Here is a 72,089-nt window from a genome sequence, read left to right as displayed (position 1 = left end):
CCAAGGGAATGAGCAAAATAAGTGGAGACTGAGTCATAGAAACACAGGAAATATGTGCAGGAGTAGGCCATTTGGCCCTCCAAGCCTGCACCATCATTCAATAGGATCATTCAATCTCAATATCTCATTCCTGCTTTCTCAATACCCCTTGATCTCTTTAGCCACAAGGGCCAGCTCCCTGTTGAATGTATCTAACAAACTGGCCCCAACAACACTCTGTGGTTGAGAATTCCACAGGTTCACAACTCTCTGAGTGAAGAAATTCTTCTTCATGTCAATCCAGAATGGATTACCCCTTATTCTTAGACTGTGACCCCTAGTTCTGGACTTCCCCAGCATTGGGAACATTCTACCCACATTTAGTCTTTCCAGTCCCATCTGAATTTTTTTTTATGAGCGCCTCTCTCATTCTTCTAAATTCCACTGAGTACAAGCCCAGTCAATCAAACCTTTCCTCTTATGCCTGTCCTGCTATCCTGGGAATCAGTTTGGTAGTCCACAGTCTGGAGAGAAATGAAAGGGAAGCAGATAAATGGATGTTGATAGTATGTCAGGGAAGAAGAGAAGTTAGATGGATGATAAGTTGACTATGCTGAAAGCAATCTTTTCCTGACAAGAGCTGGGGTTATAGGAGTAGCTAATTGTTACAAAGAGGAGTTTGCCCAGCCCCCGAGAACTAAAACTGAAATACCCAAAGAGGAGCACCTCACCCCATAATCTGTAAAAGGAATGTGAAAAGTGATGTAACCTGCTTTTCAGCAACTTATGGTGGTTAAATAATATAAGTCCCTCACACTCATTTTAAAATCAACAAGCAATTATTTATTTATCCAGCTCTAACAATTAAAACTTAACTAAACCAATAACAAACTGAAAAATCCCTTTCAATGTCTAACTATTCCCGAGTAAAGCAAGAGTTTAAAGTTATGCTGTTCCAATAAATAGAAGTCCCACTTATATAATTTTTGGCCTGCTGTGTTCGTCCAGCTTCACACTTTGTTATCTTGCTCAGTTTTTGAGCTGGCCTAAAACTTCCCCACACAAGCACAGATATGTTGCATGACTTAGTGGGCATGGATTAATGCCCTATGAATAGCACAGCATGTTACAGCTCCAATACGCTACACTTTCTTAATGCTGTAGACTGGAAAGATGTCTTGCCGAGATCCTCCATCTGTTGTTTTTTTGAAAAACTTTAATAAGAGCTGTGCATTTATTTGACATCAAAGCCGCAGCTATGTGTATCATCTTGTTAGTCTGTTAAGCCTTCATCGTGAGCAAATGATATTCAGGATACTATAAATATTAAATATTAGCTGTTGCTTCTTCACATTGTTCCTTGGGGAAGTAATCAAAATCTGTACAAGCTTTAAAAATGTTTCATTGTTACATATTCTAGACTTCTTGTTGAGGCGAAGCTGGAGAGCCAATTATGGAATCTCTCCAGTGTAGAAGCAGGCCATTTGGTCTATCGAGTCTATACAATCCTCTGAAGACCATCACACCCAGATCCACCCACATCCATCCCAGTATTTCCCATGGCTAATCCACCTAGCCTGCACATCCCTAAATACTATGGGTAATTTAGCATGACCAATCCACCTAAGCTGCACATCTTTGGTCTGTGAAAGAAAATCCACACAGACGCAGCGTGAATGTGCAAACTTCACACGGACAATCACCAAAGGCTAGAATTGAACATGGGTACCCATGCTGTGAGGCAGCAGTGCTAGCTACAATCAAGATCTGTTAATATTGGCGATGATCATATTTCAGCGAGGAACCTTTAAAGACATTGTTTTAAATTTTGTGATGAAAGATAATCTTCAAAATGCAAGTTTGCAAATGCAAATCTCAAGTCAGATTCTTACGATGTTGTAGTATGCCAGATCCCATTTGAATTGGTGACAATAAAATATTCATAGCTATAAAAAGGATAGAGAACGAGAGAGGAAAACTTGGACTGTAAAGTTTTAAATTAGAATTTGTAAGAGACTGAACTGTTATTTAAATTACTGAAGAGTATTTGCTAGATTTATTACATACTGAAGTACGTTGACTTTGAAAAAATATGACTATGTTGTGCTGGAAGCAGAAAGCAGAGAAAGATAAAATTACCACAGGAGAGCAACAGAATTCATATCATTTCTGATGTATGAAAACCTTAAAGGCACAGATTACAAGCCAATACAAAGAGTATTCAGGGAGCAGGTATGAACAGTTAGTGTTAGCGCTGTGAAACAAGGAAGCACCACCAGCACAGCAGTTCCTAGTTACTAAAACAAAAACCCCGATTTGTATAAAACTGAATGTCAGCGTACAAGATGAGTAGAAGTAGGGCACAGTTTTAGAACAGCAGAAAGTCAACCCACACAAAGATGTTGTTGCAAGGGAGCTGCTGGCATTAGAAAAGATACCCAATGTATTCCTTTTGGAAATTGGAGAAACAACCATTTCAAGTTTGAAAGAGACAACACTGCATGGAGCACAGCAGGTCAGGCAGCATCAGAGAAGCAGGAAAGTTGACATTTCGGGTTGCGACCCTTCTCCAAAAATGGGGAGGGGAAAGTGAGCTGGGAAATCAATGGAGAGAGGAAGGGTGAGGGTGGGGAAGGACAGTAGGATGGTGAAAGGTGAAAAGTGCAGTTAGGGAGTGGTGGAGGTTGGTCAGTGGGATGGGTGGGGCGGATAAGTTGGAGAGAAGATGCACAGGTTGTGTCAGGTCAAGGAGGTGGGAATGAGAGGTAAGGTTGGACATTGTGACGCTGGAGGAGGATCAGAATGGACATGTCACCCAGGGAGTGGGAGGGGGAGTTAAAATGGTTGGCGACTGGAAGATCTCCTCCAGTGTCACAAGAAACAACACCTCATATTCCGCCTTGGGAGCGTACAGCTCGATGACCTAAACATGGAATTCACTAGTTTTAAAATACCCTCACCACTCCACAGCCCTGGTCTCATCCCATGTCCAACCCTCCCTCTCTTCCTCACCTCCTTGACCTGATACAACCTGTCCATCTTCTCTCCCACCTATCTGCCCCACCCATCTCACTGATCAATCCCCACCACTCCCTAACTGAACTCACCTATCACCATCCCATCTGATGCTGTCTGGCCTGCTGCGTCATCTCTGACTCCTGCATCTGCAGTTCTTGCTATCTCAAGTTTGAAAGAATCTGTTTAAGTCAATGGACATTTCATAAATGTGAAGTTTGATAAAGGATGAATGTCACTGTTCTACCTAATTATTTAAATGGGTGAAGAGACAGAAGTTGCAGCCGATAGACATTAAATTAAATCATCCAGGTGGAAAAATTGTCAAGATTAAAAGCACCATACGAGTAATACTGCAACTCAAACAGTGTAAAATAGTGGAGAATGTATATATAATTCAGAATCAAAAAACAGCACTCTTGAGTGAGTATACATGCTTTGCCTTCAACCTCGTTCAAATGATCAAAGATCACAAGAATAAAAGTTGATCTGAGAATGGATCTCCTATATTTTTCACAGAATGAGGGCACTCAGTGCTGAACATAGCATTTTGTTAAATTTGCATGTTAAACCGTTATCGCTCTAGCGAGTTTTGAGAAGATTTGTAGCTCAGGTTGAGGTTCTGGATGTAAGTTTGCTCGCAGAGCTGGAAGGTTCGTTTTCAGACGTTTCGTCACCAATCTAGGTAACATCATCAGTGAGCCTCCGACGAAGCACTGGTGTTATGTCCCGCTTTCTATTTATCTGGTTAGGTTTCCTTGGGTTGGTGATGTCATTTCCTGCATTGGTGATGTCATTTCCAGTTCTTTTTCTCAGGGGATGGTAGATTGGCTCCAAATCAATGTGTTTGTTGATGGAGTTCCAGTTGGAATGCCATGCTTCTAGGAATTCTCGTGCGTGTCTCTGTTTGGCTTGTCCTAGGATGGATGTGTTGTCCCAATCAAAGTGGTGTCCTTCCTCATCTGTATGTAAGGATACTAGTGATAGTGGGTCATGTCGTTTTGTGGCTAGTTGATGTTCATGTATCCTGGTGGCTAGCTTTCTGCCAGTTTGTCCAATGTAGTGTTTGTCACAGTTCTTGCAAGGTATTTTGTAGATGACGTTTGTTTTATTTGTTGTCTGTATAGAGTCTTTTAAGTTCATTAGCTGCTGTTATCTCTCTACATATCTAGGAAGACTCTGCACTCTTGCATCAGTTCCATAGAGACAATACATCGGAATAGTGGTCAGATGTAGTTACTGTACACAAACCCAATAAATCCACCAGAGTATGAGCTGATTAACAAAGTAGTGGGGAGAGAAATCTACCTTTCTGCAGTCGACAAGAAATTGTCCAATTGTCTAAAAGCACAGGTTTTGCTAAACTGCGGGCTCTAGCAGGTGCTATTAGATAAGTAATTAAGACTGTTTACTTTGATTATAACTCCACTTGGGAGATTTTCTTCAGCAGAGTGTCATCTGGATTGCCTCGGCCCCAGAGATCTTTTAACAGACTGTGTTCAGTATTTTGTAGTGCTAAAATGGTTGGAGAGGCAATAGCCTAGTGGCATTATCACAAGAATGTTAATGCAGAGACATTCGTAATGTGCTGGTGACCTGGGTTTGAGTCACAGTATAGCAGATGACTTTAAATTCAATTAACCAAAAAAAAAACATCTGTGATTAAAAGTCTAATGAGAGCCATGAAGTCATTGTCAGGAAAAAGCCATCTGGTTCACTGATGTCTTTTAGGGAAGGAAACCGCTGTCCTTACCCGATCTGACCCACGTGTGACTCCAGACCCACAATGTTGTTGACTTTTAACTACTCCCTGGGAAATTAGAGATGGCAAATAAATGCTGATCTATCCAGCTATGCTCTCACCCCACAAATAAATGAGAAAAGGTAACATATGGCACATGTATAATATATTGATATTTGGGAGCGATGGTTGAGGAACAGGACCGGAAGGCACAAAGGAGTTTCAAAAATGCTTACAAGCTGAAATATTAAAAGTAAAGAACATATCTGGATTTTTCAAGGAAACTATTTGCTTCATGGGACAACATGGTGGGAAATAATGCCCAACCCACAGATAACCAACAAGCACAAAGAATGCTTGAGAAACACAGTCAGCTTGGCAACATCTGTGGAGAGAGAAACAGAGTTAACATTTTGAGTCTGGTGCGACTGTTCTTTAGATGTGCTGACAGTTCTGGATGCCCCATCTGAAACTGAATGCCAGCATGTTCTCCTGTGAATTTGACACCTTTAAAGTAAACTTTAACAAAAATCATGTTTTTTTCATGAATCCCTATCTGGATTGTTTTGATGGAAAGTGGTGGAAGTACCCTGAAACGGAATGCTTAGGAAATTATGAAAGAACAGCATTCTGAATTTCCGTGTTTATTGTTCCACATGCTTTACAGCTGTGTAGCAGATGCCATCATCACAAAATCATCCTACATTGTCTAAGATCAACTGAATTAGTCAGAAAAAATACCTCAACGTGTTGTCAATTTGGGCAAACCCTTCCTCAAGGGAGGGTATTATCTTCTCAAAGACAGACAACAAGAAAGAAAATCATTCTTCCGACTGCTTCTGCAGCATTTGGGAAATTGCTCCACTATTTCCAGAAGTTAGAACTTTCAATCGCATTCATCATCCTTATCATTCCTATTTCTTAACACCTTCATCTTAATAGCCTCCTAACTCATGTTACGGGATGGAATTGCTTCAGGTAATCCATTAATCCTTTGCCCCTGAGTTAGCTTTCTACCTTTCTGTGCTGATACCATCATCTTATCACCTCAATGCTTTTAAATACATCCGTATATGATGGATACTGTCTTTAATTGTTCGACATCTGGTAACAAACTTAAGTTTATCCCAAAGGACAAGATCACAGTGATTTGAGTTTCAGTGCTAATTTTGCAGCATCAGTGCTTGGATTCTGAAGTGACAATATTAGACGTAGATGTTGAATACATTAAAATGCAGACATAAAGGTAGTATTTTAGGCAGGAGGCTCATTCATGGTGAAAGCAGATTCAAATTTGGCCAAGAGTTGCAAGATGATGTTGTTTGGTCCGTTGTACCTGTGTCAGCTGTCAGATATCAACTAGTTCTGCACCCTTACCCTTTCCTCATAGCTGTATAATTTTTCCCCCTATTTAAACATTGGTCTGTTTCCCCTTTGAAAGTATTGAATCTAACAGCAATGTGGGAACATTTGGAAAACATAGGCTGTAGTGACACAAACAGCAGGGCATCCCCAAGAAGCAATTAGGGATCAGCAGTAAACTGTTAATTTAAAGGACATGCCTTCCGATGAGGAATCTGCATCAAATTTTTCGTGTCGATGTACTTATAGAGCTTTGCAATCCTAACTTAGAACAGCGAAAGGGGAAAGAAGGCAAGGTATTGTGGTCAATATTCACAGCTGTCCCGTTTTAGTCAGTATTGACTTGCTGAAGATCGATGCTAGGTGCACTTTTGTTTGTCATTTATATAAATGATTCAGATGAGAATATAGCAGGCAGGGTAGCAAGTTTGCAGATGACGTCGAAATTGGTGGTATAGTGGACGATGAAGGTCATCTAAGGATGCAAAAATATCTTGATCAATTGGGTCAATAGGGTGGAGATTGGCAGGTAGAGTTTAATTTAGAAGAATGTAAGATGTGGCATTTTGGTAAAACAAACAAGTGCAGGACTTATATGATTAAAAGTAAGGCCTTGGGAAATGTCACAGAACAAAAAGATGTAGGGGTTTGGGTACATAATTCTCTGAAGTTTGTGCCACATATAGATTGTGTGTTTAAGAAGACATTTAGCATGCTTGCCTTCTTTGCTCAGAGTTTTGAGTACTGGAGTTCGAATATTATGTTAAGGGTGTACAAGATGTTGCTGAGACCTTTTCTGGAGTACAGTGTCCAGTTCTGATTGCCCTGTTAAAGGAAGGATGTTACTAAGCTGGAGAGGGTTCAGAAAATATTTACCAGGATGTTGCCAGGAATGGAGGATTTGAGTTATGAAGAGAGGCTGGATAGGCTGGAACTTCTATGAGTGGAGTGTAGGAAGTTGAGGGTGACCTTAAAGAATTTTATAAAATCATGAGGGGTACAGATAAGGTAAATGACAGGTGTTGTTTCCATAGGTTGGGGAGTTCCAAGACTTAGGAACATATTTTTGAGGTGAGATGAAAAGGATTTTATAAAGACAAAAGGGGAAGTTTGTTTACACAGAGACGGTTCATTTGTGGAATGAACTTCCAGAGAACGTGGTGGATGCAGGTATAGTTACAACATTTAGAAGGCATTTACATAAGTACATGAATAACAAATTTTGCAGTGACATGGACCAAGCACAGGCAGTTGGGACTACTTTAGTTTGGGATGATGGACTGGTTGGAATGGGTGGTCTGTTTCCGTACTATATGACTGTGTCTCTATGAATAGTGCTCAGAGAACAGAGGCATTTGGCCTCAGATCTATGCAGTGAGCGCAAATTAGTCAACATGAAGGTGAAGTGAATAATGCTCATTTTGTCAAAGAAAGCAGTTCTAAGGCAATAATAGAAGATAGATTGACGACTGTCATGTTTGTAACGTTAGTGTCAGCTTTCACTGTCATTTGGACGTGATCTGTCAATATGCCGCACATCTCTGAATCACAGTAGACCAACCCCTTCTGTACTGAGAATGAATGATTTTCCCCTGGGAAATGATTATACCGCTGTCTTTACTGATAAACCGCCCTCCTGGCAATTTGACTTTTTAAAGTCCTCTTTGGAGAATGACTGTAAGTTAATTGTTGCATTTAGTGATCCACAACATCTGATCTTTGAAGCCAATATTAAGCGTTTGTATTTAAAACTAAAGCTCTTCTTGAAGGCCAAACAGATTGTTCTGATGTTATTGATTCATTTCTATGTACAGTTTGATGTAGAGGTGCTGGTGTTGGACCGGGGTGGATGAGATCTGAAACTACACAGCACCAGGTTATAGTCCAACAGGCTTATTTGAAAACACAAGCTTTCTGAGCCTCAGCCCTTCGTCAGGTGTTACTGAGAGAGCTAGTATCAGACACAGAATTTATAAGTAAAAGATCAAAGGATCACACCATTGATAAGGATATACTATACAAACCAGGTAATGGTCCTGTGAGAACAAAAGGTTGTATCAGCGTAAAGAAGAGGTGACATTTTGGGTCAGACAATGCATGTTAGGTGTGAGATCTTGTTTGGAATCTGTTTGTGTCTTAGTCAGACTGGTTTTATTTCTAAAGTAGGAATTTAGAAAATGCCACATTGACTGACTATTTATAAACTGTGTGCTTTTGGAACAAAATAAAATGTATCTGCAAATACGTTTTCACCACATAGATTCATGTGTGTGTGTGTGTGTGTGTGTGTGTGTGTGTGTGTGTGTGTGTGTGTGTGTGTGTGTGTAGTGCGGTGGGGGGTCACCTGTAGTATGACATGAACCCAAGATCCTGGTTGAGGCTATCCTCATGGGTACGGAACTTGGTTAATAGCCTCTGCTCGGCAACTCTGCGTTGTTGTGTATCCCAAAGTCCGCACTGGAGGATGTTGACCCAAAGATCTGAGGCCAAATGTCCTTGACCGTTGAAGTATTCCCCCACTGAGAGGAAACATCCCTGTCTGGCGATTGTTGTGCGGTGTCCCCAGTGGGGGAACACTTCAGCAGTCAAGGATATTTGGCCTCAGATCTTTGGGTCAACATCCTCCAAGGTGGACTTTGGGATACACAACAATGCAGAATTGCTGAGCAAAAACTGTGACCCAAATTCGGTACCCATGAGGACAGCCTCAACCGGGATCTTGGGTCAATGTCGTATTACAGGTGACCCCCACTGCACGCGCGTGCGCGCGCACAAACACACACACACACACACTCTCCCCCCTCTGTCTCTCTCTCACATACACACCACACACACATGCACCCACACACACTCTATCTCCCCCATCCCCACACACACACACTTTTACCCCCCACACACACACACTGTCTCTCCCCACCTCACACACACTTTCTCCCCCTCGCTGTCTCTCTCTCTCTCCACACACACACACACACACATACTCCGCACACTTAAACATGTATTGTCTGACCTAAAATGTCACCTCTTCTTTACACTGATAAAAGCCTTTAGTTCTTTCAGGATGGAGACATGAAAAGGAATTTGGGGATTTAAATGTACATATTAATCAATTAAAACCTTCTAATTGATTAAGATTTTACAGCATCTTAGGTTTGTTTAGTGCATCCTCATTAGTTGTGTGATCCTCTAATCTTTTACTTATAAATTCTGTGTCTGATACTACCTCTCTCACTCACACCTGAAGAAGGAGTGAGGCTTCGAAAGCTTGTGTTTTTAAAGAAGCCTGTTGGGCTGTCACCTGGTGCGGTGTGGATTCAGGCCATGGTACAGTTTGTATGTCAGCCAGCAGAGGGAGTCGGGAGCCTGCATGTGAAAATGTAGAGCACTGACATGGCAAAATATTTTGGTGCAGAACTAGAGTTTTCAGTTAGTTCCCTCCCCTGTCCTTCAACTATCCTCCTGCAAATGGTTCCTTTTTAAATTTTTATGCAATTTTGTTTTGAGATTCTTTTTATTTCAGAAATATACTTTATTCATAAAAAAAGTCTTTATGTGCATACATAATTACTAAAGCCGTTCGGTTCTATATAGTCTTTGCCTAAAGAGAACAAACAAACATTGAAATTTGACTTTCCCACCAGTTACAACAAACAAACCGAAGCATTTCTTACTCATGCAAGATACTATTTACATATATTTGAGACACCAGGAAGGTCCGATAAATGAAATGGAGCCCCATTGTATTTTGGCAGAAAGAGCTTGTGGTGTTTCCTCACTGCGTCTTCGCAGCAGCTGCCCCAAGCTTCACTATGCCCCTCAGCCTGTAATCCTGGACCTTGGAATCTGCCGGTATGCAACACTCAATCCCTTGCTCTGGAAAACCAACAGACTTCGGGCAGCGCAAAGAGTGTCTTTCAGGAGCAATTGATGTCCTTTCACCACCGTTTCAGTTTATTCCAGGTTATAACAATTCCATGTGCAGACATAAAGCTCTTTTCCTTTTACTTCAGTTTACTGTGTCTTTTAAATAAGCTTTTCCTTATTTACTCTATCCATACCTTCATTGCCTAATCTGATTTCAAATTTATTATTTTATAAATACCATTAAATAAGCAGAGTTAGCATTGCGGAGTCGGTGGCACGGTGGCTCAGTGGTTAGCGCTGCTGCCTCTTGGCACCAGGGTCCCAGGTTCAATTCCACCCTCAGGCAACTGTCTGTCTGGAGTTTGCACATTCTCCCTGTGTCTGCATGGGTTTCCTCCAGGTGCTCCGGTTTCCTCCCACAGTCCAAAGATGTGTAGGCTGAGCGGATTGGCCATGCTAAATTGCCTGTTGTGTTCAGGAATGTGTGGGTTACAAGGGGGATAGGTTTTGGGGGGGTGACGCTGTGATGGTTGGTGTGGACTTGTTGGGCCAAAGGGCCTGTTTCCACACAGTAAGGATTCTATGAGTCTTAACAGCCAGTTGCCATACCTGCTGAGCTTCACCAGCAATTTCAGTTTTTGTTTCAGATCTCCAGCATCTGCAGTTTTATTATCATAGCCTTACTTATTTTTATTTTCAAATGGATAAATTTGAAAATCAGATTAGACTGAATCTAAATAGCTCAACAGAAAACCATTTCCGCAGGAGTGCTGACAGATGTCGCAGCATTGTTAATGTTGGAATGTAATCCGTCAACAGTCCATGGACAGTGCTCCTGTGGAATTGGTATTATTTGGTTCTGTCGACAACTAGCAGCCCTGTGAGAATAACACATTGGATTATAAATGTGTTTTATTGACATTCCCACTTTAGGGAATGCTTCAAAGTAAATGAAAATATGGATAGAGTAAATGAGGAGAGGTTGCAAAAGAAAGGTAAACAAAAGTGAAGAGAAGGGAGCTTTATGTTAGCATGTGGAATTGTTGTGATCTGGAATTAGCCAAAATGGTGACGGATGCATTGTAAACAAAAATTCTCAAAATAAAATCACATAAAAACAAAAGAAGGAACAATTTTTTAGAAGGACAGTAGTAGGACAGGTGTTGAGGACTAACTGATTTTGAATAACTAACTCCAATTCTGTGCCATCATATTTTGTGATGGTTTTGCCCCGTTTTCACTTTCAGGCTCCTGGCTCCCTCTGGTGACTAACTTAAAAACAGGACTGTAGAAATGAGTTCTGGAATAAATATAGAGGAGACGGGTGGGGCTGGGGAAGGTGATAGGTGAGTGCAGTGAGGCAGTGGTGAGGATTGGTCGGTGAGGTGGGAGGAGCAGACAGGTGGGAGAGAAGATGGAGCCCCACCCCTCCTCTCTACTTATCTCAGAGCTCCTCTCCCTCCTCCCCTATTTCTGAAGAAGGGCCCTGACCTGGAATATCAACTTTCCTGCTCTGCCGATGCTGCTTGGCCTTCTGTGTTCCTACAGCTTCACACTGTATTATCGCTGACTCCAGCATTAGCAGTTCTTGCTATCTCTGCAGAAATGAGTTACTGGACTCAAAAATTAATTTTGGCTTCTCACCACAGATGCTGCCAGGCCTGCTGAGTAAATAAAGCTATGGCCTTGTTCAAACAATTTGGGCAATTAACATGTAATCACAGTAGCTCTAAGTGTCTTTAGATTTATTTTATTGTCTTTATCCACTGCTGCTTGGAAGCAAAATCTGACTTAAAAATCCTGCAAACTCTGGTGTTGGCAATAATTGACTTCTGATTGGGGCCTATCAAGGAAAACCTGAAATTCCTGATCCGAAAGGCTCAGTAGCCTTCAATATTCTGCCTGCAGTCATTGTTAATTAGTTGACCATCTATATTCTAGACAATGCTATTACTGCTGCTGCATATGGAGATCGGTTAGCTCAGTTGGCTGGGTGGCTGGTTTGTGATGCAGAATGACACCAACAACTTAGCTTTGATTCTTGTGTCACAATAACAATACTTCTGCCCAAGGGCTCTGGTGGTGTAGTAGCAGTGTTCCTCTTGGTGGACTAGGAGCCTGAGGTTCAAGTCCTACCTGTTCCAGTGGTACGCAACATCTCTGAACAAGTTTATTTAAAAAATACCAATATTGCTGGCCATGTTTGAGAGTAATAAATTAAAACTGTAACAATGACTGCAGGCAGAATATTGAAGACTAAAACTTGACATTCTACTCCAGGCCACTAATTCAAGGATAAAGAAATTCAGGCAACATTTTTAACAAATTTGAAAAAAAAGACAGAAGTTGTATGGAAGACTCAGCAGATGTGACAGCACTTTAACCATTTCTGACCAATGACAAATGTGATGAAAGGTCAAATTGCAATTGTCAGTCTTTTAGTCTCTCCACATTTACTGCCCTATCTGCTGAATGCTTTGAGCATTTTTGATTTTATTCCAGATTCCAGTATTTTATTGCAGCATAGATCACAGACTAAAAAGCAGGGCACCAAAAAGATAGTTAGATGGCATTACAACATGTAACATGGCAGTATAAACGTACCTTATTCACCTTCAGTAGTGATAAAGTTAAGTCACCATAATCCTCATCTCATCAGAGAGAGACAAGAAGCAATGGCTTACCGGGAGGTTCCCATAAAGGCCCTAAGTTCTCTACCTCATCTCAGGCATTGACACAAGAATCAAACTTAAGTTGTTGGCATCATTCTGCATCACAAACCAGCCACCCAGCCAACTGAGCTAACTGATCTCCATATGCAGCAGCAGTAATAGCATTGTCCTGAATCTAGATGGTCAACTGATTGCTGTGGCCGTTTTAAGTCATTCTTTTCCTTTTTAAAGTTCATTTTACTTCATGGAAGTCCTAGGCGTAAAATCATGGAATTGGTAAATTGGCTGTCACAATATTGATAAAATTTGAACTGTGTGCTATTGGACCTTGCACTTCCAGATTGGGTGACTCCAAGTAAAATAAAGACTGTACTTCATTATGCCTGATTTATTGGTGATATAGTATACTCAAGTTCTCAACAGTCTGATCTTGGTCAAGTTGATAATTCTTTATACTTTGATTTGCTCAAGTTTCCATAATCCTGTAAACTATTTGAGATTTGATTCAAATAGTCCATTGTTTGGTAAATTACAGATCTGAAATTAAACTTGCAACAATTTCATCTTGACATCGTCGACTACGTTAGCCAAATTTACCACTTGTTGTTCAAACTTTTAGCCTCGCATTCATGTTATCAATTAGGGTTTCAAATCTATTCCTTTTTCCATCTTATGGACCTCAGGTGAGCATTACCCTTCCAGTTTCTACTGCAATGTCCTTGTAAGCATCTATACTGGAATTTGTAGAGTCAAGCCCTCTGTAAGGCAATCCTTGTTTAAATGTTGTGGATCATTTTGAACTGAGCTCACTGTTCCAGATGGAAGAGAGCTTTTACCTCTCATGGTTAACACTTAACAATCAAGTCAAGTAGGCAAGGTTTTCTCAAAACTTTCTCATAACTTTTTCATAACGTCAAAAGCACTGAAAGATAATTTTGCAACATGTCCATTATGGGCACTTTTGTGATATTTGGGCTTGTGCTGGCCTGGAATTGTAAAATGTTTCCGAGTAAGTTCAGTCTACCTACCAGAAGTATGTTTACGTTTCTTGCTTTGTTGCCGTCAGGAGACTGAGGTTAACTTTGTCCCTGCTTAGGTCACCACTTTCGACTCCATGTGCACATGCAGCATCTTTACCTTGGTGTGAAAGCAATCAACAACGGCACTCTAATTTCATAAATCGGTGGCTCAGTGGTTAGCACTGCAGCCTCACAGCACCCGGGACCTGGGTTCAATTCCAGCCTCGGGCGACTGTCTGTGTGGAGTTTGCACATTCTCCCTGTGTCTGCGTGGGTTTCCTCCAGGTGCTCCGGTTTCCTCCCACAGTCCAAAGATGTGCAGGCTGGGTGGATTGGCCCTGCTAAATTGCCCGTAGTGTTCAGGGGTGTGTGGGTTATAGGGGTAGGGTCTGGGTGGGTGCTTCAAGGGGCGGTGTGGACTTGTTGGGCCGAAGGGCCTGTTTCCACACGGTAGGGAATCTAATCTAACCTTAAGTTCACAGCTAAGTAGGATTGTGCTATATGGCACTTAAAGGGATTCAATTTGTATTATGAAGCGATGCTGTTACAAAACAGAAGCCATTTGTCTCTGTGTGAATGAATTGATGCAAAATGTCCTTGAAACACATTCCAGCCTTGTATGCCTGCAAATTATATGCTGCAGAGACTCAGTGGTGCCAGTTTTGTTCTGTTTTCAGCAGGCTTTTCCTTAGCTGGCAATGGAGCTGGCAGGGAATGATGAATGGCACACCAGGGCAATCGTGTCATGTGACTTGAACTGAAATAGTATTGTGTCACACAGTTTGAACTGCGATAATCACTAACCTTAGTTCACTGCTTATTACAGAGGAATACTATGAGCTGTGGGCATTATTATGGGTAAGAAGATGAACTGCACCATTTATATTCATGGAATTACAAAGTATTGCATTCAGCTAATCAAATGATCATAATCAATGGAAGAAACACAGGTTGGATTATTGCCAAGTCCCTCTCAAAGAAATTGGATCAAAACAGTTGCAGCTGTGGTTAACAGACCTGAATAGGATATTGAGGAACAATTAAGACCAAAATAGACTGGTATACCTCTGTTGTTATTGCTAACGGATAAACTAATAACCCAAATGTGAGTTCTGGCTTTTCTTTAGAATCTTTGATTCTTTTAAATTCATACTTAATTGCTTCTGTTTCATCATGAATTTATAATATTTATATAAGTTACTCATGGTTTTTTTTAATTTGCTGTCCCTGCCTCAAAACATTCATTTTTCACTCTGGAACTTGAATTAATATAAATGCCAGGAGGAGAGACAGGGCATGGGGAGGAAGACGGGAAAAGGAAGAAAGCTATTTCATAAGGGAGGTTGATAAAATCTGTCACTTGGTGAAAGTCAATTCTGTCGAGGAAATCTTAATGGATGGAATTACCTTTTCCTTCAGTATGGGAAAACCCCCTATGCAAGATTAAACGTAGGAATGGGAAACTAAAATCATTTGGAACCTAATTAGTTAACTCAAACGGAATAAGGATGGTATAGCAGGTGATGTGGAGCTTGTGGATACCATTGTGACCCATAGCAACAGCTGCAGTTACAGGAAAAATGACTCAAGGCCATGAGTTAGGGGATAAGTGTAGTGCAATGTAATGCATCAGGGTGCAGGGCAATTTACCTTAATACTTGTTCCAAGAAGCTTAGGCTAGACTAGATTTGTTCTGTGGTCAGAGACCTGTAGGCCTGATTGTACGTGAGGCAGGCTTGGAGATTGAGAAGGTAGAAATGAGGGAACACTTGTACTTGCCCAACAGGCTTAAGGTTTTTGCAGTTATTGTGATTTGAGAGCTGAAGCTGCAGGATGAATAAACTAAATGGCCATGATATCAGTGCAGGAAGCCATTTGTTTGAAGGGAGCAGAAAGGGATGTCATTGTCATCAGCCTTGTATTTGTATCTCTGACAATCGTAACAGCAACATTCTTATGTTAGCAGCAGTTTGGCCATGTCATTGACTCAGTGAGGGATTGCATCATCTACTTTGTGAAAGAGGCTGGTGATCATCTGGTCAACTGTTTCCATCAGCTTGGTTGTAAAATGGCACCAATAGATGAAGGCCTACTGCAAGAAAGACAATGTCAACACACTCAAAGACTTGGGTAAGAGACACCTACTCAGTCAGTGGCTCAGGAATGACTTGGTGATGAGAAACAGAATATCCAGAAAATTTGGTTTGCCCTTAAAAACCATCAAAATCAGCAGCTGCAAGGAGATTTTTGGGTTTCTCTACCAGGAAATGTCAAAAGAATGATCCAGGAGCTATTACATTGCATTTCGGAACTGGTAACATTACCAATACTTAAATGTGATTGAAAGTACAAGTTGTTGGTGGAAAGAATACAGGAAATATAATAACTTGCTGATAGCCATAATGTGTGTTGGTTCTTCAACTCAAACAAGACCTTCCATGGTCCAAGCACACAAGGAACATACCCTGTTGAGAGCTGAGAATAAGGTGGGACTGAGAGGTCATTGAAAGGGTGCATATGGGCTTCTAAAGATGCCAGGGTGCAAAAGATCCTGTGAATTCCAGGATATTGCTGAGTAGGGAGTTTTTATATGAATGGTACATAGTAATTTATGGCCAGAATCAGATGTATAGTATGTTGAAGGTATGGATAGAAAACAGAATAGAACAGAATATTCTTTACTGTCATGTGTACTCCAGTATAGTAATACAGGAGTACAGTGAAGTTTTTACAATGGCTGCCTTCTAATGCCATCACCTGGATACAAGTACCTAGGTAGAAATTTTGGATAAAAAAGGAATGACAGGAAAAGTAATGGTATTTTCTCATAGAATCCCTACTGTGTGGAAACAGGCCCAACAAATCCACACTGACCCTCAGAGCATCCCACCTAGACCCACCCCACTATAACCCACCTCAGCTACACATCCCTGAACACCATGGGTAATTTAGCATGGGCAATCCACCTAGCATACACACCTTTGGACAGTGGGAGGAAACTGGAGCACCTGGAGGAAGCCCATGAAGGCACTGGGAAAACATGCAAACTCCATACAGACAGTTGCCTGAGGGTGGAATCGAGCCCAGGTCCCTGGTGCTATGAGGCAGCAGTGCTAACAACTGAGCCATCATACTTGGCACCTTTTTTAAAAAAGTTAGCAATAAGATAGCTATAACATAGTTAAAGGATTGATGTTGCAGTCTGGTAAAGAATTTCAAATAGCAGCAGCTCAGCATGTGGTCTGACTGGTCACACTGGGACTCAGTCCAACAACTGTCCTGCTCTGCTCCAAGCCTCCAATCTGCTCTACACTGGCCTTTGGCTGCACCAAGGTAAGTTGCACTGCGTCAGAACTCCCAAACAGAGATGGGTACAAAAAGAAAAAGAAAAAGAATAGGTGGAGCAGAGGAGCTCCGAGTGGAGTGTCCTACTCTACCACCATCTCACAGGACATTTTGTGGTGAGTTTGATAAGGTACAGTGAGAGAATTCGCGAGACCTTGTGGTTGGTATCCCTTCAAAACTAAAAGTCAACAGAGTTCTGTCTTGGCCAAAGTAACAGAAGATTCAGCCCTTTATAACTGAATGCAAGTGGGTTCTATAACAAAATGGAATTCACAGCACCCACACACATGGGTATGATAGCCGTTACAGAGGCAAGATTGCATGGTGACCAAGGCTGGGACATGAATATTCAAGGACATTTGTCAGTTTAAATATGCGTCATCTCATTTACGGTGGAAATGTGGAGGATTTGTTTCTCTGTGAGTCATCAGTCTGTGGAATTCTTATCATTAGGAGCACTGAAAATAGGTGTTTGAATGCATTCAGATCTGAGCTGCAGATTGACAAGGGAGTCAAAGACTATGGGGCAGGGGCAAAAGGATGGCAGTCAGTAAAGGGAAGTTACGACCATAATGAGATCATCTGTGATCTTATTGAACGGAAGAGTAGCTGTGAGAGGGGAAGGTCTTCTCCTACTGCTCGTTTCCTATGACCTTATGCTTTTGATCTTCACCACACTGACATATGGTTAAATAATTCAAAGCACACAATAAATGGAGGTACAATAGAAGATCATTGCATTCCTTCTTTGAATTGTAAATTTTCTTTTAATGGATTTATTAAAATCCAGATATGGTTTTATAATTTAATCTTGAAAACAGAATGAGGCCATTCAGCCTGTATAACTATACTGACACTTTTGAAAGATTATCTAATCTAATTCTACATCCCATTATTTTACTTCATTTATTCTATCGTGGGATGAGTTTTTCTGGCTACTGCATCATTTACACCCCAATAAAATGCTTGTAGGGTTGGAGTGATGTCGTGGGGCAGTCATGATTGGCTTTCTGCTCTGTATACACCTGCTTACATCTTCTGATGCATGTGGTTATATAAAGTGTGGAGTTGGATGAACACAGCAGGCCAAGCAGCATCTTAGGAGCACAAAAGCTGAGGTTTCAGGCCTAGACCCAGCTCCACACTTTGTTATCTCAGATTCTCCAGCATCTGCAGTTCCCATTATCTCTGATCACTATGTTTGATACTTTCAGCAGTTTTGCCTGTTCTCATTTCTGAGAAGAGCAGGTTTCCTATCCTTCCTTCCTCGCAGCTTGGGGATAACTGCTAACTGTGGAATCAGCATCTTGAAATTGGCACACTGCTCGATGCCGGTATTTTCCAAGCTCCTGCTGTAATGATATCTGGTTAGAAATATTGAGAAACAAGTGTAGCTAGTTGGATGCCTACAAATGTTAGAAACACTTTTTAGATATATGGATTCATGTGGTACAGTAGTTAACCATTAAAGAACCTCTCGCAGTTGGCACAGACAACCAAAGAAGTTCACTTTGGAGTTAGATTATATCTGGGAGATGAAATAGAGATGGTATACACATAGAATTCATTAAGCTAAGATTTGAACTCAACACAGAAAAAATAAATATGATATCAACAATTTTTTTATACAAAAGAAGGTCTGAAAAGAGACATACAGGGCCACAACTCAGTGTCAAAATTAGATACTAACTACAGGAGAAAACCAGAACCAAAGACAGTTAGGCATCCAACAGATAAGGGTTGATGATAAAGATCCTTATTATACAAGTACCATTAGACACTGTGATCAAACCACACTCGTGTCTAAAACAGTTTGAATTGTGAGCTCAACTAAACTTAAAAATAGAGAAATGAGACATCCTTTCATCAATAAACCTTTAATAACGGATATTTTAAGAGTGAGAAGTGTAAGGGAGAGGTGAAAAAAGTCTTCACAGAACAGTTATAAAGCATTGTAAACATATTAACTAGATAAAAGTTTGTGCTTTTATGGAGGATTTTTCACTAAATAGTTAAAGAATATTGATAAATGATACAGCATGACTTGGAAGTCAGAAGATTTAGAGTGTTAACACTCACATCTGCCAAGTTGGGGGATGACAACGACAATAATAGCCCTTCATCATAGATTTGAGACATATCAGAAACCCTCAGATAACATTCTCAGAATATTTTTTTGCCCACTGGGAGCAGGTATCTTACTTGCTACAGCCTTTAACTAAAGCATTACTTTAAATATTGGTGAATGTATTATTACCATATTCCCAGGCACCCTTGAATCATTATAAATATCATCAAACTAGATTACATTAGATTAGGAATTACATCATTCCACAGGTTTACCACAGCACAAAGTATATTGCTTGTTAAAATAGTAAATTGTCTCATTTTCTGCTACTGCCAAAATGAATGTTACTCTGATGAATTTCTTAATGGGTGAAGCATATTTTCTAAAGAGTGAGGTGCCAGACCCTTAAAATGTCTTGGATGTTTATTGCATAGCTAAGGCTTATTAGAAATAGCAGGCTGTTTGGAGGAATGTAACATTCTCAGGTTGTTTTTATTTCGCTGTGCGGTGGTTATGTTGATTCTGCTGACCCAAAACTAAGTATGTTTGCAAGTTGTTGCCTTGAATTCAGAATTTATCAGGAAAATACGCCTGGTGGATTTATAGTAGTGATCTATCTAAAGCAAATCTTACCCCTGCCATATATGGGCAGAGGTAGCAGATGGCACGGCAAGCAAGTAGTGACATTCAGGATCATAATACGTTCAAAGTATCTTTTCTATTTAATTTTATACTGCTCAATATTTCCAGTCCTGACTCCTTTATTGCAATATTAACTTTGTCCTTTACTTCTGCAAGGATGTCAGTATCCTTCCATCTATGAAAGATTATTTACACATTACAAACCAAATCCATGTTATAGCTTCATTTGGTGTTTTTACTGAAGGCTGAAGAGCCCAAATGCGAGAAGAAGGATCTGCCACACATGTTGCATTTGAAGTGATTATTCGGCAGGTATCATTATAGGTTATTGATTTTGGTGACTGTTGGCAAACCACTCAAGCTGCTGAAATGAAGGTATTCATTCAATATTTTAGTCAAGCACTTCACACCCATTGAAAAATTTGTTCTTTTGTTCCTTATCAGCTTTACCAATTTGATAACAATCAACTTACTTGATATAAGATAATAAAATGTGAGGCTGGATGAACACAGCAGGCCCAGCAGCATCTCAGGAGCACAAAAGCTGACGTTTCGGGCCTAGACCCTTCATCCCTCTGATGAAGGGTCTAGGCCGGAAACATCAGCTTTTGTGCTCCTGAGATGCTGCTGGGCCTGCTGTGTTCATCCAGCCTCACATTTTGTTATCTTGGATTCTCCAGCATCTGCAGTTCCCATTATCACAACTTACTTGATATATGTGTGTGAGAAGAGGTTTTGAGCTTTCTGAGTTTGGATCATTCTGACTTAACTAGTTACTTATCAGAAAATGTATGGGAGACAAATCCTAGTCTAACACTTGGATAAATAGATGATTGATTCCCTGTTAATGACTCAGACCCCAAATCCACACACAAATTCCCCCATTGAGCCCTTCCTGATCCCTCCTGATTCCAACAATCATTTCTCAAACTCTCTTCTTGCCTTTCTGTTACCCAGTTTCAATTTCCAACTGCACTGTCTGAATTTTGCCTGGTTTCCCCACTCTATTCTGAGTCTGATATTGTCATAAACCTTCTTTTTATGTTTTATTTAATCTTTCTCTTCTATTTCAAGTGCTCTATTTGTGGTTATCCTTTCATTCGTCTTTATGGAAATGTGCTTAGTTTGTGCGATTTCAGTCCTGCAGAACTATCATTATTCATTTGTTCAACTATTGCTTACCAGAATCCAGTAACCAGACTTGCTTTTAAAAAAGGGTGCATGTCTTCTATACAAATTCTTACATTGACATCACTGATACGTCTAATCTCAGGCCTAACAAAGACAGAGGTTGCAGTGAAGCTTGGGATGAGGGGTACTGATGGGGTTCAGTGTCCAGATTTGAAGGAGCATCAGGAACAAGGTGGGGGGATGAGGAAGAATTTTCATTTTGGGACTGGGAAATATGTGTTGCTGCTGTTTCCAACTTGGCCGACATAAATCTGATGCATTCTGCTATGTTTGCCATTTTTGGAAATTTTAGGGACACAGGCATGCAAGGATTAGGCCTGCCATCTCCTTAGGCAGGTTAAAGGCAGCGTTAGTGAACATCAGTAAAGAGGCAGTCTGTTTTAGAAAGCTGCCCTCTGTTATCTCAACCATTGCCCTACCTTTCCACATCATTCCTATGTTCTCACCTTCACCGTCTCCATTCACTTCTCATGCCCAGTCACATCCGTCATGGTCCTCCATTCTCTCACATCTACTTATGCCACCTCCATGGTCCCCATGTAACCTCCAAAAATAATTCCTCAAGGATCCCCAATGGACTGACCTCACAGACCATGTAATGGCAATGGGAAGTCTCTGAAATTAACTTAGAAAATTAAATCTCTAAAATGTAAAAAAAAAGTCAAAAGCACAGCCATTCCTCCTGTAAAAATAAAGGAATATGTAATCTTGTTGAAAAAGTGTTACACATTGGTGAAGTAAGAATTACTTTGTTAAAGGTTCTTCCTTTGAGTTTTGCAAGAAATCCCAAAACTAAGGGAAAAAAAATCATTTTTACTGTATGACTGGTGAATACTGATTTGTTGACAAATTGATAATGAGTAGTAAAGGCATTGCCATGGACAGTGTAATATGGTAAACAAATATTGCTCTAGTTCTTCTGAACAACTGTACAAGAAATGCTCAGATGCGTGAATCGCTTCATAGCTTTTGAAACTTGGCCAAGCATTCATAATGGGCTTAACTGTCAAAACAAATCCATAAAGCCATGGACAAATCAGCTTTTGAAACTGATGGACCATTTATTTTCACACCTCAAAGAAGATAATCTGTTAATGAAAAGAGTCAAACAGGTTTCATTTTTTCAGTCAGTTAATGCAAAGCTGAATATCTTTTCTGCTTTTAGCATTCTGGTGATGTATATCGATGTCAGCTCATGACGATTTTCCAGACACTGTTTACTTCAGAATTTCATGCATAAAACATCTGTCTCCAATGAGAAAGATACTCTAATTATCATCATTAAGACAATGTTTGTCATGTGCAGTCACTATCTCTTTGTAGGACAGAACCCCAAATTCAATCTCTCCAGTAAAAACACACAAGACTACAATAATCATTGTTCATTTATCTATCAGGACATTTGTGATTGTTAAGCAGGCTCCTCTCAACATTCCTAAAATCTTCTACCAAAGCCTTCAAACCTACCCAATGAAACAGATGAAGTCTGAAGTACTAATTTCACTCCATGTTGACCAATGATGATCCTAATATCACAGACCTTGGATGTGGGTTTCAATGCAACTCTAACTGAAATCTCTACATCCGAATGGAAGATTTGTGTTAGTCTCTATTTAAAGGTAAAATTATATTTCTGATGCTACATCCTGGATGCTTCCTATTCCAGCAGTAATCCCTGACTTTCACTCATAAAAATTCAAGCTTGGAACTTTTTTACAGGACTTGTGGAGATTAACAGTGAGATCAGCTTTATCATTTTCCCACAAGGTCTTTATGCCTAACAGTCAATTGGTTTGACAAGCCAGTTATTGGTCAGGTTGGAAAGCCTATGGGTGCAGGTATTGTGCAGTTATTATATAGGTCCAACATCAGAGATTGTAGGGAGACAAGTCGTTATTGTGCAGAGTCAGACATTGTAAGCGATAAAATCAGCATTGTGAGGTGTGGTGAGGGAGTTCATCTGTTGCCGTTGGGAAAGATACGCATGCTAAACAGACATCATTGGTAGGGTGCTGAATGGAGCATCAGGTGATGGAGATTGATGGGTAAGATCTAGATGCAGTACCTGCTTCACTTACCTGCAAACAATTCTCTAAAATTGCCTACATTGTGTATTCCCTTCATTGCTTTTTCCTGAACTGTAGCTGGGCAGGCTACCTTCATTAAAAGAATCATTCAAGACAACATTTGAACACCTCACTTCATCTGGGTGTCTGGTGTTCAAATTACCTCCAAGTTATATTTATTCAGCTTTGTTCAATTCCAAAATGCTAGCTGAATTATGAAGTCAATATAATCATGTATGTTTCATCAGTTTTTTGTAAGTGCCACTGCCAATAATTTACATAAATGAAATAAAGATTCTCAATTTTGAACATGTATGACATGGAAAGAGAGAGAGAAATTTTAATAAAATTCCACTCATAGTAATCTATCTTGCATTCAGCCTGTAAATGTCATTATAATCAAGTGCTAATTAATGAAAAGTAACAATTGGACTTATGCTCCATCTTCCTGCTTGGAAATCCCTCAAAACATGTCACACAATCAAATGCTTTGTGAAGTGGAGAATCTACTGGCATCCAGGTAAAAATGGCAGCCATTCTGTCGCTGACAAACTGATGAAAGACCAGCTAATCTGTTTCTTCCTTAATTCCTCATGCGTTGATTTAAAAATTGGGGCTCTGTAACAAAATTTAAAATTAAAGGACAAAGAAGATTGAAGTAATTATAACCAATCATAAACATGAAACAAACGACACAGGCTAGAATAAATATACAAGGCGCAGGTACAAAGTAAATACGTGGTACAATTGAAAGATTGTTTTGGTAAGTATCATATTGTCATGGTGACCACAGGATGGCAATGTTTTACTCTTTAGCAGTTTCAGTGAACAGTTTGCGCATGCTGTCTGTATAACGAGAACTTGAATAATACAAGTGCAAAAGCACCACATATCAGCTTTATTTTCAACTGTGGAAACTCAAATAAGTATGCTGTAATACACTGCTCCAAACAACATGCACTAACCTACTCCCGCTTGAGTCAATGCTGCTTTAATTTAATGTCATGTGTTGTTCCTCAGTAACAGCCAACGCACAGTATGCTTCTGCAGCCTTCTCCCATCTGTTCAAGGACCCTCTCAAAATTAATAATGTTTGTATGAAGAAGAGTTCAAAAAGTGATAAAAAAACTTACTGATTAAAGCAAGCATCATGCAAATCACAGCTCACCTGATTCTAATGCATGCAAAAACACAGTCTTGAAATATTTGACTACATTTTATGTCTTGAGGACTTTTCAAAGCAAAAACAAAAATTAAATTTTGAACTCAGTTGAATTCTATTGAGAAAGATATGTGAAAAAAAAAACTGGATGGGAAGACAATCAAATTGATAATCATGTGAAATGATAGAATTTTGTTTATACTCCGAAGTCATTTTCAACAACAGAGCTGAATTCGAAGCAATATTTCTATAATTTCATATGAGCCCAAAAATTGTGTTAACATTCTTTTAAAAATGTAACCAGTGTTATTTAGTGTAACATATAATGTACTTACACAATAAAAGTTTGCCTCACAGTTTTGATTTTCAGTCGTGTTGTATTCTTAATCTGTTTGATGAAATTGAGGTGACAGGTTGCTTTTCCGAGGTTTATTCAGGGATGAGACCCACAGCATGATGCACAGGAGACTGGTCGAGTTGCTTCCTACAGGTTAAAAGGAAAGCATCTGGTCCATTTTGAAGTTACGGCTAAATATAATTGTTACCAAATTCACTTCCATTGAAATATTGCTAACACAGCTTCTGTAGAGTTCTGGATCATGTAAGTGTCAGAGAAAGTGCTGTGGCAATAAAATTCCCATAATGGAGCTCAGGGGAGCCTGTAAACTGTTTTAAGTTGGAAGAACAATTGTACTTTTGAATTGTAATTTCACCTATTGTATAAATTTACATATATAGAAATAATGTACTTTCCCTTAGAATATTTGGCATGTGTTGGGAGAATACTAATTCCGAAATTCAAACCAGTATTTGTATTGCACATTCAGTATATTTACGAGCATGTGAGAGTAGGAGGTAGTAGACATACATGTTTCTGTTAGAATAAGCAAAGAGAATTCCTATGATTTCCTCTCCTTGGTTATCCTGCTACCCAGTCACAAGTTGTTGTGATCCTAAAGAATGTCCTGTTTTATCCATTTATATTTTGAGAGGATTAAGTAATTGTGATTTTGGGCTCCATAAATGCCATAGTTACTGACAGTATTAAAATCCTGAATGTGTAAATTGCTTCAGGCCATGCTGCTGGTGACTTCTGATCATTCTTGCACAGAACCCATGCTGAGTGGATGTACTATACGGCACCATTAACGAGAGGAGAAATATATAGAACATAGAACATAGAAAAGTACAGCACAGTACAGGCCCTTCGGCCCACGATGTTGAGCCATGGATTAATCCTAATCCAAAAATAAAATAACCTAACCTATATTCCCCTCAATTCACTGCTGTCCATGTGAATGTCCAGCAGTCGCTTAAATGTCACTAATGACTCCACTTCCACGAGTACCACTGGCAAAAGATTTCCATGCGCTCACAACTTTCTGGGTGAAGAACCTCCCTCTGATGTCTCCTCTATACCTTCTTCCTAACACCTTAAAACTATGACCCCTCATGGCAGTCAATCCTGCCCTGGGGAAAAGTATCTGGCTATCGGCTCTATCTATGCCTCTCATTACCTTGTACACCTCGATCAGGTCACCTCTCTTCCTCCTTCTCTCCAGAGAGAAAAGTCCGAGCTCAGTCAACCTCTCATCATAAGACAAGCCCTCCAGTCCAGGCAGCATCCTGGTAAACCTCCTTTGCACTCTCTCCAAAGCCTCCACATCTTTCCTATAATAGGGCGACCAGAACTGGACACAATATTCCAAGTGTGGTCTCACCAGGGTTTTGTAGAGCTGCAGCATAACCTCGCGGCTCTTAAACTCGATCCCCCTGTTAATGAAAACCAAAACACCATATGCTTTCTTAACAGCCTTATCCACCTGGGTGGCAACTTTGAGGGAGAAATACATTTTATATATGTTTTACCATCTTGGGCCATGCAGATCTCACTGAATGTGAAAGTCAACAGAACATAAGCACGAGGGACCTTGACTAATGCTATTTAATGGGCTTGAAATGTCAATTGCAGGCGAAGGACTTTAAACTTAGTTCTGCTTCAACAACATTAGTGGAGGTGCTGTGGGTTGTATTTGGAAGCTTTGCGGTGAACGGGCATATATATTCAGCTAGGCAACAGGATTCGGTGACCCAACCCTGCGGAAGACATGAAGACGATGGTTGCATTTATTCTATATTTGCAACATGACCATGATACACTCCAAAAGCTGCAGAGTGACGAGGTTCTACAAAGAGAGAAGGAGGGGAAAGATTCTCTGTGGAAAGTGCTACCCCTCACGTGTCAATGAGGAGAAGGAGAATTTCTACAAAGGCTAACACTCAATACTTTTGCAGTTGAGATCACACATTACACATCCACATAACACAATCAGGGAAGATGCACCCAGGAATTCCTTCACTCCAGTTATACATTGGCATACTCAAGATGGTGCAAACACAAGGTGGCTTTTTATGAGCTCTCTACAGCAGATCTTATTCTCGCATTTCTTACAAGCATTCTGCATTTTTAAGTCTCAAATCATGTTGATAAATGCCTGCCATGAAGAAAATTCCATCATTCTAGGACAGTCTGTCGTTACTCCCATTTTTGTACATCCATAAATAATAGGACGGTGGCTACTTAAGGATATATAGTTCATACTTTCCATCCAGATCGCCAGAACGACATGCCATGGAGCGATAGGAGCAATGTGGTTTAGGCTGTCAGTGTGGCGAAACACTGCTCAGGAGGTGTCCTATAGTACCTGTTTAACTGTGTCACCAAGTTTATAATGGTCTCTTCTACCCTCAATAACCATCATGAGGACGGCCTGTCTTTGCCCCAAGGAATCTGGGAAGGTACACCATGGAGTCCTTCAGTGCAGTTTGTACATCGAAAACAATATCACCTTGTGTTTGCGTAATGCTTTTTATAGTGGCAGAACATCCCAAGGCACTTCAGAGAAATACTAAGAAATTATAAGAAGAAGAATACAATATTTGATGCTGTACAATGTATGGAATTATACAAACTTCTGAATTAGGAGCAGCAATAGGAAACTTTGCCCCTAGAACTGCTCCACCAATTAATAAAATTGCAACAGGTCTGATTGTAACCTCAAGTCCATCTAATTACCCGTTCCTGAAAACTTTTCATCCACTTGCTTAAAAAGAATCCATTCATTTAAATGGTCATTGGATAAACATATGGATGATAATGGAATAGTGTAGGTTAGATGAGCTTCGGATTGGTTTCACAGGTCGGCGCAACATCAAGGGCCGAAGGGCCTGTACTGCGCTGTAATGTTCTATGTTCTATGTTCTGTCTTAAAAATGCTCCAAGTCTCTGATTCCATTGGCTTATGAGTTCCAAAGACTGACGATTCCTTGTGGGAAAATAAAATAAAATAGCCTCAGCTCTGTCTAAAGTGGATGGCAACCAATTTTTGAACAGTCATCCCTAATTCTGGAGAACTATTTCAAGGCATCACCAAAAGCTTGATGAAATAAGTAGATTTTAAGGAGGGTTCTTCAGTGGCTTTGATTCATTGAGCAGCCAGTTTGCTGATGCAGCAGAAGTGAAACAAAGCTGCCACTTTTATGGGATAACAAGGTGTAGAGCTGGATGAAGACAGTAGGCCAAGCAGCATCAGAGGAGCAGGAAGGCAGGCCTGAAACGATAGCCTTCCTGCTCCTCTGATGCTGCTTGGCCTGCTGTGTTCATCCAGTCTACACCGTGTCATTTCAGATTCTCCAGCATCTGCGGTTCCTGCTATCTCTGCCACTTTTATGAGTTGCTCTAGGGTTAATGAAAGGAGTGTGGAGTTGAAGGCCCGGCAGTACTGAGGAAGGCGAGCCTCTTTGGGTTGGCCTGCAGCCGAGTCCTGTACACCAGTTTGTCAGGAGGACCTTAAAGCCACTATCCCTGCCTTGCTGTGTTGTTTGGAGACTGCATCCGGGCAGCTGAAATTAATCCCTGAGGCATCGTGGAACTCAGAGGCCAACAAGAAAATTCCAGTCAGCCTTGGGCAATAGCAGTGCCAGCATCGGAGATAGCAACAACTACAGATGTTGGAATCAGAGCGGATACAGTGTGGAGCCGGAAAACACAGCCGGCCAGGCAGCATTAGGAGAGATGGCATTTAGGGCCTGAACCCTTCATCAGGACTGAGTGGTCCCCCAGCTCCACGGGGTATTGACGTGGTCCTATGACGTATCACCTGCAGGAAAATGTCCAAGGGGCACAATGGTATCCAGCAAATAGCCAGTGTCAGTGCATTGAATTTGTGACTCACCTGCCTCCATGCCTATCCTAAACACCTATGGTTGAAACACGTGGTTTCAAATCTCAACATGTTAGAAGATTTTAATCTAACAATCTAAATTAGTCTGAAATTTTAAAAAAAAGTCTTAATAATGTCAGTCCTGTAACTATTAAATTATTGTGAAATTCATTCAATTCACCAATGACTTTTAGGCCACAAAATTTGCTCTTCTTATCCTGTCTGGCCCCACAGCCAGGACAATATGGTTGATTCTTAATTACACGCTGTAATGACTGAATAGATCGTTTAGCTTTCAAGAAGGTAGCTCAGCATTACCTTCTCAGGACAACTGTGAATAGATCATAAAGGGTGCTCATGCTGCTGACGTCCATATTGCATAAATTGAAAAATAAAGGCCAAATTGATCAATCCATGGAAATGCATTATCGCATTGTTAGTGCAAAGCTTTTGGAGGCAATTTTCTAGGTAGATGAGGCCTAGCTTAATAAAGGCAACAGTCTGGACAACGATGGCCAGACTGCTCACCTTTGAATCAGGTCTGACCCATTTCTTCCTCCTCCGGTAAACTCAGGAAAGAAGGAAAGAAACAATTAGGCTCTTGTAGTGCAATGGAAGTGTCCCTACCTCCTGGTCCAGAAGGCCAAAATTAAAGTCCCACCTGCCCCACATGTGTGTCACAACACAAGTGAACAGGTCAATTAAAAAGCAGGAAGAAATAATTGCTGGAATTGTCCTCTATACTCTCTAGATTACTAATGATAAATCCTGCTGGAAATCTTTTTTGTAAAGTTGACACATTAAACTGCACAAACTCAAATTTCAAGCCCATTTTGAATAATGGATAAGTAAAGTGTTGGCCCTTTAAATATCAACCTCCTCACTTGTATTGGCAGATACCCAATGAGTTCAATCTCTTTGTAATGTCCTGCACCACTATCACCCTCGCTGTGCCACATAGGGTGCCTGCCATCTGCCACATGGCTTTTATGTAAGTTCTCTGGCAATCTTTCATTGCAACAGACTCTAATGTAACACAGATTGTTTATGGTTGCTCCATCATGGTTATTCATTTCCACATAGACACAGACAAAATACCACTTCAAATTGTTTTTTTACTGAGTGCTGTAGGCATTTCTGATGCTTTTGTTATCTTTAAGACTGGATGCAAGATGGATTCTTCCAATTACTTCTGGGCTGAGATGTATTACCACAAATCCTTAAGTTGTGCACACTTCTACTTGAAACGTATCATGGTATGTGTTTTACATTCCGTTTTATGTGTCTGTGCAACTAATCTAAAGTGTCAGATCATTCAACCAATGATAATACATGTAAATGAAGGACGCAGTGCTATAAATGAGTCATTTTGCTTCTGCGACATGTCACAAGCACAGAACATCATAGGAAGGAAGGTTTAATGTCTGTGAATTGAAATAATGATAGTAAAAGCACTAAAGCATAAAGTGCAACTGTTTGCCTTCTTCAAATGACAATCACATCATTCTTTATTTTTTATTATCAACAGTTCTCCACAGCATCTTAGAATCTTACAGCAAGGAAGGAGCGATTCAACACATCTTGGCTGAGATACTGTTTCTAAATGAAAAGATTGTAAGTCTTCCATTACATCGATAAGACGAACAGATTCTCCATTCAATTCCTTGTCTGTAGCAGATTCCCTTAATCTTAGTTGTTGTGTTCTAATTAGACCCATTGACGGAACAGGGAAAGTCTTGCTTCTCCTTGCTCGAATGTGTCAATGTCAATCAACAGATGATTGAGTTCAGCTTTAGCCTATCAACAACTGAGATTAATGCTCCCAAACAAAGAATGCTTGTTGGAGAAGCATAGTGACAAAATAGGAGTCAGCACTCATACAGTAAGAACATATAAACAAGGAACAAGCGTAGGCTTCTCAGTCTGTCTAATATGCTCCACCATTCTATAACATCATGAGTGATCTGATCTTAACCTCAAGTCTATAATCCTGCATGTTCCTGATAATCTTTCATCCCCTTGGTAATCAAGAATGCATCTACTTCTGCCTTAAGAATATTTAAAATCTCTGCATCCACTGCCTTTTCAGGAAGTGAATTCCAAAGACTCCCAAAAACATTTGATTTCCCTCATCTCTGTCTTAAATGAGTGACCCCTATTATCCCTAGTTCTAGATTCTTCCACAATGGGAAACATCTTTTTCACATCTACTTAGTTAATGCCCTTAGGATCTCATATGTTTCAATTAAGCCACCTCTACATCATCTCAGGTCCAAAGGACACAGGGAAGTTCTAAGGAAGGGTCACTGGACCCAAAACGTTAACTCTGTTTTCTCCTCCACAGATGCTACCAGACCTGCTGAGCTTTTCCAGCAACTGTGTTTTTGTTCCTGATTTACAGTATCTGCAGTTCTTTTGGTTTTCACTTATTTCAGATATTGATCTAATAAATCTGCTCTGAACTTTTTCTAACGCGTTAACATTCTTCCAGAAGCAAAGAAACCAGTGTTGCACACATTACTTCAGACATAGCCACAGCAATGTCCTCTATAACTGAAACATAACCTCCTTACAGTTGCATTGCCCTCATAAGGTGAAAAAAGGCATGCCATTGGCTTTCAGGATTAATTGAAGTACCTGCACAGTAACCTCCTGTGATTCATATAGAAAGAAATTACAGCAGGTGCTGGAATCTCTACTGAAAACAACAAATGATGGAGATCACAGTGGGCCAGCCAACATCCTGAGAGAGCAAGCTAATGCTTCAAGTCTCGATAACTTTTCTTTCGAGCTGAAGTGAAGTGTGGAGGGGGCAGCATTTATGCTATAGCACAGTGTGGAGCTGGAGGAACGGAGCTGGAGGAACGCAGCAGGCCAGGCAGCATCAGAGGAGCAGGAAAGTTGACATTTTGGGTCAGGACCCTTCTTCAGAAAACACTTCTTCAGAAGCCCCATTTCTGAGGAAGGGTCCTGACCCTAAACGCCAGCTTCTCTGATGCTGCTTGGCCTGCTGTGTTCATCCAGTCTACACCTTGTTACCTCAGACTCCAGCATCAGCAGTTCTTACTATCTCTGAGCATTTATGCTGTAGTTTGGGGAATGGGGTGTGGAGTGCTGGGGGACAAAAGATGTTGATAGTTCAGATTAAGTGATTGGAATGAGAGAATGGCAGAACAGCAGTGTGTCTTACTGCCAAACTGGAAAGAACAGACAGTCCGCTGGGGCGGGGGAGAGAAAGAGGACACAGTGACAGAGAATGTGACAAGTAAAGCTAAAAAAAAAGAAAGCTTTACTTGTTACAAAAACAAAAACAGAAGTTGCTCAAAATGCTAAGTGGGCCTGGCAGCATCTGTGAAAAGAAATCAGAGTTAATGTTTTGGATCTGGTGACCTTTCCTCAGAATCCTTGACTTGTTACGTTCTCTGTCACTATGTCTTCTCTCTCCTCCCACCACGCCAGTAGGCCTGTCTGTTCTTTCAAGTTTGGCAGTTTGACACAACGTTGTTCTGCCATTCTCACATTCTGATCACTTAATGCGATCTATCAACATCTTTCCTCCCCCAGCACTCGACATCCCACCTCTCCCAACTACAGCATAAATGCTGCCCCCTCCACACTTCACTTCAGCTCTGATGAATAGTCATCTAGACTCGAAACATTAGCTTGCTCTCTCTCACTCTCCGTGGATGCTGCCTGATCTGCTGTGATCTCCAGCATTTGTTGTTTTCTATAATTTATGCACTAAGGTATCCTGACCTGCTATGTATTTTTACATACAATATGTCTTTTCTTTGAATTTGATACTATATTTGACTTTTTTGGTTAATCACAAATGGTTGGTTTATCTCTGAGATTTTTTCTTATTTGCTGGAATTTATCTCTTCTGTGCTTTGTGGAATATCCCCTAAAATGTTTGCAGCTACATCTCTGTTGAGCCATCCCTTAACCAAAGTTGCCAGCTCACTTTCACTAGCTCTGCTTTTATACCCTCATAATGCCCTGGTTTTAATTCAACATAATAACTTTGGACCCAAAATGCTCCCTCTTAAAGCCTACAAAATTTAATATTATGATCACTGCTACCCAGTGGCACTTTCACATGAGATTGATAATTAATCCTATCTCATTTATCAAAACCAGCTCAAGTACAGCCAGGTCTCTGGTTTGTGCCATGATATGCTGATCTAAGACATTATCTCAAAAAGACTCAATGATCACACTTAAACACATTTTCCTATTGATTTTTCGAGTCTACATGTCTGTTAAAATCCCTCATGATAATTGCTGTACACCTTTTGACAGGCTCCATTTACTTTTTGCCTTGAAACCATGACTTACCATGTGGTTACCACTGCACAATTCACACAAATGATCTCTTGCCTTTATCATTTCTCATCTCTACTCAGATTGTCTCCATCTCCTGGTTTCCTACATTTTGCTCATTCCAGTCTGTTATGATAATATCATTCTTAATTAACAGAGCCACCCTCGTTTCCCATCCTTCCTAAATGACACATACCCTTCAATATGCAGGTCCTAATTTAAGTTATCCTGCAGCCATGTCTCAGTAATAGCCATTAGGTTGCACTAATTTAGAAAGTTTATTTAGGTACAACAGCAGGATTAACTGGATTCAGGACAAAGTGAGAGGGAGAGCTGAGGCAGATTAGTCAATAAATTATTTAATTTAATAACAATAGATTAAAAGTTGTTGTCATGAACTCTCAGAAGGATGCCCTTCAGGCCATTGTGTCCATACTAACTTCTTAAATATACAATGCACTTAGAGGTATTCTCCCTTTCAGATACCAGCCTAATGCCCTTTGAATTGGCTGGCCAACAGAAGACAGCGAGTGGTAGTAGAAGGAAAATATTCTGCCTGGAAGTCAGTGGTGAGTGGAGTTCCACAGGGCTCTGTCCTTGGGCCTCTACTGTTTGTAATTTTTATTAATGACTTGGACGAGGGAATTGAAGGATGGGTCAGCAAGTTTGCAGACGACACAAAGGTCGGAGGTGTCGTTGACAGTGTAGAGGGCTGTTGTAGGCTGCAGCGGGACATTGACAGGATGCAGAGATGGGCTGAGAGGTGGCAGATGGAGTTCAACCTGGATAAATGCGAGGTGATGCATTTTGGAAGGTCGAATTTGAAAGCTGAGTACAGGATTAAGGATAGGATTCTTGGCAGCGTGGAGGAACAGAGGGATCTTGGTGTGCAGATACATAGATCCCTTAAAATGGCCACCCAAGTGGACAGGGTTGTTAAGAAAGCATATGGTGTTTTGGCTTTCATTAACAGGGGGATTGAGTTTAAGAGTCATGAGATCTTGTTGCAGCTCTATAAAACTTTGATTAGACCGCACTTGGAATACTGCGTCCAGTTCTGGGCGCCCTATTATAGGAAAGATGTGGATGATTTGGAGAGGGTTCAGAGGAGGTTTACCAGGATGCTGCCTGGACTGGAGGGCTTATCTTATGAAGAGAGGTTGACTGAGCTCGGTCTCTTTTCATTGGAGAAAAGGAGGAGGAGAGGGGACCTAATTGAGGTATACAAGATAATGAGAGACATAGATAGAGTTGACAGCCAGAGACTATTTCCCAGGGCAGAAATGGCTAGCACGAGGGGTCATAGTTTTAAGCTGGTTGGTGGAAAGTATAGAGGGGATGTCAGAGGCAGGTTCTTTACGCAGAGAGTTGTGAGAGCATGGAATGCGTTGCCAGCAGCAGTTGTGGAAGCAAGGTCATTGGGGTCATTTAAGAGACTGCTGGACATGTATATGGTCACAGAAATTTGAGGGTGCATGCATGAGGATCAATGGTCGGCACAACATTGTGGGCTGAAGGGCCTGTTCTGTGCTGTACTGTTCTATGTTCTATGTTCTATGTTCTATGTAATGCCTTGATGGAGTTTGCCTCCACTGCAGCCTCAAATGGTGTAATCTAGCTCTTAACTGCTCACTGTATGAAAGCAAAGTTTTCTTCATGTGGCTTCTTTTGTTGTAGAAAGCAGATGATCTGTTGTTTGCCTGATTGTTACATAACATTTCATTGGAACTTCATGATCCGCTCCACCATTTAACATGATTTTATGCTGGCCTCAACTCCACTTTCCTACTGGGTCCCCAGAGCCCTTTACCCCATTTTTCATCAGAAGAATATCTCTTTCTTTCTTGAATCTGTTGATTGATTCTGCCTCCAATGGACTGAGAGATGATGAGTTCCACAGATTCACAACCTTCTGATGGAAGTAGATTTTCCTCATCTCAGTTTTGAATGTACCTCATCTCACTTGATACAGAACAAACAAAGAACAAAGAAAATTACAGTACAGGAACAGGCCCTTCTGTCCTTCAAACCTGCACCGACATGCTGCCCTTCACAACTAAAATCCCTACCCTTCCTGGGACCGTATCCCTCTGTCCCCATCCTATTCGTGACTTTGTCAAGACTCCCCTTAAAAGTTACAACAGTATCTGCTTCAACTATCTCCCCCCAGCAGTGAGTTCCAGGCACCAACCACCCTCTCTATAAAAAACATGCCTTGTACATCACCGTTAAAACTTGCCCCTTGCACCTTAAACCTACAGCCCCTGGTAACTGACTCCTCCACCCTGGGAAAAGCTTCTGACTGTCCACTCTGTCCATGCCCATCATAATCTTGTAGACCTCGATCAGGTCGCCCCTTCAACCTCTGTCGTTCAGTGAGAACAACCCAAGTTTCTCCAACCTCTCCTCATAGCTAATGCCCTCCAAACCAGGCATCATCCTAGTAAATCTTTTCTGTACTCACTCCAGAGCCACCAAGTCCTTCTGGTAATGTGATGACCAGAATTGAACACACTATTACAACGCAGCCTAACTAAGGTTCTATAAAGCTGCATTGTTACCTGCCAATTTTCAAACTCAGTGCCCCAGCCAACGAAGGCAAGCATGCCATATGCCTAGTTGACTATGTTTTCCAACTGTGTTGCCACTTTCAGTGACCTGTACACACAGATCTCTCTGCCAGTCAATACTGTTAAGGGCCCTGCCATTTACTGTATATTTTCCATCTGGATTAGACCTTCCAAAATGCATTATCTCCCATTTTTCTGGATTAAACTCCACCTGCCATCCCTCTGCCCAAGTTACCAACCGATCCATATCCAGCTGTACCCTTCGATGGTTTTCATTGCTATCTGCAATCCTCCAACCTTTGTGTCATTGGCAAACTTACTAATCAGACCATTTACGTTCTCCTCCAAATTGTTTATAAATAGTACAAACAGCAAATGTCCCTGAGGAACACCACAAGTCACAGCCCTCCATTGAGAAACACACCCTTCCACTGCTACCCTTTGACTTATATGACCAAAACAGGCTTTTTCTCATCTTGCAAGCTCACCTCTGACCCCGTGCAACTTTACCTTCTGTATCAGCCTGCCATGAGCGACCTTGTCAAAGGCCTTACTGAAGTCCATGTTATCAAAATCCACTGCCCTAGTCTCATTGATCATTTTTATCGCTTTCTTAAAAAACTCAACAAGGTTAGTGAGATATGACCTCCCCTTCAGAAAACCATGCTGCGTCTCACTAGTAGGCTCACTGATTTCCAGGTGGGAGTAAATCCTGTCTCAAAGAATCCACTCCAATAATTTCCCTACCACTGACATAAGGCTCACCGGTCTGTAATTAGTTGGATTATCCTTACCACCCTTCTTAAACAAAGGGACAACATTGGCCATTCTCCAATCCTTCTGTGACTTCCCCTGCAGCCAGTGAGGATACAAAGATTTCCCTCAAGGCCCCAGCAATTTCCTCCCTAACCTCTCTCAGTATTCTGGGATACATCCCATCAGGCCCTGGGGACTTGTCCTTAATGTTTTGCAAGAGCCCCAATACCTCCTCCACTTTGATCTCAACATGACCCAAACTATCTACACATCCTTCGCCAGACTCATCATCTGCCAAGTCCTTCTCTGTGGTGAACACTGATGCAAAGTACTCATTTAATACCTCACCCATTTCCTCTGGTTCCACACACAAATTCCCTTTTCTGTCCTTGAGCGGGCCAACCCTCTGTCTGCCTACCCTCTGGCTGTTTGTATACCTGTAAAAAGCCTTGAGATTTTCCTTAATCCTGTTGGCCAATGACTTTTCTTGGCCTCTTTTAGCCCTCCTGACTCATTGCTTAAGTTTCTTTCAACATTCCTTGTATGCCACCCTTGCTTCATGTGTTCCCAGTGTCATGATCTTGATAAATGCTTCCTTTTTCTCATTGATTAAGCTCAGAATATCTCTCATTATCCAAGGTTCCCTAAACTTGCCATACTTATCCTTCATCCTTACAGGAACATGTTGGTCTGGAGTTCGCAGCAACTTACACTTGAGAGCCTCCCACATAACATATGTTGATTTGCCCTCAAATATCTGTCTCCAAACTACATTCTTCAGTTCCTGACTAATATTTTTGTAATTAGCCTTCCCCCAATTTAGCACCTTCACCTGATAACCATACTTATCTTTATCCATCAATACCTTAAAGCATACTGAATTGTGATCACTGTTGCCGAGCTGTTCCCTTATTAAGATATCAACCACCTTGCCAGGCTCATTCCCCAATACGAGGTCCAATACGGCCTCTTTCCTAGTAGGGCTATCTACATACTGTTTTAAGAAGCCCTCCCAGATGCTCCTTACAAACTTTTCCCATCTGAGCCCCAAGCACTAAGTGAGTCCCAGTCAATATATGGGCAGCTGAAATCACCCATGACAACAACCCTGTTATTTTCACATCTTGCCAAAATCTGCCTACATATCTGTTCTTCTATCTCCCGCTGGCAGTTGGGAGGCCTGTAGCAAATGCCAAACATTGTGATTGCACCCTTCCTGTTCCTGAGCTCTACCTATATTGTCTCGCTGTCTGAGCTATCTGAGGTGTCCTCCCTCAGTACAGCTGTGTTAGTCTCCTTAAGAAGTAGTGTAACTCCCACATCCCTTTTATATCCCCCTCTATCCCACCTGAAAAATCTGTATCCTGGAATATTAAGCTGCCTATCCCGTCCCTCCTTTAACTAAGTCTCTGTAATAGCAACAACATCATAGTTCCAAGTACTAATCCAAGCTCTAAGCTCACCTACCTTAACTGTTACATTTCTTGTTTTGAAACAGATGTACTTCAGTCCACCAGATCCACTTTGATCAGCAACCACACCCTGCCTGCTCTGCCTCTGAGTCTTACTGGGCCTATTCTATAGTTCTCTTTCAGTCAATTCACCTTTGCTTTGGTTCCCACCCCCTCCTGAGCCAGTTTAAATCCTCCCGAGTGACACCAGCAAACCTCCCAGCCAGAATATTTGTGCCCCTCCAGTTTAGATGCAACCCCCATCCTTCTTGTACAGGTCCCACCTGCCCTAGAAGAGATCCTAATGTTCCAGATATCAGAAACCCTCCCTCCTACACCATCTCTTTAGCCACGTGTTGAGCTGTGCTGTCCTCCTATTTCTAGCCTCACTGGCATGTGGCACAGGGAGTAATCCTGAGATTACAACCTTGGAGGTCCTGCTTTTTAGCCTTTTACCTAACTCCCTGAACTGCTGCTTCAGGACCTTGTCACTCATCCTATTTATGTTTTTCGTACCAATATGTACCGCAACCTCTGGCTGTTTACCCTCTCCCCTACGAATGCTTTCTGCTTGTTCAGAGACAGCCTGGACCCTGGCACCAGGGAGACAACATACGACCCTGGAGTCTGTTTTACGTCCACAGAAACACCTATCTGTACCGCTAACTGTGGAGTTCCCTATTACTACCACTCTAGTGCTCTTTGTCCTTCCCTTCTTAAGAGCAGAGCCAGCCTGGTGTCACCAGGTAGCAAGTACAAGCTCAATCTTCTCAACTGTTCTTCATATGACATCCCTTTCATCCCTGGAATCAACTTGGTGAACCTCTCTTGACCTGTCTCCAGTGCTACCACATCCTGCCTCATGTAAGGAGACCAAAATTGGACGCAGTATTTCAGGTGTGGTCTCACCAATGCCTTATATATTGTAGCAACACTTCTTTCCTTTCCTAATTCAGCCCTTATGCAAAAAATGTCAGGATTCCATTTACCTTTCTTATTATATGCTGCATCTGCATACCCGCTTTCTGTGATCCGTGCACAAAGACACGCGGATTTTTCTGCATTGACACACTTTGAAGTTGCTTTCCATTTAAATCATACTTTGCCCTTACATTTTCCTGGCCAAAATGGACAATCTCACACTTATTTACATTAAAATCCATCTCCTAGATTCTGGCTTATTCTCCAAGCCTATCAATATCCATTTTAAACTTTGTATCTCCTCATCACAGCTTACTCTCCAACCTATTTTAGCATCATCTGTGAATTTTGCTATCTTACACACTGTTCCTGGATGCAGTTCGTTCCTATGGAGTGTAAACAGTTGAGACCTGAGAACTGAACATTCCGGCACCCCCTTGGTACATAGAACATAGAACATAGAACATAGAATATTACAGCACAGTACAGGCCCTTTGGCCCTCGATGTTGTGCCAACCTGTCATACCAATCTGAAGCCCATCTAACCTACACTATTCCATGTACGTCCATATGCTTATCCAATGATGAATTAAATGTACCTAAAGTTAGCAAATCTACTACCGTTGCAGGCAAAGGGTTCCATTCCCTTACTACTCTCTGAGTAAAGAAACTACCTCTGACATCTGTCCTATATCTTTCACCCCTCAATTTAAAGCTATGCCCCCTAGTGCTCACCGTCACCATCCTAGGAAAAAGGCTCTCCCTATCCACCCTATCTAACCCTCTGATTATTTTATATGTTTCAATTAAGTCACCTCTCAACCTTCTTCTCTCTAATGAAAACAGCCTCAAGTCCCTCAGCCTTTCCTCGTAAGACCTTCCCTCCATACCAGGCAACACCCCAGTAAATCTCCTCTGCACCCTTTCCAAAGCTTCCACATCCTTCTTATAATGTGGCGACCAGAACTGTATGCAATACTCCAAGTGCGGCCGCACCAGAGTTTTGTACAGCTGCAGCATAACGTCTTGGTTCCGGAACTCGGTCCCTCTATTAATAAAAGCTAAAACACTGTATGCCTTCTTAACAGCCCTGTCAACCTGGGTGGAAACTTTCAAGGGCCTGTGTACATGGACACCGAGATCTCTCTGCTCATCTGCACTGCTAAGAATCTTACCATTAGCCCAGTGCTTTGCCTTCCGGTTACTCCTACCAAAGTGCATCACCTCACACTTGTCTGCATTAAACTCCATTTGCCACCTCTCAGCCTAGCTCTGCGGCTTATCTATGTCTCTCTGCAACCTACAGCATCCTTCGTCACTATCCACAACTCCACCAACCTTAGTGTCATCTGCAAATTTACTAACCCATCCTTCTACGCCCTCATCCAGGTCATTTATAAAAATGACAAACAGCAGTGGACCCAACACCGACCCTTGCGGTACACCACTAGTAACTGGTCTCCAGGATGAACATTTCCCATCAACTACCACCCTCTGTCTTCTTTCAGCAAGCCAATTTCCGATCCAAACTGCTATGTCTCCCACAATTCCATTCCTCCGCATTTTGTACAATAGCCTACTGTGGGGAACCTTATCGAATGCCTTGCTGAAATCCATATACACCACATCAACCGGTTTACTCTCATCTACCTGTTTGGTCACCTTCTCAAAGAACTCAATAAGGTTTGTGAGGCACGACCTTCCCTTAACAAAACTGTGCTGACTATCCCTAATCAATTTATTCTTTTCCAGATGATTATAAATCCTATCCCTTATAACCTTTTCCAACACTTTAGCAACAACTGAGGTAAGGCTCACAGGTCTATAATTCCCAGGGTTGTCTCTACTCCCCTTCTTGAACAGGGGAACCACATTTGCTATCCTCCAGTCGTCTGGCACTATTCCTGTAGACAATGATGAGTTAAAGATCAATGCCAAAGGCTTGGCAATCTCCTCCCTGGCTTCCCAGAGTATCCTAGGATAAATCCCAACTGGCCCAGGGGACTTATCTATCTTCACCCTCTGTAGGATTTCTAATACCTCTTCCTTGTGAACCTCAATCCCACCTAGTCTAGTAGCCTGTATCTCAGTATTCTCCTTGACAATATTGTCGTTTCCTAGAGTGAATACTGTTGAAAAATATTCATTTAGTGCTTCCCCTATCTCCTCTGACTCCACACACAACTTCCCACTACTATCCTTGATTGGCCCTAATCTTACTTTCGGCATTCTTTTATTCCTGAAATACCGATAGAAAACCTTAGGGTTTACCCTCATCCTATCCGCCAACAACTTCTCATGTCTCCTCCTGGCTCCTCTGAGCTCTCTCTTTAGGTCTTTCCTGGCTACCTCGTGGCCCTCAAGCACCCTAACTGAGCCTTCACATCTCATCCTAACATAAGCCTTCTTCTTCCTCTTGACCAGAGATTCCACCTCCTTCGTAAACCACGGCTCCCATGCTCTACAGCTTCCTCCCTGCCTGACAGGTACATACTTATCTAGGACACACAGGAGCTTTTCCTTGAATAAGCTCCACATTTCCATTGTGCCCATCCCCTGCAGTTTCCTTCCCCATCCTATGCTCCCTAAATCTTGCCTAATCTCATCGTAATTGCCTTTCCCCCAGCTATAACTCTTGCCCAGTGGTATACACCTATCACTTTCCATCACTAAAGTAAACATAACAGAATTGTGATTGTTATCACCAAAGTGCTCACTTACTTCCAAATCTAACACCTGGCCAGACTCATTACCCAGTACCAAATCTAATCTGGCTTCGCCCCTTGTTGGCCTATCTACATACTGTGTCAGGAAGCCCTCCTGCACATACTGGACAAAAACTGACCCATCTATAGTACTCGAACTATAGTGTTCCCAGTCAATATTTGGAAAGTTGAAGTCCCCCATGACAACTACCCTGTCTGTCTCACTCCTATCGAGAATCATCTTTGCTATCCTTTCCTCTACATCTCTAGAACTATTCAGAGGCCTATAGAAAACTCCCAACAGGGTGACCTCTCCTTTCCTGTTTCTAACCTCAGCCCATACTACCTCAGTTGACGAGTCCCCAAACATCATTTCTGCAACTGTAATACTGTCCTTGACTAACAATGCCACACCTCCGCCCCTTTTACCATCTTCTCTGTTCGTATTGAAACATCTAAATCCCGGAACCTGCAACAACCATTCCTGTCCCTGCTCTATCCATGTCTCCGAAATGGCCACAACATCGAAGTCCCAAGTACGAACCCATGCTGCAAGTTCACCCACCTTATTCCGGACGCTCCTGGCATTGAAGAAGACACACTTCAAACCAACTTCTTGCTTGCCAGTGCCATCTTGTGTCCCTGAAACTTTATTTCAGACCACCCTACTCTCAGCCATTTCTGTACTCGAGCTACAATTTTGGTTCCCATCCCCCTGCTGAATTCGTTTAAACCCACCTGAACAGCCTTAGCAAATTTCCCCCCCAGGATATCGTTACCCCTCTGGTTCAGGTGAAGACCATTTTGCTTGTCGGTGGCCTTCGTCGTACATACATACATGGTACAGTTCACCATCCAGAGAAGGACCCATTTATCCCAACTCTCTGCTTTCTGCCCATCAGCCAATTCTTTATCCAAGCCACTACTGTACCATTAATCCTATTGGATCTAACCTTCTGGATCAGTCTTCTATCCATCACCTCATCAAATGCCTTCTGGAAGTCGAGTTCTTCCGTATCCACTGGATCCCCATTGTCCACATTGTTGATTACATCCTCAAAGAACTCCAGCAAATTTGTCAAGCGCAACTTGTCTTTCATGAAACCATCCTGGCACTTGTGAAGGGATGTTTGTTTTTTCAAGTGTTCAGTTATCTTTTCCTTTATTATTGACTCCAGCAACTTCCCCATTAGAGAGGTCAAACTAATCAGTCTATGGTTTCCAGTGTTTGCTTAACTCTTTTTTTGAAACATTAGCATGTTTCCAATCCACTGGTACCTTTCCAGAATCTAGAGAATTTTGAAAAATCATAACATCAAACAATCAAGAACATCAAACAATCCTTCTTCTTTACACAACACCAAAGTGAAAATAGCCAGCTCTCTGGTTGTCTCCATGGCGCCGTTCTAAGAAACAATCCCTCACGTAATCTACGAACCTTTCTTCGAGGCTACCCTTGCCAAATTAATTAACCCAGTCAGAATGTACGTTCAAATCACCCAGAATTACCATTGTGCCCTCCTCACAAGCCCTCATCATTTCCTGGTTTATACTATGCCCTACTTTGGAAGATCTGTTTGGGGACCTGTAAATAGCTTCTGCCAACTGCCTTGCTTTTTATTTCCAGCTAGATTGATTTAACATTTTGGTTCCCAGTGCGAATATCATTTTTTAATACAACCTCAATTTTATCCTTAATCAAACGGCAACTTTACCTCAGTGATAATGGGAACTGCAGATTCTGGAGAATCCAAGATTACAAAGTGTGGAGCTGGATGAACACAGCAGGCCAAGCAGCATCTCAGGAGCACAAAAGCTGACGTTTCAGTCCTGGACCCTTCATCAGAGAGGGCGATGGGGAGAAAGTTCTGGAATAAATAGGGAGAGAAGGGGAGGCGGACCGAAGATGGAGAGAAAAGAATATAGGTGGAGAGGACCTTACAGGTGGGGAGGTAGGGAGGAGATAGGTCAGTCCAGGGAAGACGGACAGGTCAAGGAGGTGGGATGAACTAGTAGGTAGGAAATGGAGGTGCGGCTTGAGGTGGGAGGAAGGGATGGGTGAGAGGAAGAACAGGTTAGGGAGGCGGAGACAGGCTGGGATGGTTTTGGGATACAGTGGGGGGAGGGGAAGTTTCCGGAGGGAGCAGGGTAACTTCTTCAGGTTAGGCATTCCTGGAAGAGGCTTCGCAGTGAGGTTAAAATTGTATCAGTGACTTTCCATATTAAGCAGATGTTCACCTGCACATCTGCCAATGTGGTATACTATATCCATTGTACCCGGTGTGGCTTCATCTACATTGGGGAAACCAAGCGGAGGCTTGGGGACCGCTTTGCAGACACCTCCGCTCGGTTTGCGATAGACAACTGCACCTACCAGTTGCGAACGATTTTGTCTCCCCCTCCCATTCCTCAGACGACATGTCCATCATGGGCCTCCTGCAGTGCCACAATTATGCCACCTAAAGGTTGCAGGAACAGCAACTCATATTCCGCTTGGGAACCCTGCAGCCCAATGGTATCAATGTGGACTTCACCAGCTTCAAAATCTCCCCTTCCCCCACTGCATCCCAAAACCAGCCCAGCTCATCCCCTCCCCCACCACTGCATCCCAAAACCAGCCCAGCCTGTCTCTGCCTCCCTAACCTGTTCTTCCTCTCACCCATCCCTTCCTCCCACCTCAAGCCACATCTCCATTTCCTGCCTACTACCCACCTCCTTGACCTGTCCATCTTCCCTGGACTGACCTATCCCCTCCCTACCTAACCACCTATACTCTCCTCTCCACCTATCTTCTTTTCTCTCCATCTTCGGTCCGCCTCCCCCTCTCTATTCCAGTTCCCTCTCCCCATCCCCCTCTCTGATGAAGGGTCTAGGCCCGAAACGTCAGCTTTTGTGCTCCTGAGGTGCTGGTTGGCCTGCTGTATTCATTCAGCTTCACACTTTGTTATCTTGGCAACTTTACCTCCTGCTCCTCTTGTCTATCCTTATGGAACTCTGAGCACTCCTGGAAATTTTGCTCCTAGTCCTGATCTCCCTGTAACCACATTAATGTAATCCCCATCAGGTTGTACCCATTTGTCTCTATGCTGTCAGCTCACCAACTTGATTCAAAATGCTGCATGCATTTAGGGACAAGGTATTTTTAAATAAGTTCTACTGGCTTGTCTTTCTCTTTTAATATTTTCTTGTGCACTACATTTTCCATGCTCTCCATCATTATTTATTAATCACCGATAATACTGAGCCTCATCCCTATCATTTACTCTGACTTTCATAAAACTCATAGTTTGATCTTTTATAAATCCTTTCCTGACCAAGGTTGTTGGACTGGCCCTGCACGTTTATCCCATTCACCTCTATGTTCTGCCCACTTTCTAATATGTTGCTTTAGTTCCCACTCCACTGCCTTATTACTTTCAATCCGCCCAAGTAGTTTTAGCAAACCTCCCTGCTAGAATACTGGTACCTCCGTAGTTAAGATGCAACCTGTTCATTTTGTACAGGTCCCACCTGTCTTGAAAGAGACTCCAACAATTCAAAATCCAAAAGCCTCTCCCTGTACTCGCTCTTTAATCACATGTTAAACTGTGCTATCTTCAAATTCCTTACCTCACTACCACATGGCATGTGGAATAATCCTGAGATTACAACCGTGGACTTCTTGCTTTTCAACTTATGGCCTAGCTCTTTGAACTCTTGCCGTCAGACCTTGTCACTCTTCCTGCCGATACTATTGGTACCAATGTGTACCACGACCTCTGAATGTTCACCTTCAGTATGTCCTGACCACACTCAGAGATGTGCTTGACCCTGGCACCAAGAAGGCAACACACATCCTGGAGTCTTGTTTGCAGCCACAGAAATTCTTGTCTGTGCCTCTAACTATTGAGTCATTGACTATCATTGTTTGCCTGCACTTCAGCCTGCCCTGGTGTACAACACAGCCAGTTGTGGTGCCACAGTCCTGGCTGCTGCTGTTGTCATCGCCTGCTAGGCTGGTCCCCCCCAACCAGCAGTAGCTAAAGTGGTATACCTGTTTGAGAGGGGAGGGGTTATCCACTGGGGCCTCCTGCACTGACTGTCTGCTCCTTGCAGCCATCACTCATCTGTCTGCCTCAAATTCACTGAAACTCATGCCCCTAAGTATGCCCATCTGATGGATCACTTGATCTGCACACTCTGTCAAGAGCTGCAAATGTTCACACTGTTAGCAAATGAACCCATCAGTAGAGCTGACCTCTCCTGGAGTTGCCACAGATCACAGATAGAGCACCTGACAACCCTGACCATGACTTTCACCTTCCAGATGCTGTTTAATTAAGCAAAGTATGTATGTATAATCCCTATTGTTTTATTCAGTTTTAGTTAATTAAGCAGTCATTTGAGCCAATTTTTCACCGAATTTTACATGGATAGTATCCCAACAACAACAAACAACAAAATATTTTCTACCCTGGTTCTCTGTAAACTGAGTTCCCACTATTCTAAAACTACAGGGTTTGAACCTTATCAGGTCTTCATTAATTAGGTAGGTTAGCTTCACTAACTGTATTAATCTTCACTAGACAGTAGATTTCCTACTGCTCTAGCACCAAGGTTATGAAAGAGTTAACTGTGACTAAGATCCCACTGGTTGAAATCAGTTATGATAAGAGAGAGTTAAACAGTAATTGTCAGATGCCCAGCGCTCACCAATCCAATTTCACTTATGAAGTCTATCCTACAGTTCCTTGTCATCAAGGGCTTAAGCAAGAACAAATTATTCTCAATCATTAAAATTAGATTTCTGCAACAACATCACACAATCTCTGAGATTATGTATGATGGAGGAGTGCATATTACGTCAATGTAGAAGTGAAAGTTGTGTTAAATGCTGTCCACATATAACAAGATGTACAAATATGTGTGACAGTCATTTCATATTTTTTGTTATATATTCAACTCTGACATGACGGCTGGTGTTGCAGATGGGGGTGAACACTGGAGACACTCGATGGTTCATTCTCAAGTCATGTCAGTTGAATGGAGGTGGCAACAGTGAATGTTCCAGCAGTCAGTGAACCATAAACCTTCAAAATATTTCAGGATTTGCTTGGATTATGCGCAGGGAAATGGGCCCGAATCTGAATGTTCGTCATATGCTTGGCTAATGCAGGTTTACAGTTATGGATGAGAAGTTTCCTTTTGGGTGGGGAGAGTTCATTGATATTCCAACGTGGCACAAATCAATAACTAATGGTACTTTACTGAATGATGGATTATCAAGCAGGTCTACTTTAATTGTCAAGCATTGCCATCCTGCAACTTAAAAACCTAAATGTATAAGTGGAGCTGTGCCTAATGCAGATAATATTAAATGACCTATTGAAGCAAATTATGAACCAAATTAGACCCAAAAGAACTAAAACTATGTTGTCATTTTGCAGTGTGAACTTCTTGTATGTAAGCAATCAATGTGGCTATCTCAAAGATTTCCAGATCAGTGGTAAGTTGATCGGCTGAGCACTGTGCTCACTTGGAGGTAGCTAGTCTTCATATCAATTAACACCCTAACAGTTGCCTTTAATTTCATTACTCTAGGCTAAATGAAAACCTGAGCCTCTGAAGGTTTTTATAATTTATACATATTTTGTGAAAGATTCTCCTATTTTTTTGGGAGCCTGAACTTATTGTCAAGTTTGGATCAGTTGTATGGCTCTTTTACATCAAAATATTTTAATCATTCCTGTAAAGAAAATCATCAAATTATTTTGGCAATTAAAGTTATAAATTTAATGTAGAATCCAAATAGTGTGAGAATTTGAAATTTTGGCAGGATCAAGCTTTCAAACAATATTGCAGACAAAGGAAATGTGGTATGGCCTTACTGTCTCTTTTTCATTTTCACACGTGAGGTTATTTAATCTGAATCAGACCTCTTTAAATAAGGGGTTAGTATGAGCCTCAAGTACTCTTATTTTCCTATAATGTATAACAATGATAAATGGCAGCTTGTCTGATGGGCTACAAGAATATGTCTTAAAGTTAAAATGAAGGAACAAAATAACACCGACGGATGACACCAGCATTTTTTTTGTTGGCTATTGTCATGCTTCGCTGGGACCACACAAAATCTAACATCACTATACCTGGAGGCACCAAACAAGTTAGAGTCTTAAAAGTACACTAAATTTCCCATGTATAATATATCTGATATATAATATAAAATAATATATAATATACCTGTCTTTTAAACCCACTTGACAGAAAGCACAGACCAGCTTTCTTTACTCAAAAGAATTATTATTTGTTACAAATGTATAGATTCTATCTACAAATAAATAATTACAAACTGTTGAAATGTAACTCTACTAGCTGGAATGCTAACCCACTTAACTGCATCTGTACACACACATACAGATAGACAGAGACATATGCAAACAAAACATGGGTGTTATGGGCAGAGGGAAGCATTGGGAAGGCTGTTTCGTAATCCCTATACAAAGGGTTTATTGTGATGATCCTTTTCCTGATCAGAATGCTGCTTTTCCATCTTCCTTCTTCAGGTATTGTCAATTGTTTATGGAAGATATAGTGTGATAGTTTCACACTTACAAAGTTTTCTGACTTATGATTTAAAAATAATAGTTTACAGCAACTGATGAGGGGAAATTAAATGATTATCTTTAGTTTTGACATACATTTTACTGCAAAAGAAATACAGCTTTTTCCCTTCTGGAGACCCAAAGGCTTCTGCCCTGAACATTCACAACTCCAAGCTATTCAGCTACTTGAGAGCCAGTCAGATGGTTAGAGGGAGAAAACCTTTGTCATCGATAGCTTATCACTCTTTCACAGACCAGTCTGCAACTTGTTGCCATCTAAAACTCCACATAAATGAGGTGAGCTTAAATATGAATTACAGGCAGTTAAGCCGTTTGCTGCTAACTGGTGAGATTCTCAACTCCCCATCCAAACATTAGGTGGTAAATTGAACTTCTTTTCCCTGAGATTGAGAATTTAACTCTTCCAATTTTATCAAATTGTTTCAAATGACTTGCCATTGCGCACATCGTTCAGCGGCTGGGAGGATTCAGCCCATCATACAGCTGTCTTCTGGCATGAAACAAATAACACAGATCATGATCTTAATTCTAATTAGGTAATCCTAGTTGATAACAGTGACAACTTTTCAAAAGTACTCCTTAGTTCTAAAGCACTTTGGGGCACCTTGCGAAAGGTATTTGAAATGCAATTTTTTTAATTGCTTTTGGTCATTTCCATTATTTATGTATTTTTTGCACCATGTTTTTCTTCAAGAGTTGTTCCTTATATTGTATTTTGGAAGGAAGAAAGAAACCGAATCACTTCCTTAACAATGCTCCCTCTAAGCTGTGGTGCTGTGTACATGTTTTGACATTCTATGCGCAATGATTAACGTGACAAAGCAATTGCAGCATTCATGTCTGGTTCTGAAGGTTTCTGTCATGCACAGGCTTCAGATATTCAAGTGGGAGAAAAGATATTAGAGGGAACCTGTCCTGTCAGCTTCCACAATTTATGCAGGCATGCTCCAGTTTTTCTCTATTCCTGCACTCTCTAGAATTGCCTCCTTCAGCATTTCATTCTTTCTTCTCCCTATTAAATTTCATCTTGAAGTCTATCTCTCCTCTTCACAGTCAACAATGTTTCAAAGCTCTCATCAACAAATTTTGAAATCCTGGTCTATATGCCAAGTCCAGTTTGTTACATGGACCAAGAAAGACAGAGGTCCCAGTGTTGAGCAACTGTACAACTTCCTTAAGCATAAAAAAAATTATCGTCATAACTCGTTTGAGAGTGCATGTTGAATCAAAGTCCCATTGTTCCACAGAGCTGAAAATTTACTTAAATTATCAAAGTGCCCAATTTACCTGACCGTCTGATTCACATTAAAAGAAATACCAACCTGGTTTTTGTCATTAATAAGAAAATAACTTTGTTTTGTAACCAAACTGATTGTCTTACCCAATAGTAAATGAAAGAAAAATAATAATTTCTAATTTATGACAATCTCACTGAAACTTTTGCCCTTTAAAGTTATTACATACAAAAAACTGACAAGACATAAATATTATGTGCAAAGAAAAAAAATGAAATAAGTAGCATAACAAGATTCTATATCACCAGTATAGTCAGGAACCTGGATGGGTTTGTCTCACAATCATATTGATTCTTCAATAATGTCACAATGTTGTCTGCATAGTCATGATCAGTCTTTACTCATTGGTTGTGTAGTTGGATCCAGGATCTTTCTGTTTCCTTTGTGTTTTACAATTAGTTCTTTCAGCATCTCTGGATCGAGTTTCTTTGTTCTTTTGACAGAGATTGAGAAAGCATATTTACAGAAAGAGAGGACAGACAGACTTGTAGAGTTGTGGCATTTGTACAACATGGTGAAACATCTTTCGGTGTTATGGTTCATGCGAGTCATCAAGCATCTTATCTATTTCAGTTTCATTTTCCAGCACTTGGCCCATAACCTTGGAGTTTCAGGTGCTTATATAAATCTTTAAATGCCTTGATGGTTCCTACCTCTACCACCTTTTCAGCAGTGAGTGTCAGATACCCACCACCCTCTTAGTGTAAAACAAATCCTCGACCTCCCTCTAAATCGCTTGCTTCTTAATTTAAAACTGTGCGGCCAGGTTATTGAGCCTTCTACTAAGGGAAACATTCCTCTATATACACTCTGTCTATGCCCCTCATAATTTTGTACAGCTCAATCAGGTACCCCCTCAGCTTTCTCTGCTCTAAGGAAAGCAACCCCAACTCAGCTAGTCTCTCATCATAGCTGTATCAGTCTAGCAGAGGCAACATCCTGGTGAATCTCCTTGGCACCTTCTCTAGTGCAACAAAATATTTCCCACAGTGTGCCAACCAGAACTGCACACTGTACTTCAGCTATGGGCTAACTAAGTTCCATCATAACCTCCTTGCTCTTGTATTCAATGCCTTGACTAATAAAGGCGAATATCCTATATGTGTTCTTGTTGATGCAACCAGCTTCTGGAAATCTTTCCTTGCGTCTGTTTTCATTTCCCTCACAGGTTTTGTGTTATGCTTCAGGTGGACTGATCAAAGCTTTGTCACTGCATTGAGCTGTCATTAACCCAAAACAGATGGTGCTGAATAGTCTGAACATAACGTGACTAAAGGAGTGACATAATGCATCAGTTAAATTTACTGCTTTTTCCAAGTTGCAAATAACTTGCATATTCTTTCATTTTAAAAACAATGTCTATTTTCCTTATTTGCAGGCCACGGTTCAATGTTAAAAAGGTATGGTCTTTGCAACATGATTATTTACTGTTTTTCATCGCTCTGTCGACTTTGCATTCAATTTGCACTTTTATTCCATAGGCTTTACGTGTGTTGACAAGTCTGTCATGTCACAGTTTATGAAGCACCTTTTGGAAATCTACAAAGATCAACTGAATTACCCTTTATCAATCTTATCTGTTACTTACCAAAAAGTTTAATTCTGTCTTGGATATTTACCGGCATTAATTACTCAACTTCTTTCAATATCTACACTTTATAAATTTTCAGTTAATCCAGTGCTTCTACTGCCTCCTCTTTCACCTCTTACATGGAGAATATCATCTTTCTGGATAAAGGCAGATGTGAGCACTCATTTAATATTTCAGCCTTTGCCCCCATGATGCTAAATTCTGACAAATACCATAACTTTCTATGACTGCGCAATGCTAAACATTACACTGCAACTCTTAAAACAGATGTAAGCGGTGTCTCCATGAGGTATTAAGAATATTCAGACTAAAACTCATGCTCCTGGGAGCGACAGGTTTGTGCAGGAATGAGATATATTAGCACCTGCACTCCACAGTCTCTTGAGCTTTGAATTTTTAAATAATTCTGGTGGAAAGTATCAAAAACCCATGTAGAATTGTAGTCACTGCCAACAGAAATCAGCCAGCAACTAATCTATGGTACATAAGTTCAATTTAATTGTTGAATACTGATTAGATTCAATCTTCTTTTAATTGAATTTAAAGGAACCAATTTCCTGGGTATTTTTGGATTAATTACAGTTAAAGAAAAATTAAAAACCATTAACAAAGCTTGCCATAAAATTATTGCAAGAAACCTTTGAATTGCACGAAGCATGATAAAACTAGATTAAAAGGGCCAGGTGATCATGATACTGCTACCTCATTTGTATGTGGCATTTTATGATTTTTTTTGAGATATTCGGAGCTTCTCCAAACATATTTTCAAATGGTTTGCAGTAGCTAATCAAAGTGTCTAAAAAATTACCTTGCAATCTGTTTTTTGCTTCAACAATTAGGTAGTTCATGTTTTTATGAAGGCTCTTGCATCTTAGATACTATCTGGAAAAGTACCTTTCACCTGGGTCATTTTGTCACTGACCATGAGAGATCAATGACCATATCTATAGATGAAAAGCAGGTCTCACAAATGGTGATCCAAGTGAAATCAATCATGTGATGTTTCACACATTTACTGTGCTGACTTGTCTTTTTATTTCCAATTTTGGGATGTCAGCATTATTGACAAGGTCAATGTTATTTGGACCTATCCTAGGTATCCTGAGAAAGTTTGAGACAACTGAATTGCTTGTTCCGTCACTTCTAAGAGCAACAAGGATTAAACTGTACTTGTGTGGGTCTGAAGTCACATTTAAGATAAATTGGAAAAAGATGAAATTTTTCCTTCTGCAAAGGACATTATTGAATCATTTTGGTTTATTATGCCAGTTGCAGAGATCAGTGGCTTGTGATCCAAGCCGACACAATATGTCCACGCATTTGCCTTTTTTGAATAACACAAAAATACTGGTGACAGTAGTTCCCTGGTACATTACTTCATGGCAGTGCCTGATCAGTTAGTGCCAAACGGCCAACCAATCTGTACTCTTTTCTCGTAGAGTACTGTTTCCTTTGAAATTTGACTTTCTTGTAGCTGTCCTTTTTATAATGGTGCTCAAATTGTGCTCATCGCTGAGTATGTTTCAGTATTTGTGAAGTAGAATTCTGTGAAGGCTGGAAATCTGGGGGCGGCACAGTGGCTCAGTGGTTAGCACTGCAGCCTCACAGCACCAGCGACCCGGGTTCAATTCCAGCCTCTGGCGACTGTCTGCGTGGAGTTTGCACATTCTCCCCGTGTCTGTGTGGGTTTCCTCTGGATGCTCCGGTTTCCTCCCACAGTCCAAAGATGTGCAGGCTGGGTGGATTGGCCATGCTAAATTACCCGTAGCGTTCAGGGGTGTGTAGGTTACAGGGGGAAGGGTCTGGGTGGGATGCTTCAAGGGGCGGTGTGGACTTGTTGGGCCGAAGGGCCTGTTTCCACACTGTAGGGAATCTAATCTAATCGAAATGTTAGAAATACCTAATGTCAATCTGAAACTATAGGTTATTCTCTCTCTCTTTCTCCCCATCATTCCTCTTGGCCTTGCTGCATTTTGGTGAACATTTTCTTGAATATTTCTAACTTATTTTCTATTTTTTTTTCCAAATTAGACTCCAGATACATCACAGAGATGGCTCCTTCACAGAGAATTCAAAACTGTTCTAATATAATAAGCCAAATTGAATGCTGGCATGATTTTGGCCTAGATTGACTTATATTCCTGTTTATTTTTCATGTTTTAAAATGGAAGATGTACTTATGTAGTGTTTTCTTTTATAACCTCTGGTCATACCAGAGCACTTTAGTTAGTTTAGTGCTTTTGAGGTGCAGCCACATTTGTAAAATACACACAGGAACTCCAAACAAACAGCAATGTGATAGTGACTAAATAACACGGAAGGATAAATTTTTACCAGGTATCTGAAATAACTCGAGATAACAAAGCGTGGAGCTGGATGAACACAGCAGGCCAAGCAGCATCTCAGGAGCAAAAAGCTGACGATTCGGGCCTAGAGCTTTCTGAAACGCCAGCTTTTGTGCTCCTAAGATGCTGCTTGGCCTGCTGTGTTCATCCAGCTCCACACTTTGTTATCTCGGATTCTCCAGCATCTGCAGTTCCCATTATATCTGGAATAACTCACCTGCTTTTCTTTGAAATAGTGTTATTGTAATTTTTTACCTCCATTTGGGACAGTAGGCATGCTCCCGTTTCAGCCAGAAGATATCTCCACCAAAGGCACAGCACTGCCTTTATACTGTAATAAATCTTTGTGCGGTAACAATATAAAGCTGCAAAAACATGATGAAATCTTGGCGTATCAATTGAGCACAGTGGGAGGACCTGCCCTGCTGGGATACTAATTGCAAAATGAGTCAATTATTTTGCAAAATTTCTATCAAGCAATTATTACCAAGAAAATAGTGCCAACCTACTTTTTTCTTTCACTTGTTCATCTGTTCAACTGATTTGTTTCAGTTCCTCTTCTAGTTGTCCTCCTCCTATTACCAATGACAATTGCTGGTGATATCCGTTGAAAAGGCAACTTTTGCACTGGGTTTTTCAAAGTTGCAGTGTTGTTTCATTGTTTTTACCATTGCTTGTTTTCTGATGTAGGTGCAAGGGTTTCTTGACTGGTGATGTGATTATTATTGACCTGACCTGTGAGAGTTCCATATGGATCTTGTTGCAACCTTTCAAAAAAGAGAAAATGGAATGAGGTAATTTAATGCTGACCTGCACTGCTAAATTTAAATTACTGAATTTTTGTCAGAGCCTGCATATGACAGTGTAATCTCCTATCCTTCTTTCAAGTTTATGTTTGGTACTAATGAAACTATTAGTTGCCATCATCACATGAGATGTCGAAAACCTGATAAGTCATTATTGTTGAAAAACAGCAATAACTTTTAGGCATGCTCTAGTTTCTTGGTTGTGAATGTTAACGAAGCTATTATTGCAGTCACTGTTGCCTGCACTATTCACACAATATCTATGGTTTGCCTGAAAACTGAAAGTTCCTTCAATCGAAAACAAAGTAAAATTGGCAGCAGCTAATTCACAATAGCGATTCGCATGGGACTATTTTACTCAGACCCATCTCTCACTGAAGATAGTTTACTTCCTCTTCTAAAATTTTATGCTCAATACATGCAGGTAATATGTGTCAAATCAGTGTGGCATACTTGTGTAGTGAATGTTTAATGGCTACTGAAAGAGATGAAAGTGTCACAACTTCGATGATTATTGAAGGTGATTAACATTCTTTATTTTTGTCCACATTACTTAGGGAAATAAAATCAAAGCTATAGACGGTCAAAAGGAAAAATAATCCATTCTATTTTTCTGAGGAAATATGGACTGTCAACAATGAATCAATTAAAGGCTCTTTAGACAAAGATATTTTTGACATTTGAATAGATCCTTTGGAGGCTTAAAGGAATTTCAACTGGGACTAGTGCATTTGAGAAGGATACTGTCAATACATTTCTGATCATTATTGGTGGAAAGGCAGGAAGGCTGCTGCCTAGTGACAGTCATATTGTCATTGATCACCACATATTAGTAGTCTCTACTGTGTGTGAATACCAAAAAAGAAAATGTGTGTCAACGACATGATATGAAATATTATAAATATTTATTGATAGTATAGAAGCAGACAATAAATGATTTCTGTCAAAAATCAAGGCAGGCATAGAAAAAGCAAAAGCAGTGGGCAAGTGATCACTGCACATCAGTGATGTCTTGTGGCAAGCCTATACATACAGAGTAAAGGGCTTAATATTCAAGGCACCATAGAATTTTAAGCTTTCTAACTATTCACAAAAAGTTTTTGGCTAAATTACGAGCATGATAAATTTTATATCATGCATTCAAATCATAAATGCATGTTTAATCCATGTTTTCTGGCTATTGTAGGGTTGAGCCAGATGAAAGCAATGTTATGCATTGGTATCCATTGGATTTTTACCAGCATTTTCGAATTTTCTGTAATTATTTCTTTTTCCTGTTGACTTTCTTGCTTGATTTCTTTCATGATTCATATTTCATTTGACTGCTTGGAGCCCTTTAATACAAAAAAAGCTTCTTTATCAACAATGTGCCTATATTTGCGTACACTGCATGACTTCTTTCAGATTCCACAAAGATGAAGCTTTTCTGTGCCCCTTTACTGCAGAATTGAGGTGAAGTTTACACATAATTTGTTTGGGAGTTTCAAATGCCAGCCTCAAGAAAAACTAAAAGGCTTGCAAGATCATAAGCCACTGAAAATCACGTTAAACCCATTTCTCCCTGATATCCACGGATTGTCTCTGCCCAAAACTAAGGTTGATGTCGAAGAAGTGAAATAAAAATTGATCTTCTCGTAGCTATATTAACTAGCTGCACCCAAAGTTCATGGTCCATCATAGTTCAACCGAAATAAAGGGAATACAGTAGTGAAAGCACTGTTCTAATGAAGTCTCATTAACCCAAAATGCTAACTCTGTTTCTAGAGATGCTACCTGATCTGCTGGGTATTTCTAGAATTTTCTGATTTTATTTGATATTTCTCAAACCTGAAACACTTTGATTTTGTGTTCTTTGTTCCCTACAGTGGAATAAGCTTTGCATAGCGATTGTGACGCTTTGCCACACTTTCATTTGAAGAATTTGTATGAAATGGGCAACTTTTGTTAATGTGTATTCAACTTTTTATTTAGAATCCCTGCAGTGTGGAAACAGGCCTTTTGGCCCAACAGGTCCATGCCAACTCTCTAAAGAGCATCCTACCCAGACTCATCTCCTTACCCTATCACTGTATTTCCCATGGCTAACTCATCAAACCTGCATATCAATGGGCACCATGGGCAATTTTAGTTTGGCCAATCCACCTGCATTGCACATCTTTAGACAGTGGGATGAAACTGGAGCACCAGGAGGAAACCCACACAGACACAGGGAAAATGTGCAAACTTCACACAGACAGTCACCCAGGCTGGAATTGAACCCAGGTCCCACGTGCAGTGAGGCTGCAGTGCTAACCACTGAGCCATCGTGCTGCTTTCTTCAGTAAATTTGCTTGAGAGTGAAAAGTAGAAAGCAAGCTGAGATGTGATGCTAATCTGCTTTCCATTTCAGACGATAGAGGGGGTAGATCCAACAGTTTAAATAATGAATTGAAAGGTTTCATATTGCCATTCTCAGCAAGTTATCAAAAAGTCCCTTCATATCATTACCAGTGAGAAGATTCTCAGGATAATAGGGAACCATGATTTGTTTCTGAGAATGAATGAGAAACATGACAGCCAAAGAATCTAACATAGGAGGTGCAGGAAAGACTCGAAAACAAAACAATAAATAAGGGGTTTATGAATTTATCACAGAACTAAATAAAGCAAAAATGTTAGAATTTATTTGTTTAATCATATCTATGGAACACTAGGGTGAATTTGACGAAAAATTAACTAAATTTCAATTTTGGGGCTTTTCGATGAGAGTATATTCTGTGAGCTTTGGCAAGTTTTCTTATGCAATTCTTCATTGCTCAGCTTATTACATATGCTCCATACTCTTTGAAAATGCTGTCATGCCACTATCAATGACAGAAATATTCACTGTTGCCAGGATCATCCACGACTCACATTCCTGGTAATATGTTTAAAGTCCAGTTCTGCATCAGGAACTGCCATTCACAGTTGCTTACTACATAGCTCTACAGACAAGGCTGAGAAAGGGAAACTGGTACCTCGCTTCAACAACAGACACTTGGAGGCCCCAGCCAATGAGGTTGTGGAGAAGTGGACTGTTCTCTTCCCTCAGGAATGACAGAGGAGACAATGGCATCAGACCTTGCCAGCCTGGTGTATAGTTGCCACCTGGGTCCATGCATGGTGCAGAGGAACACTCAGCAATGCAGGAAGAATGTCAATGATTCTGCACACTCTGTGAGGGTAAGTGTCACCATCTTCTCTTTGCTACTTCACAATGTATCTCAGTTGCTACACACAACTCCCACTAAGGCTCATAGTCTTTCACAATTGCATGCAGGAGCTTCTCTTAATTGCTATCACCTTCCTCATCCTTCCAGACCACCAACATTGCATATTTCTCACCTCCTCATTCAGAACGCCTCACCGAATTTCCCTCACCTGCACCACACAAACAGCTGTGCTTACCACTTACATCCCACGTAATCCCTTCCTTTGTCTATTCTTGCAGAAGACAGCCCACAACAGGACAGACAAAGTACGATTCACTTTAAGTGCTGTGCTGCTCTTCCATTGTCACACTTTGAATGTATTCTTAATGTGCTCAAATGTCTACCCCTCTTTTACAGCTCATTCTCTCTAGTTTCCTGCACACCAGAGGACCAGCTGTCTGTCTCTGCCAGGAAGAGAGCAAATCCTCTAGACAGCATTTCCGCCTCCAATTCTGAGAAAGAAGACACAGATCGCTCAGATCGCAACCTAGACCAGCTCAGATCCTGACACCTCAGTGTGCACATCTTCTAGATTAGACTCAGGAGCCTATTCTAGTAAGTAACACTCACTCCTCTACAGCTGGCTAAGGGATAAAGTCCAGGTCATTGGCATACATGTCCAGCCCCAGACAGGAATAGACCCCATAGTCTCTGACATTAATAAGTTCATTCATATGTGCAAAGAAACACAGGAGCAGCAGACAAGGTTCTTGAAGGCACTCGGGACACTGGATCAATGTTTGGAAGTGTGCACCTCCACTATTTGTACTCTTCTCCCTCTGATGCGTGAGTGTCTAACTATCCCCCAAGACTAGTTGGTGGTTGCCGTGGCGACCTAAATCCAGCTCACTCAACATCTGCAGAATATGCACACATACCTGCACTGCCTCAATGTAACCATTAGTGCTCATTACCCATGAAAGGCGGCATTGCCTATGCCAAATGGGAGACAAGAGGACCTAGAGACAGTCACCAGCACTTAAAAGAATGAGAATGAGAAAAAGAGAGGAACACCAGATAAAACTGTGAAATGAAAAGAGAAAATAATCTAATTGTGGCATCTTGTGAGTTGGTTGTTGTTGAAAAACTGCTGTTAGGGGCATTATTTCAACTCAAGTATTTTTTCATATAATATTCTGAACCAGCACAGTAAAAGAAAGAATTTATAAGTGCAGGAGTGGCAGCTGCTTTGTGAGTAAGAATGAAGACCCCTATTAGTTTTCAAATGTTAGTCCATATTGCAAAAGTAAGATTGAAGTATGTGAACATAATTTAGGTTACGGTAAATAAAGTAACATGAAAATTCAAGTTAAGGCATGGTAGGGCAGTTTGGATGAATGGAATGCCCATCTTGTGGAAGTGGGGAGTTATGGGCACTTCTCATGCCCTAAATGAATCTATTTTCAGAAAGTGTCAGTGGTTGCAGAAGAGGGATAATGGGAACTGCAGATGCTGGAAAATCCGAGATAACAAAGTGTGGAGCTGGATGAACACAGTAGGCCAAGCAGCATCTGAGGAGCACAAAAGCTGATGTTTCAGTCCACGGTGTTTCTGTAGTGTAGTGGTTACAGAAGCTTGGATTTCAGGTCTTAGAGCTTGAGCAGCAACTAGCGTCACTGAGGTGCATTGTGAGGCAGAATTTCATTGTCAGAGAAATTTCGCTATCACTTTGCACTTTAGGGGAAAGTAGGCAGATAGGGAAATAGTGACTGGTAGGCAGTCCAAGGGAGTGTAGGAATCCGTAAAGGCCCTGTTAGCAGACCAGTTTTCCATTCTGGATAGCACTGAGGTGAGAAACCCTTGAAGCAGCCCAGCACCAGCCAAACTCCTGGCACCAGCAGTAACCCAGCCATACATGAGGGGAAGAAGAGCAGAAGGACAGCACTGACAGGAATTCTTTCATTGGGCATTTCTGCAGCTATAATGTGATTTGGGAATGGTTTATTGCCACCCCTGGTGCTAAGGTATCACAGAACAGTTGTAAGGTATTGTTCTGGGGTGTGGGAAAGTCAGAGTTCATAGACCACATTGGTATTAATGATATAGGTAGGAACGGGCATATTATTGGACAATCAGAATTTAGGGAGCTCTGTAAAATGATGGCAAGCAACATCTCTGAAGTAGAAATCTCTGGATTACTTCGAAGTAGAAATCTCTGGATTACTCCGAGTATCCTGTGCAAGTAAGTGCAGATATGGAAGGATAATACAGATGAATGCACAACTGCAAAAATGGTACAAGTGGAAAGGCTTTAGATTTTTGGGACTGGCTGTGGGGCATAAGGAAGCTGTACAAGATGTATGGGTTTCATCAATGCTGAGTCGGGACTGAGTTTCTTGCAGGTTCTTTTGTCTGTGCCATTATAGAGAATTTAACCTAACTTAGCAGGCGTATGGGAACCAGGAAAGACAGTTATAAAGTATTGGTGGAGTGCACAAAATACTGGGGAAGACGGGTAGCATGCAAGTCGACAACAGTAAGGGATAAAACAATGAAGCCTAAATCAGGGTTAATTTTCATGTATCTAAATGCACAGGTAATTACACTTGGAAGTCACAGGCACAGAATACCATATGGCATTATGAAGTAGACACTTGTTTCAAGGAAAGAAGGGACTGGGTTTTAAATATTCCTGGTTACAAGATATTCAGAAAGTATAGGAAAGGAAAGAAAAGAAGACAGGTAGTATTTTTGCTAAAAGTGAGTAATGCAGGATTAGATGAAGAGATTTGAAAAAGATCGTTCAAGGATTCAGTGAATTTGGATAGAGCTGAGGAATAAAATGGTGCAATGATGTTGCTCAGTATGAGATTTGGACGACCAGCTGGAGGGAAAGATATAGATAATCAAATCTGAAAGGAATTTACAGAGACGTGTAAAATTATAGCATAATTGTAATTGGAGGCTTTAATTACCCATCCACTGACTGTAATGTTGAATGAGGCAGAGCAATAGTTAGCACTGCTGCCTCACAGTGCCAGGGACCCCGGTTCACTTCCCGCCTTGGGTAACTGTATGGAGCTTGAGCATTCTGCTTGCGTCTGTGTGGGTTTCCTTCAGGTGCTCTGGTTTCCTCTCACAGCCCAAAGATGTGCAGGTCGGTGGATTGATCGTGTTAAATTAACCCATGGTGCCCAGCAATGTGTCAACTATGCGGCTCAACCATGGTAAATGTATGGTTACAGGGGTAGGCTGGAGGGGAAGGGCGTGGTAGGATGGGTCAGTGCAGGCTTGATGGGCCAAATGGCCCCTATCTGCACTATAAGGATTTAGTAGGGGTAAATTAAGGGTCAGGGAGGGACGAGCATTCCCAGATTGTGTTGACGAGAATTTCATGTAGCTGTACGAGTCCAGTCAAGCAAGAATGTAGGCACTGCTACATCAAGTTCTAGAAAATGAAGTTAGTCAAGTGAAAATGGGGTACCATTTCTGGGACTATAAGTGTTTTATTGTAAAGACCTAGAGTGGTGGCAGAAAGTGACTTTGCTCACTCCGGAGTAAGAATAATCAATTGGCAGTAAGCAGAATTCAATGGGTCCAAAGAAACCTTGACCAAATAATTGGACCTCCGCCGCTCTGCCATTTCTTTTTCTCTTTTTCCTCTCTCTCCCTTCTTCTCTCACTTCTCTCAACCTTGGACATCCAACCCTGGCCTTCGAGTCCCAGCATCCAAAGCGGGGTTGGCAGAGATGCCAGCAGGCTGGAGTGGGGACATCAGTGACCAAGGGCCCAGTGCAGAGCTTGGTGACAGCAGCCCAGTGTGGACCGGGGATTAGCAGCCTGGTGCTGAAGCATGGTGACAGCCAGTGGTCAGACCATGTGGAGGCCCCCCTGTATTGATCTGTTGTGGACAACCTTTGGAACGAGCCTGTGATGTTTGTCTTTTTAAATTCGCTACTTGTTTTTTTGACTGATGGTCACACTGTGTATAGCTATGACATAACTTTTCCTTCTTCATTTCTCTATTCTTCTAACTAAGAATTCTACCTGAGTACCTTTGTACCTAAGGTAGTGCTATAAGTAGCGACTTAAGCTTCTCACTATACTCATTTGAGTATGTGATAATAAAGCTAATTCAATTCAATTCAATAAAGTTTAGCTGAAAGCAAGAGTAACATAACAATGGATTGATCACCTTCAAAGAGAAGATATTTTGGACAAGATACAGTCCCGCAAAAGGGAAAGGTAGAACGAACAAATCTAGAGCTCATTGCATGATAATAAAGATAAATACTAAGTTAATGAAGTAAATGTGTTTTGATGATAGGTGCCAGACTGTGAATATAGTTGAGAGCCAAGAGTAATATAGAAGGGTCAGAAGGAAAGTGAAAAATTCAAAAAGCAAAGATTGTGAGAAAACAGTAACAGCTAACATAAAGAGAAGCATGAAAGAATTCTGTACAAGCACCACAGCAGTAAGAGGTTGATAAAAGGAGGAGTAGGGCCATTTTGGGAGCAAAGATGAGATTTACACCTGGATGCTAGAGGTATAACTAAGGTGTTCAATGAATACCTTGCGTCTGTCTTTAGCACGGGTTTAAATGGTATCCAGGCAATGGTGACAGAGGGGATTCAGTAACTAGAAGAATTTGAAGTTGATAGGGAGAAGCTATTGGATAAGCTACTCGTACATAAAGTTAATAAAGGGTAAGGACCAGATAAGATGTATCTGAGGATACTGAAGGAAGTGAGAGTGGAATTTTAAGAGGAACCGGCAATGGTCTTTTATTCTTCCCTAGACTCAGGTTGACTATGCACTTGGCAGTCAATTATCTCAGCTTCAGGACATCTCTGCAGGAGCTCCTCAGGGTAGCGTCCTCGGTCCAACCATCTTTAGCTGTTTCAACAATGACCTTCCCTCCATCATTAGGTCAAAAGTGGAGATGTTCGCCGATGTTTGTACAATGTTCAGCACCATTCACAACTCCTCAGATACTGAAACAGTCCATATTCAAATGCAACAAGATCTGACAATATATAGGCTTGAGCTGACAAGTGGCAAGTAACATTTGTTCCGCACAAATGCCAGGCTGTGATGATCACAAATAAGACATAATCTAAACACCATCCCTTGGCATTCAATGATGTTACCATCACTGGATCCCTCACTATCAATATCTTCAGAGTTCTGGATGTAAGTTTGCTCGCTGAGCTGGAAGGTTCGTTTTCAGACGTTTCGTCACCATTCTAGGTAACACCATCAGTGAGCCTCCGGTGAAGCGCAGGTGTTATGCCCTGCTTTCTATTTATCTGTTTAGGTTTCCTCGGGTTGGTGATGTCATTTCCTGTTCTTTTTCTCAGAGGGCGATAGATGGGCTCCAAATCAATGTGTTTGTTGATGGAGTTCTGGTTGGAATGCCATGCGTCTAGGAATTCTCGTGCATGTCTCTGTTTCAACGCAGGAAATGACATCACCAACCCAAGGAAACCTAAACAGATAAATAGAAAGCGGGGAATAACATCAGCGCTTCACCGGATGCTCACTGATGATGTTACCTAGATTGGTGACGAAATGTCTGAAAATGAACCTTCCAGCTCAGCGAGCAAACTTACATCCAGAACCTCAACCTGAGCTACAAATCTTCTCAAAACTCGCTAATATCCTGGGAGTTATCATTGACCCAGAAACTCAACTGGACTCACCACATTAACATAGTGGTTAAAAGGCCACTTTAGAGACTAAGAATACTGCAGCGAGTGACTCACCTCCTGACTCCTCAAAGCCTGTCTGCCATCCACAAGGCACAAGTTAGGAGTGTGATGGAATATTCCCCACTTGCCTGGATGAGTGCAGCCCCAACAACACTCAAGAAGCTTGACAGCAACCAGGACTTACTGTTACGGACCTTCTGGCTCAGATTGGTCAAAGTATGAGATTGACCAGATCCAGACCACTGGGCTGACATTGGATCTTTCTCTTAAACTACTGGGCTGGTGTCCTGGCTGACGACAATAACCTTAGACTTGACTGAGGTTAAATCCACTTAGACTTTCAGACATTAGTATTTGGTAAAAGTACATGCCACGTGTGTTTGCCACATAAGCTGCTGGCACATGCAGCAGGCATCACATGTGCTGTAGACCAACTGGTCCCTTCCTGGAGTGATCATTGTTGGTAAAGATGACATGCTTCCTGGCTTTATTTCTGGTGGCAATGCACAAAAAGACAACGCAAGGCACTGTAAGGCAATACGTTATGAGCATCCAAGGGGGTTTGAAGTGAATGAGTGCTCACACAGCAAGCTAAGAGTTCTGAGGTGCCTCCTGGTCCAATGCATGTGACGGCTATTCGTATCTGCATACATGACAGCCTGGCACATACATCGCTGTGTGAGTTGTCTGTGTGCTCCAAATTGCAATATTGAAGTCGTGATGGGTATTCCAAATATGTTTGAGAAATGCCTTGATGATGTGGCAAAGCTTGTGCTTGTCTGATGCCAGCCTCCATGGGTAAGGAATGGAGGTAGTAACAGCCGGTGGAGAATGCCCTGAGATTCTGTGGAATCCTGGCCAAGGTAGCGGCTCAGAGAAGCAAGCAGTGAGCTGCAGATGCCTAGTAACCGCTATGACGTTCATTTTGGGAAATGTTGCCACTTTGTTCTTCTCTGCTCTGTGCAAGTGTGGCAAACTGCATTACGATGAGACAAAAAATAGGTAATAATGAGACATAAATGACTGCAAATAGGCCTTTCACTACTCATAAGCAAAATTCTTGTCTCATTGTTAAAACCTTGCATATAAAATTTGATTTTTATTCTCGATATCAGAAACTAACTTTTCTGACCTTGTCATATTGTTCCAGATGACTTGCTATTGACCACATCATTCAGGGGTTGGGAAAATTCCTCCCTCCCTCCTTCACACAGTTAAATACTTTTGGAATTCATGTAACTGTTAAGCCACAATATACCATGTAACATGTTAACTTACTACAAGCAGTTATGGCTCATTTCTTCCTTTGCCTTTTTACTTCTGGATAACTGAAAATTGAAGTAATTCATACCCGACTGTAATAGCTATCAACTTACATGTTTGTTGTTATAAGGTGCAGTCTTAAAATTTCATGAAAAGTAAATTTCTGGGTCAAGAAATTACAAGTTTTAGGTCCTATCGAAGCCTTTTATATCATTCCTTTGACATCTTGAAGAGGTCTTGACTTCATGAAAAATGTTTAGTTATGCTTTGATTTGTGCTCGAGATATGTCAGTGGTCCAAAATTCTTCAGACCCTCTATTCAAAGAAAATAAGAAAATAAAATTGTCAAACACAATTTAAAATGACCACATTCCTTTAGGCAAGAACTTTCAAAAGTTGAATGGGGGTGGATGTTTGCAGGTAAGGGATAGCTGGAAAATGGGAAGTCTTCAAAAATGAGATAATGAGAATCGAGAAACAATATGTTTCTGTTAGGTTGCAGGGCAGAGCTGGTAGTTGTAGGGAATGCTGGATGATGAGAGAAATTAAGGTTTGGGTCAAGGGAAAAAAGGAAGCATATGTTTGGTATAGAGAGCAGAGATCGAATGAATCCTTAGAAGAGTATAAAGGCAATACGAATATACTTAAGAGGGAAATCAGGAGGGCAAAAAGGGGACATGAGATCGCTTTGGCAAATAGGGTTAAGCAGAATCCAAAGGGATTCGACAAATACATTAAGGACAAAAGGGTAACTAGGAAAAGAATGGGGCCCCTTAAAGATCAGCAAGGCCGCCTATGTGTGGAATCGCGAGGTGGGGGAGATACTAAATGACTATTTTGCATCAGTGTTTACTATGGAGAAGCATATGGAAGATAGTGAACATGGGGAAGTAAATAGTGACATCTTGGAGAATGTCCATGTTATCTGACTACTGACATCTTAAAATGCATAAAGATGGATAAATCCCCAGGGCATAATCAGGTGTACCCTAGAACTCTGTGGGAAGCTAGGCAAGTGATTGCTGGGCACCTTGTTGAAATATTTGTATCATTGATATCCAGAGGTGAGGTGCCACTAGTTTGCAAAGGTTGTAAGAAAAGGCCAGGGAACTATAGACCGGTGAGCCTGACATCTCTGTTGGGCAAGTTGTTGGAGGGAATTCTGAGGGACAGGATTTGCATGTATTTGAAAGGCAAGGATTAATTAGGGATAGTCAACATGGCTTTGTGTGTGGTAAATCATGTTTCGAAAAAGTAACAAAGTGGATTGATGAGTGCAGTACAGTTGATGAGATCTATAGGGACTTCAGTAAGGAGTTTGACAAGATTCCTCATGCTAGACTGGTTAGCAAGGTTAGATATCACGAAAAATGGAGAACCAGCCATTTGGATGCAGAACTGGCTCAAAGATAGAAGACAGAGAGTGGTGGTGGAGGGACGTGTTTCAAGCTGGAGGCCTTTAACCAGTTTGTGCCACAAGGCTTGGTGCTGAGTCCATTGCTTTTCATCATTTACATAAATGATTTAGATATGAACATAGGAGAGATGGTTAGTAAGTTATCAGATGACACCAAAATTGGAAGTGTGGTAGACAGCGAAGAAGGTTATCTCAGAGTCCAACGGGAACTTGATCAGATGGGCCTATGAGCCGAGGAGTAGCAGGTGGTGTTTAATTTAGATGCATGTGAGGCGCTGCAATTTGGAAAGGCAAATTAGAGCAGAATCTATACACTTCATGGTAAGGTCCTGGGGAGTGTTGCTGAACAAGGAGACCTTGGAGTATTGGTTCACAGTTCCTTAAAAGTGGAATCGCAAGTAGACAGGATGGTGAAAAAGGAATTTTGTATGCTTGCCTTTATTAGTCAGTGCGTTGATTATAGGAGTCGGGAAGTCACGTCATGGCTGTAAAGGACATTGGTTAGGCCGCTTTTGGAACACGGTGTGCACTTCTGGTCTCCCTGCTAAAGAAAAGGCATTGTGAAACTTCAAAGGGTTCAGAAAAGATTTACAAGGATGTTTCCATTGTTGGAGGGTTTGAGCAAAAGGGAGAGGCAGAGTAGGCTGGAGCTATCTTCCCTGGAGTGTTGGAGGCTGAGGGATGACCTGACAGAGCCTGATAAAATCCTGAGAGGCATGGATAGGGTAAATAGACAAGATCTCTTTTCCCCAGCGTAGGGGAGCCCAAAACTAGAGGGCTTAGGTTTAAGGTGAGAAGGGAAAAATTTAAAAGGGACCTAAGGGTCAATCTTTTCACACAGAGGGTGGTGTGTGTCTCGAATGAGCTGCCAGAGGAAGTGGGCAAAATGCTCACAAATGTGACTAGATTAATTTGGGATGTCTGGGAGGGCATGAACAAGTTAGACCAAAGGGTCTGCTTCCATGCTGTACATCTCTATGACTCCATGGCTATAAGACATTTGGAGTAACAGAACGTGAAGCACTCTGTTGCTGATAGTGCATGTGCAGGATGAACAAGAAAGGCCAATTAGTTGAAGCCTCATATTTCTTGCTGGGAAAGATACCAGAACAAAATAGCTGGTAGTGGTGTTCAAAATATTTCTCAAATTACATTTTCTTGATAATTTTTTTCATTATATTTGCACTTATTAATATGTATTGTTTTCAGTTCAATACTTTTGGTTTTTACTGTTCTGTTACTTTGATTTTCAATTGCTTACAGGATGCAGAATATTGCAAATTTTAGCTTCTGTGCCTTTTGCTATGATTTACGGAGCCCATATTTGGTTATCAACTGTTAGTTGTACACTCAATTAGGAAGTTTTTCTAAAAGAACTAGTTGTATATTTAATGCCAGTGTTGATGCTGTTCTGGGACCATAGCACATTTTTTCTGTACTCTTAATAAATTAATGCAAGCTATGTTATGTTGTGGGAGTCATGTTGAAATATTTCAATTACTGTAAAATATGATTTTAATTTAGCTTTCAGCTCAGAGGAAGGCTAACAAAAGCATAAATAAATAAAAGGGCGAATCCCCTTGAAATCAGTTTTAGGCATTTATATTAATTGTATGTTGTATTAAAAATGTTTCTGGTATATTTGACATGAACAAAGGGAGAAACATTCTCAGGTATAATTAACAATTTAAAGTCATAACTATTTTCAAAAGTGCTGAAAAACACTACTTATTTGAATTTTGTTATTGAACAACACTTTCTATCGTGCAATTGATCCGGCAGTAATTTCTGTGAATAAGCTACCAGCTGAAACCAATGCACTGTTTCTTTGTCATATTTGGATTAACATAGCCCGTGTATTATTTTTAAATGCAAACATAAAGTTTATTCATAAATTATTAATAATTTAGTACAAAGGTCAGAAACAGTTCCAGACATACTTTGTAGAAAATACAGTAGAATTTTCACTTGCCTTATTAAAGCTTCAATCCAGTTGCAACAAAAAGGCATTTTCTAATTATGAAACAAAACTATTTATATTTCCACTAAGGCTACAAGGATAACTCAAAAGGTAACAGACCCTCGTTGCACTTTGTCAGAAAGACCTCAGACAGTCGTTTTTTTTCTCACTGTGCTTTCACAGCACCTGCCCCAATCTTTAGTACGTCCATCATTGTTCAGTCCTGGACCTTGGAATGTGCCAGTCTGCAACACTCAGTCAAGGTCAACTCTTTGCATTGGAAGACCAACATGTTTCAAGCAGACTTTCTTTCAATGAGTTGACGATTCTCCAGGTCCAGTCAATGTTTGTTTTAGTCTGCGTCCTGGGGCACAGCCTGTAGAGCAGAGAGTTCTGCATCACAGAGCTGCTACAGATGAACCTCAACAAAAAACATCACATCTCTCTCCAGATCATCTTTGCTAATGCACAACCCAGAAGCAGATTTGTGTCCTCATGTGGTCACAGGGTGAATGTACTTGAAGGATTTGATGTCTTAGTACTCATTGGAAAGTTCTAGTGATTGAGATATTGTACCAAATGATAATATGATCAAGGCAAGTTGTCACCTAGTCTAGGCAGACATATTGGAGTACTACTGAGGGAGTGCTGTAACGTTCCAGGCATTTAGGTCTGAGTAAGAGATTAAATGAAGATCCCATCTGTTCTCTCAGATGATGAGATTCAAAATTGTCTTGATGTCTGGCCAAAAATTCTTCCTTAACTCACACCACTGAAAACAATTCAATGAGCAATTTGCTCCTCTGATGCTGCTTGACCTGTTGTGTACATCCAGCTCTACACCTTGTTATCTCAGATTCTCTAGCATCGGCAGTTCCTGCTATCTCTGAAATGACATTTATCATGTTGATGTTTTTGGAACTTGACTGTACAATTGCTCCTTGAATTTTCATACCTTGTGAAGATGACCACAGTTCAGAATGTAGTTCATTGGCTGGAAGTGCTTGAGGATGCCCCAACATAGTTAATGAAGCAAGAAAAGAAATTTTTTTTTTACACTCTTGTTTCATTTCAAAGCTAAAGTGGACAGAAGAAAAAGAAAATATTATTCATGTATTCTCCCTTAAGAAACCTATGTAGCTGCTTCAGAACGCTGCTTTTTCTCAGTTTATTGAGATGGCACATTTTGAGACAAGAGAGGTGACTTGTGTCTGACCTTGATACACAGTGGAAGAGGTCTAACATGTAGAATATCTAAAGTCATGTTCACCCTATAGCGAATTTGGGGATTGTGACCAGAATTAAAATCTGCATAGAACTGAAACATTTTGCCCTGTCAAACCTTTGTGTGCAAAAGCATTTATTTGAGCTGTCAATGTAAGTGATGACAGTTGTCATCCCTCAGCAGAAAATAATTTCTGCAGAAGCAAAAACCAGCAAATCAAAAATAGGAAAAGCTTGGAAATGAACATCCTGTTCACTCTGGAGTTCCATTTTCAGGTTTACAAGCTGAGTCAGTTCAGTTTGCATCATTTCCAAGTTTTACTGGTTGTTACTTCCCTCGATTTTCAGCTGAAAAATTGTGGCTACATTTGGTGCCTTCAACATCTGGCGATCATTTATGGGTGGGAGGAAAAGTTGATGATGAATTGAAAGCACTCATCATTGTACCATCATGCATTTCTCATTCTCCCCATTTCCCACAAGACGAACCAGACGTAAACCAATACTTTTCCAATCCCCCATATGAGTCAAATTAATCCACCGTCTGACATATTCCCAGTGACTTGTGCCACTACAACAATGAGTACCAGCGATGTTTGTTGGGACTTGAGATAAAACATTATTCTGTTCGAGGGGAAGGCGAACTGAAAATTTTCCTCTGAACCTTAGTTGCCTAACTGGATCCCTGGGCAAAATTACAATCCCATGTTAAATATGATTCTCAAATGGAAGAAAAGCTGCAGTTAAGGATGTATATTGAGGCAAGTATGAGTTCTAGCATGCTGGAGATTTGTGCTAAAGCGAAAATCAAGGCCAATATTTCTATCAAATATTTATTATGAGTTTAATTCTGCTCACCCTCGCCATTAAAAGAAATATCAGCTTCATAGTCCCTGCAAATGCTGTGCCACCAGTTTATATGCCATAATGATGAGATAACCTCCCTTTGGACATCAGTGAAGTGGAATAATACTATTGTCAAAAATAATAACTTTTCTCAAATGGTAAGTCAGAAAATCATACTGAAGCATATCTGTGTCATAAATATGTATAAAATGATGAAAATAAAGAGTTAAAATTGATGCTAATCATCGATTGGGTTGAATCTATAATATGAGCCAGATTTTGCTGTATTAATAATGGTGAAGCTATTTGTGTCCGTGGTTCCCATGTAAAACAAACAGAAGCATTTGCCTTCTGCAGATGTGCATAATTATGTGCAGACATAATGAAGCTACAGTGAATGATTTCCTGCTCTTTGCTTTGCTACATTGTTGCTGTCTGCACTGATGGAATCTGCACAAAGATCACTGTTATAGCGTGAGTTTTGGCTAATTACCTATTGTTCTCTAGCCCTAGGACCCAAGCTATGGTTTGTTACCTCTTTTTTGACTCATGTCAAATTCTCCCTCTTTGGCTGAGTTTTTTGTTATCTGCCTAATATTACCGTAAGTGCTTGATGATCAATCTTGCTTTACAATGTTCCTGTGAAGCACCATGAGTGTTTTATTATGTTAAAGCTGCTATACAGGTGAAGTTTACTGTTATAAAGACAGTTTAACACTTTTAGGCTTACATAATCATGAGTAACTTTTTTTTAGTCTTTCATGAATGTGACATCACTGGCAAGGCCAGCATTCGTTGCCTATATTTAACTACCCTTGAGGCATTAGTGATGACCCAATTTCTTGAACTCGTGTCATTTTAACAAAATAGTAAGTGATAATTTCTTATGAGTGACTTCTCTCGTCTTGAAGAGTTAATTTTTAAAAACTGTGTCTAATTCCCTCACAGAGAAAAACAAGTCAATGTTGCATTATCAAAATGATAATGCTTTTTCATCTCAAATAAAAATTATCTTTAATTTGCTTCAATGTCATTTATAATTATTTGTTTTTACTTCCTGCTTTGCTGTCTGCAGGCTGCCTTTTTCTGACCCATATCAGGCAGGAATGGAAGTGGGGCGAAGGAGGCCACAAACTTCCATTTTAAGCCCACTCATGTATTCCTGAGGGACTGGGAGGGAGATAGCAGACATGTAATACAAGTGTGAGGAACTTTAAAATGTCAATTTGCAACAAACAGTCAAGCTAATTCTATGTCGGAACTGCCGGTGCTGGAGAATCTGAGATAATAAGGTGTAGAGCTGGATGAGCACAGCAGGCCAAGAAGGGTCTGAAGAAGGGTCCAGGCCTGAAACGTCAACTTTCCTGCTCCTCTGAAACTGCTTGACGGGCTGTGTTCATCCAGGTCTACACCTTGTTATCTCTAATTCCACGACAGGTTGTTTTGTAAAGTGCAGTATTAAAATGCACAGCATTATGTTTTTGAGACACATCAAACGACGAGATCTTTAAAACCAATTTTTTTTTCTGATGAATTGTTATTGGTTAATCTAACTTAATAAACATATATTTTAATCTTTAGAAAATAATCTATTTTGCTTTTGAAATGTGGGCTGTGCTGGCCAGGCCAGCCTTTATTGCTCATTCCAATTGTCCTGAACTTCCGGGATTTTCACCCAGTCACAGTGAAGGAGGAGAGATGTATTTTCAAGTCTGTGGTGTGGAGGGGAATTCGGAGGGTGATGGTGATCTTACGCATTTGCTCTACATCTCAATGATTGTGATCCTGTGTTTGGAAGATGCTGTCGGTGGAGCCTTATAAGTTACTGTGTCGATGGTGGAGGAAATGAACATTTCTGGATGTGGTGCCACTCACGACGCATCATCCTCCGACACTTCCGCCATCTACAATCCGACCCCACCACCCAAGACATTTTTCCATCCCCACCCCTATCTGCTTTCTGGAGAGACCACTCTCTCCGTGACTCCCTTGTTCGCTCCACACTGCCCTCCAACCCCACCACACCCGGCACCTTCCCCTGCAACCGCAGGAAATGCTACACTTGCCCCCACACCTCCTCCCTCACCCCTGTCCCAGGCCCCAAGATGACTTTCCACATTAAGCAGAGGTTCACCTGCACATCTGCCAATGCGGTATGCTGCATCCACTGTACCCGGTGTGGCTTCCTCTACATTGGGGAAACCAAGCGGAGGATTGGGGACCGCTTTGCAGAACACCTCCGCTCGGTTCGCAACAAACAACTGCACCTCCCAGTCGCAAACCATATCCACTCCCCCTCCCATTCTTTAGATGACATGTCCATCACGGGCCTCCTGCAGTGCCACAATGATGCCACCTGAAGGTTGCAGAAACAGCAACTCATATTCCGCTTGGGAACCCTGCAGTTCAATGGTATCAATGTGGACTTCACCAGCTTCAAAATCTCCCCTTCCCCCACCGCATCCCTAAACCAGCCCAGTTCGTCCCCTCCCCCCACTGCACCACACAACCAGCCCAGCTCTTTCCCTCCACCCACGGCATCCCAAAACCAGCCCAACCTGTCTCTGCCTCCCTAACCTGTTCTTCCTCTCACCCATCCCTTCCTCCCACCCCAAGCCGCACCTCCATCTTCTACCTACTGACCTCATCCCACCTCCTTGACCTGTCCATCTTCCCTGGACTGACCTATCCCCTCCCTACCTCCCCACCTATACTCTCCTCTCAACCTATCTTCTTTTCTCTCCATCTTCGGTCCGCCTCCCCCGCCTCCCTATTTATTC

General features: G+C 41.2%; 1 long non-coding RNA gene across 1 annotated transcript; it reads right to left on the bottom strand.

Moving 5' to 3' along the window:
• Window positions 1–23,098: 23,098 nt before the first annotated feature.
• LOC132210211 (uncharacterized) lies at window positions 23,099–64,148 on the bottom strand. Its single transcript, XR_009446445.1, has 4 exons — window positions 63,976–64,148; window positions 53,421–53,678; window positions 24,462–24,610; window positions 23,099–23,582 (listed from the first exon to the last, which is right to left on the bottom strand). It is a non-coding gene; the product is annotated as an uncharacterized LOC132210211 (long non-coding RNA).
• Window positions 64,149–72,089: the final 7,941 nt, after the last annotated feature.

The sequence above is a fragment of the Stegostoma tigrinum genome, chromosome 11 (assembly GCF_030684315.1).
Source record: "Stegostoma tigrinum isolate sSteTig4 chromosome 11, sSteTig4.hap1, whole genome shotgun sequence".
Lineage (NCBI taxonomy): Eukaryota > Metazoa > Chordata > Chondrichthyes > Orectolobiformes > Stegostomatidae > Stegostoma > Stegostoma tigrinum.
Note: the sequence above shows the minus strand (reverse complement) of the source record. Positions and strands in the feature narration are given on the sequence as shown.